We start from the raw sequence: 72,089 nt of genomic DNA on the forward strand, positions 1-72,089 counted from the left end.
ATTCTAGGTGTGCCGCTTAGGCTGCATACTAGTGATGTAACAAGCTATTCTAGGTGTACCTTGGGTCACTAGTGATGAAATGATGAGAAATGTGAAACTTCTGTATGGCGCCACATGCATGTATTTACGAGTTGAGTCCATGACATCATTGCATGATAAATGAGTATGCATGTGATATTGATTGTGTATGTGTATTTTTTACATGTAATTTATGCTTGTGACTTATGTTTGTTGTGTGTGTGTTATCTAACATTTATTTCTACATCTGAACATGAGTGAGATGTTTCTCACTCCCTTGTTGTTCTTTGTATGTGTTTAAATTGTGTTGCAGGTGATCATCAACACGAGAATGTTGGTCACGAGGCTTAGGCTTTAGTTGGGCATGCTCTGATAGGATATGTGACATTGGGGCATCACTAGGCTTAGTTTAGGATTTCCTTATTGTTATTTTGTTTTGGAAAAGATTCATTTTTTTTTTATCAATTTCGCATTTGACCATGTTTGAAGTTTAAGAATGTGAATTCTCTACTCTTATGTTAATGAATTCATTATTTTAATTCTAAAGATTTTATTTAAACCAAGAATATGTTTTTATAATTGTTGTATATGTATGTTGGGGTAGAGGGTGTCACATTTAGTGGTATCAGAGCTGGTCGATCCAATCGGCCATGAGTTAAGAGTCTACTATGCTTGTTTGATAGATGAATGATGGAATGAATTAGCTGTGGAACTTAATGATATGCTAGTGCAATGATTGATTATGTTTATTGTTTATTTAATTATGTGTACTGTTTTCTTAGATTATGGCTAGTAGAAATGATCGTGTGATTGCTAATGCCCTTCAAGCGTTAGTACAAGCTATGAGTAATAATGATAGGGCTGGAGTCACTCCTAACTGGTTGGAGCAATTTTAGCGAAATCATTCACCTACCTTCAAAGGACGATATGACCTAGATGCTGCTATGAATTGGCTAACGGAGATCGATAAGATCTTCAATGTCATGGAGTGTCTTCTCGCTCAGAAGGTGAGGTTGGCCACCTTCATGTTGACTGCTGATGCCCACTTTTGGTGGGAAGGAGTACTTCAGAGAATGATTGATGGAAGGGTGCACTTGAATTGCGACAACTCCAAGAGGGTCTTCCTTGAGAAGTATTTCCCGGATAATGTGAGGAGTCAGAAAGAAGTGGAATTCCTTGAGCTGACGCAAGGGAATGACACAGTGGCAGAGTATGCTTCCAAATGTGATGTTTTGGTTTGCTATTGTACTCACTACCATGGCGAGGGTGGTGAAAGAGCTAAGTGCATAAAGTTTGTAAATGGTCTGCGTCCTGAGGTGAAGACTGCAATTAACTATCAAGAGATCTATCACTTTCCTACTTTGGTCAATAAGTGTAGCATTTATAATCATGACAACGGTGCTCGTGCTGCTTTCTACAAAGGAGTTGGAGGTCCTATCCATGTTGCAAGTTCTAATGCTTCGAGTAGGAGTAAGCCTTACTCCGCTCCTTCTAGATTCCAAGGGAGTAAAGTTGCTACTAGTGGAAGCAAGTCATTTACTAGAGGATCCATTGTTAGTGCTACTGGAAGTGTTGGAGGGTTTGTGTCAACTCCTTCAGGCAAATGCTGGAAGTATGGGTGTGCTGGTCATAATTAGTTTCAGTGTCGTGACAAAGAGGTTACCTGCTTCAACTACAATGGTAAGGGTCACATTAGCACCCAATGTCTTGAACCGCCAAGACCACGTGTTACTGGATGGGTTCGCAAGTTGAGCGTCCAAAGGCTATAGGGAGAGTATTTGCTTTTAGTGGTGCTGAAGCTGCTCGGTCAGGAAATCTGATACAAGGTGCTTGTTTCATAGCTAAGACTCTTTTTGTTGTACTATTTGATTCTAGTGCAACTCATTCCTTTATTTCTGTCTTTTGTGTCCAAAAGTTGGATTTGCCTATATCTTGTTTAGATTTTGATTTGATATGTGTGTATGTTGATACAAGGATAGATGACCTTATGGATCAATTAGTGGGTGTTTGTGTGTTTAGTAAGATTAACCTTAGGGTGTGATATCATCATATTAGAGATAAGGATGAAGATGTATCCAAGACAGTTTTATGTTGTTATCTAAGTGTGATTTTTTATTGTATGAGGTGAGTTTTCTAGGCCCTGTAATCTCTAGCAGAGGTATAACGTAGATCTATCTAAGGTAGAAGTTGTACTTAAGTTGGAGATACCAAAGTCAGTTAGTGAGGTTAGGAGTTTTCTTAGGATAGCTTATTCTTATTGGAGATTTATTGAGTAAATTTCTAAGATAACATTACCTTTGAGTAGATTGACCAGGAAAAGTGTTGTCTTTATGCGGGATAGTAAGTGCGAGAGTAGTTTCCAAACTCTTAAAGAAAGATTGACTACTGTTAATATTACCGGATTTTAGTAAGCCTTTTGTGGTATATAGTAGTGCTTCTATGATAAGCTTGGGTGGAGTGTTGATGCAAGAAGGAAAGGTAGTAGCTTATATTTTAGGCAATTGAAAATTTATGAGAGGAATTACCTTACCCATGACCTTAAGTTAGCGGTTGTAATATTTACACTAAGATTTGGAGACACTACCTATATGATTTTAAGCTTGAGGTATTTAGTGATCATAAGAGCCTTAAATATCTTTTGACCAAATGAGTTGAATATTAGACAAAGGAGATAGTTGGAATTTCTTAAGGAATAAGATTTTGGTCTTATTTGTTATTTGGGCAAAGCCAATGTGGTGACCAATGTTTTGAGTAGGAAACATTTTTATTTATCTTCCCTTATGATTAGAGAGATGGATCTTTGGGCTCAAATTAAGGATTTAAGTTTGACTTGTGAGATTACTCCTAGTAATGTGAAACTAGGTATGACTCGAGTAAATCGTTGAAAGAAATTGGAGAAGCATAATTAGTTGATTCATTTTGGTGACAAGATATAAGGCTATAGGATAAGGTAATGGATAAGAGTTTGCCTTAGGTGTAGATGGAGTTGTAAGATTTTGAGATCGAGTATGTGTACCTAGTGAACTTATGCTTAGGTGTTTGATCTTTGGAGAGGGTCATAAAACTAAAACTAATATTGTGACAGATGTCTTGAGTAGGATGATCATTCATCTATTGTTTTTGATGATGTAAGAGTTGGATTTGATAGAGGAGCTTAGAGAGTTAAGCGTGATGTGTGAGCTCACCCTTAAGAGCATTGGATTGAGTATGTTGGAAAGGACTAATAGATTAATGGATGAGATTAGAGAACCCCAGGAGTTAGATCCTTTCTTAGTGAACCAAGTGGAGAGGATTGGTAGGGGTATAGATAGTCCTTTACCAGTAGAAGTTGATGGTGTTTTGGGATGACTGTCTTCCCCACCTAGAATTTGCATATAATAGAGTAGTTCATAAGACTACAAATCTTTCACCTTTTAAAGTTGTATATGGCTTTAACCCAATAACTTCTCTTGATCTACTACCCCTTCCTAATACTCCTTACTTGTTTCACAAAGAAGGCGTATCTAGGGCGGATTTTATTAAAAAATATCATGAAAAGATCAAGAGCCAAATTGAAAAGCAAACAAAAAAATATGTCAAATACAACAACAAAGGAAGAAAGAAAATCACTTTTGAAGTTGAGGATTGGGTTTGGCTTCATTTGAGGAAGGATAGATTTCCCACTCAAAGGATGTCAAAACTAAACCCTAGGGGAGATGGACCATTCCAAGTCCTTCACAAAATAAATGACAATACATATCAATTAGACCTTCTTTCTGAGTATGACATTAGCTCATCTTTTAATGTATGTGATCTCACACCATTTTTAGGAGCTGAGGATATGGATGAAGATTTTAATCTGAGGGCAGATGCTTCTCAAGAAGGAGGGGATGATGGAGGACAATCCTTGAGGATGCATGTGGGCCCCATTACTAGGTCGATGGCTAGGAGAGTGGAAGAGGAGAAGGGAGCTCACACACCAAGGGACGACCTCCTCATGATCATAGAGTACTAAAATACTTTCCTAAGCTTCATTAGTATATTTTTATTTTATTTTCCAATTTTACCCTTGTATTTTGGGGTATCTTAGTCATAGGATATATTTTCTTTTGTATTTTCCATTTTACTCTTGTATTATGGGGTGTTTTAGATCATAGGATTTTATTTTTGGACTAAGGTATTTAATTAGGAGGCTAGACTTATTTTTAGTGGTTTTTGGACCTATTTTTGGACTTAGAAAGGCTTAGGCCCAAGTGAAGGGCAAATGTTGCATGGTCTTATCATGCATCTAGATACATCTAGGATTAATTTGGGTTTCATTTAGTGTGCATTTGACATTGTAAATTTCGGCCAATGCAACCCTAATAAATGCAACCCTAGATTTTAGATTTTATTTACTATGTTTTATAATCAAAAGAAATCTAATATTAAATTACAAGATAATAAAAATTATAACTAAAATCATAATAAATTTTCTAATATTAAATTTAGTATATATTAAAATTAATTAAATATTTGTATTTAAGAAATTATTGCAGATTTTAGATATATATTTTAAAGTTTTTATTTTATTAAATTAATTAAAAATTATTTATATTTTCTCACTTTTTAATAAAGTGAGTGAATGATAATGAATTAACTAAAATTTTAAAATATATTTTAATTCAAAATAATTTTTGAAAATACGGTGGCTAAAAGTATTATAATAAATAATTAAATTAAAAAAAATCTTATAATGGTTATTTTTTAATGATGAAAAATTAAATATTATAATTATTTTACAATAAATTAAAATGAAAACACTTTTTATAATTATTTAGTGAGCTTATCTCTTCAGAAACAAATCAACATTCACTTTTTCCAAACACTTACTTTCTCTCATGTTTCTGATTTCTAATTTCTGAAACCCTTATTTCTGATTTCTCAAAGTTTAGAAAGTGAGAAATCATAAGCTTCTGTATTATATATATTTATATTACTTTCAATATTATATCAAGAAATCAAAGTGACGCAGCGGTAGCATGGTTGGCCCATAACCCACACACGTCCAACAATCGAAACCTGGCTTTGACATTTTAATAAAAAAATATTCATCATTATAGATTTCATAACAGCGGGAGTACCACACCACATCAATTGAAATTTTAATCAAAAAATTTAGCGACCGATTTTAATTTGGTCGCTAAGTTTAAATTATATTTTGCGACAAAAAAAACCGTCGTTATAAAAAGGTTGCTTTGTATTTTTTAGCTACCAAAATTTAATTGGTCGCTAAAAAAATTCAAAAGTTTAGGATTAGCGACCGAATTAAATTCGGTCGCAATTTTTTTGATAATTTATTCAAAATTTGTCGCTAATTTTGTCGCAAACTATGTTTTCATGAAACACAATTAAACAGCGACTGATTTAGCGACCGATTTTCTCGCTACCACTCTAATCGGTTGCTAATTCAATCACAATATAGCGACTGATAAATTTTGGTCGCTAAATTGGTCGCTAATTCGGTCGCAAAATAGCGACCGATAAATTTCGGTCGCTATTTTGTATTTTTCTTGTAGTGAGAAGCCAGAAAATGATGTAGACGTTGTTTTACCTCGCTTAGGACCCCTACTCAACAACATGTTGAGGAAGATGAGGAGGAGGAAGATGATGAGTATGAGGATGATGAGTAGCTTGGTCACTTATTTATGTTTTTATCACTTCAGACTTATGAATATGTACAATAATATATCACTTTATCAAATTATTATTTTCTCACTCATTATTTTAGTTATTATAAAATTTGATTATTTTTAAATTAATATTCAACCAAAATAAACCAACATTTTCGTAAATACTATGTAAAATAAACTTAAACAACATTATAATTTTTGTTGATAAAAATTATGACATCATTCATCTTCACAGTTATATTGTAGTGGACAATTGCGTCTGTTATGTCCTTCTTGTCTACATTTGCCACATTTTTGCTTAACCGTATTTTTGACAACATCTTTATTTTCAAACCCAAGACCAACATATAAATCATCACCAAGGTACTTGGCAATTCCATCCCCAGAATTTCTTCCTAATCCGAGTAACTCCAATTTATATTTTTAAAATGAGGCAAATTACATCAAAATTGACTTCCCCCTATTACAACCAACAATAATTTAAAAAAAAAATAATGACTAAAACTTTTATTTAAAATACTACCTTCCTCAAAATGAACCACATAAATTGGTTTAACAACACCGTCATCAAATGATATACAATCATCTATTTGATTTTCACTTGATTCGTCTCCACTTTGAAATGAAAGAGAAACATAGTGGTCTTCATCACACTCGTTCTCGTCATATTCAACATATTCTCTTGGCATTTTTTCCAAACAATGTTGTTCATTAGCCGAAAAAAGTGACAGATTTTGCAATGGAATTGAAGTTGTACTTTCGACACTGATTTCAACATATAATTCTATTATTGACATAATTGTTAGGCTCTGAAATGCGTCTATCATACATTGAAAGTCATCATTATCACTCATTCCATTGTTTCATATTTATTTTCCAGCTAAAAGATGATATTGTAAAGATAATGTAACTTTATCATCTTTAAGACAAAATTTGTTATAAATCCTTTTTTTTTCAAACCATCAAAAGCAATATTTCTTTTAATATACATTCCTTTCTTTGGACCATTAAATATAATACCTACTAGACCATCACAAATTTTAGTATAAATAAAAGCTACAATTTTATCCATAATATCGTAATAATGTATCTGCAAAATAAAAAACATGCACAAAAAAATTAAAACTATTAAGAATATTTAATTTTAACAAAATTTATCATGATTTTACCACTTAATGAATATAATGGACACACACAACTTACAATGCGCAACACAACTTATATAAAGGACCACAACATCATTTTAAAGATATAAAAATATTAATAAAATTCATTTTCCAATGAAGGTAACGACACTTCAATACTACAAAAAATAAAAGTAATCCCCCAATGAAAGTAGCGACATTTAAATGTTTAAAATAAATATAAATAATCCTCCAATAGGTGTAAATAATTTAAAAATAAAAATTTACTTAATTATATACATATGATATGATAATAATAAGTGTAAATAATTAATAGCTATTAAACTTGTCACTAAGTTATTTTATATGTCATTTTTAATTTTAATATAAATTTAAGTCTATAATATTTTTAATTCAAAATAAATTAAAAAATTTATATTATAAAATTATCATATAAGTACAATAATTTTAAAAAATAAAAAATTGTACTAGTCTCCCAATGGGGGTAGCGACAGTAGTATAGTTAGGTACTGTACTAGTCCACCAATAGGGGTAGCGACACTACTACACTCAAGCATTATACTAGTCCTCCATTGGGGATAGCGACACTATAGTCCCCTGTTGGAGGTAATGACACTAGTACAGTTGGACATTGTACAATGATACCTTTTCTTTTAGGGAAAAAATAAAAAGAAACAATGCCCAACTTTGTATAGTAGCACTAAGTGGCTTATTCGGCTTCGCCTCAATTGTTTCCAAACTATCTTTTTTTAAAAAAATTATGTGGTAGGAAATGATGCTACGTTGAATAGCGACACTCCCATTAACTACCCCATACTCGTAATATGTTTAAAAATGACCCATTCATGTAATAAGTTTTAATAAAAATCCCTAAGAACATGATTCATTAGACGCATGAAGGTACTAGGAGCATTAGTGAGGCCAAATGGCATTACTAACCACTCATATAAACCAAATTTGGTCTTAAAAGCGGTTTTCCACTCATCACCCTCTTTGATTCAAATTTGGTGATAACCACTTTTAAGGTCAATCTTGGAAAATATGATGGCACCATGTAATTCGTCCAACATATCATCTAACCTAGGGATTGGAAGCCTATACTTTATTATGATGTTATTGATGGCTCTACAATCTGTGCACATCCTCCATTTGCCATCTTTCTTTGGCACCAAAAGAATGGGGACAACACAAGGGCTAAGGCTCTTTTGAACCCAACTATTCTTCAACAAGTCATCAACTTGAGATTCTATCTCTTTAGTTTCTTGAGGGTTAGTCCTATAGGCGGGCCTATTAGGAAGACTAGCCCCCGGTATGAGATCTATTTGATGTTCTATCCCTCTTAAAGGTGGAAATACACTTAGAACCTCTTGAGGAAATAGGTCATCAAACTCTTTCAAAAGTTGTTGAACCTTTTGAGGTAGAGACTCAAGTTCATGACTAATGGCAGCTAGTGTCTCTTTGAAGTAGAAAAGGTACAAAGGTTGTTCAATCAAAAGTGTTTTCTTAATGTCATTTTTAAGGGATAAATGACTCTTGTGAACAACTTCTTTAGAGGGGACACTTGCCTCTAAACTTGGTACCTTCTCTTCCCCTTCTTTATTCTTTAAGGGAAGGTCATTTTTTTTCTTTTGTTTTCTCCTTTTTTTTTTCTTCACCGTCTCTCTTGACTTTCATTTTGAGTTGGTCCTCACTCACTTGGGAATGTGATAAAGGGCACAACACAATCTTCTTGCCTAAGTGATGGAAACTTATTTTATTGGTAAGGCCATCATGAATAGTTTTTTTGTCAAATTGCCAAGGCCTTCCAAGTAGAATATGACTAGCATCCAATGGCATTATGTCATATAAAACTTCATCTTTGTATTTGCCAATGGAGATAGGTATATTCACTTGTTGGTTAACTACAATACCTCTTTCCTCATTGATCCTTTGTAATATGTAAGGTTTTGGATGAGGTATAGTAGTTAAGGCTAACTTATCCACTAATCTAGTGCTACAACAATTGTAATTAGATCCTCCACAATGAGAGAACAAGTATTTTCTAAAACTTTGCACCTTGTATGAAACAAGTTCTCTCTTTGGGATTGATCTAAATCATTAGATTGGTTTCCAAGAAGCCTTCTAACCATTAACAAGTCTCCTTCATAAGGGTAAGTTTCTTCCTCGGATTCTAAGATTTCCCCTTCACTTGAAGAAGAAGAAGTACCTTCATCAAGGCTACTATAATGGTCTTGGCCCCTTAAAATCATAGTTTTCTTTGTTGGGCATTGAGAGGCAATGTGCCCTCGACCAAGACACTTAAAGCACTTGATGTCACTTGTCTTAGTTTTTTTGGAAGATGTCCTATGAGAGGTTTTATCTTCTTTTTATTTTTCTTTTTCTTTAGGGAAAAGTTTGGAAGAAGGGCCCTCCTTCTTGAAACTCTTGGAATAAAAGGGGGTAGAGTCTTTTCGAAAAGATTTTCTTTTAAGTTGATGCTCCACCCTTGAGCAAAGTTGAACAAGTTCATTCAAATCTCTATAAGGCAAAAGTTCAACTTTGTCTCTTATCTCAAGGTTTAGACCACTTTGAAATCTAGAGATTGTGGTCCTCTCTTCCTCCCTAATCCCTGCCTTCATCATTAGCAACTCCATAGATTTCCTATATTCTTCCACACTAGATGACCCTTGTTTCAATCTTTGTAGCTTGCCCATAAGCTCACGGCCATAGTATGGAGGAATATGCCTCCTTCTCAAGGCCCTACGGAGCTCATTCCAATATTGAATTGGGGGCTCATGGTTTATTCTTCTTTCCTTTTCTAAGGAGGTCCACCAATACACGGCATGCCCTTGGAACCTAAGGGTTGCCAAAGAAACCTTTCTCTCTTCACACACTCCATGGCAAGAAAATAATTGTTCTACTTTCATTTCCCAATCCAAATAAGTTTCAACATTGTCTTTGCCATGGAATGGGGGAAGGGTGATGTTTGGTTCTTTATTGGAAGACTCCCTATGTCTTGGTTGCCTTAGGGGCTTTTGATAGTAATCATCATTGTGATGACTACTATAGAAGTTATCACTTGGAGGTTGGGTATGATGCCCTTCCTCCTCATGGATACTTGAGGGTATTCTAACCCCTTTGCCCTTTGAGGATTTAGGGGAAGAGACTCTTGGTCTTGAACCGTTAGCCTCTCCTCCCATAACTAACCTAGCAAGCAACTTTTTTATTTCTTCATTATTTTTCTCATTTTCTTTTTCTCTTTTTCTTAACTCTTCTTTTTATATATTTTCCTCTTTTTTTTCTTAAGTACTCTTTTAGTTGCCTAAGTTCATGCCTAACACTAGACCTAGTACTACAAGAGTTATGACCATGCACACTAGAATGATCACTCATCTTTGATCAAAAAGGTTTTCACAAATTTGTTTTTAAAAAGGTTGGTAAAAAGGTTTTCACAAAGAGTGAGTGATAAAAAAGGTTTTCACAAATGGTTTTCAAGGTGCAAGATGGGTATGAAAAGGCCTAAGTGTACAAAGTGAACTATCAAGGGAGGTGGACTACTAAGAATCACTTAAAAACCAAGCCTTTTCAAGTAAAAATCACTAAGCCTTTTCACACTTTTCTCACAAAAACAATTTTCACAATACTAGGGTGTGTGATGTGCACGCCCCCTAGTAGGCAAATGAAGCCTTCTAAACAAAACAAATAAACAAAGTAAAGTCCTAGGCAAATATACTACCAAAGATTTAAAGCATGCAAAGGAAAGCACTTAAAGTATATATGCTAGTCGGTTTCCTAGGTGAAGGTTTTCAAATCACCTTCAAACTACACGAAACTACCACCAAAAAATGAAGAGGTTTAAAATGGCCACTTACAACCCAAAATGAAAGAAAGCAAAGGCCAAATACAAAAAGGCCGAAATTAAAACAAGAAAGAATCAAGTAAGAAAAGAAATTTTTGAATCTCCAAGTCTTCTTAATCTCCACCCCCTTCACAATGAACACCCAAGGATAGCCTTTCAATGGTGTTTGCACTCTTTAATTTGGTGTGATCCTCCAAAGCTCCTTGAACTCAAATCGGACAGCCCCTCCACTCAATCCACTAAGAAAGTGTGTGGTGTTTAGAAGCTTTCCTCACCTAGGTCAAGAAGAAACCAAAACCCAATAGTACAAGAGGCCAAGAAAGAAAAACTAAAAAGGCACAATTAAAAAAGCTAAAATCAAGTGGAATTTGATAAGACAAACTTAGGAGTAGAAAGAAGACACAAAACTAAAATTAAGACACATTAAGAAAGGTAAGCACACAAGGGAATAAGTCCTAGAATGGTACTAGAATGAAATTTATCAAATAGGCTTAAAAGGAAAATGATGCGCTTAACATATTTGATTTATTGTCTCATTCAGCCATTAAGCATTGTCCAATGGTCCAAAAATTAACTCCAAGTGCTAAGGTATGAATATTGGTCCAAACTCCACAAGTCTAGCAAAGGTTCCCTTTTTCTTTTGTCTTTGATTCTTTTGTTCCTTTTTAGGCTTGGATAGGTCTCGGTTTTATGTCCAAAGGTCCAGCCACAATATCCTTTTTTTAAAAAAAAAAATTTGTACTCTTCCTTTGTTTGGGTTTTACACTTGTGAAAGTTGATTTCATTAGCAATTGTTTGGAGTATCCTTCATTGTAACTTATGATGGCTCAATGAGATAAAATTTGAGTGTTTTCTTAAAGTTTTAGTGTGCAAAAGTACAACAGAAAATTATGCACATCAAAGTCATATTTTCACACTAAAATCATCAAACAACATATAGGCATGTAAGTGCACTAGGAAATACACAAAGTTGGCTGAAAATTTCAAGACAAAAATGTGCAAAGAATGTAATCACACATGATATTTTAGGAATGTGGAACATGCTAGAACTAATTAGCATGCATGATTGACTCCCTAAAGCACATATAAGTTCACGGCCAATTCATCAAACATATGGCATGCATGTCATATTTTTCTCATTTCAATGGTTAAGCATAAAAACTTGGAATTTCTTTTCAAGGTAGTTCAAAGAGACAAGCTTATGACAAAACCGGATGGATTAAAAAAAACATTAATATATCATGCAACCCAAAATTTCTAACAACTCAAAAATTTAAAGAAAAAGGCAAGAACCTAAATAAGAAAGCCTAAAATGCCAAGACGATTCACAAGGAATATATGGTATGAATCAACACATGAGAGGAGATTTATGGATCATCAAAATATGGCAATTATGATGATTCATTTAAGCACACATAGAAGATATTTAAGGAAGACATGACATGACCGAATATATTTAGAGACAAAGAGAATGTTACCCTTGAAGAACCAAGGCTCTAGATACCACTTGATGGCATCCTTACTTGCATGAACATGAGATGATGAGCAAGGAAGAGGAAGCCTACTCCAAGGATCAAGTTCTTCAAAAGTGGCACAAGGTTTTAGGGTGGATGATGATAGAATGGGCGAATGGGAAGTAGGGTAGAAGGTGTTTGATGAAAGGCTTGAAAGGTGCACTCTAGGGTTGGCTCACTTCATTAATGATGAAGGCCACTTCTAGGGTTGTTTCTCTCAAGGTGGAGATGGGAGGGAGGTGGTCGAATTAGCCAAGGGTGACTAAGGAAAGATATAAAGGCACAAAAAGCTCTCTTTATATTCAATATCCAAAGTATTTACAAGGTGTGGTGCCTAGGGTATTTATAGGAGTGGGAGGCATCTAGGGTTGCATTGGTCGAAATTTACAATGCCAAATACACACTAAATGAAACCCAAATTAACCCTAGATGCAACTTGGTGACCAAGGATGGAATCTTTGGGTTTAGTTAGGCTACATCTAGGTGCATGATAAGACCATGCAACCTTTGCCCTCCACTTGGGCCTAAGCCTTTCTAAGTCCAAAAATAGGTCCAAAAACCACCAAAAATACGTTTAGCCTCCTAATTAAATACCTTAGCCCAAAAATAAAATCCTATGATCTAAAGCACCCCATAATACAAGGGTAAAATGGGAAATACAAAAGAAAATAAATCCTATTACTAAGATACCCCAAAATACAAGGGTAAAATTGGAAAATAAAATAACCCTATACTAATGAAGCTTAGGAGAGTATTTTAGTACTCTATGATCATGAGGAGGGTGTCCCCTGGTGTGTGAACTCCCTCCTCCTCTTCCACTCTCCTAGCCATGGACATAGTAATGGGGCCCACATGTATCCTCGAGGATGGTCCTCCATCACCATTGATATGTGATATACGACTGACGTCACATGCATGCATTTATGAGTTGAGTCCTTGACATCATTGCATGATAAATGAGTGTGCATGTGATACTGTTTATGTATGTGTATTGTTTATATGTGATTTGTGCTTGTGACTTGTATTATGTTTGTTGTGTATGTGTGCTGTCTAACCTTTATTTTTGCACCTAAACTTGAGTGAGATGTTTCTCACTCCCTTGTTGCTCTTTGTATGTGTTTAAATTGTGTTGCAGGTGATCATCAACATGAGGATGTTGGTGATTTACGCTTTAGTTGGGCGTGCTCTGATAGGATATGTGACATCGGGGCATAGTTAGGTTTAGTTTCTTTCTTTTGTTTTGGAAAACCTTTTAACTTTATTTCTTCTATAATTTCCACAAGTGAATTATGATTATGTATGCAAATGTGAATCCTTTACCTCTTTGTTAACTAAGACTTATCTAATTGAGAAAGTTTTTATTCATTCTAATTTTATCTTACAATTATTGTATATTATGTTGGAATAGAGGGTGTCACATTTAGTGGTATCAGAGCTTGGTTCATTCAAACTGAACATGTGTGGTATGTGTTTATCATGATTCTATTGTGTACTCTGACAGTGTTTTGCTTGTTCTGTACTTTGATGATGCTTTGCTTTGTGATGATGATGATGATGTTCTCTTTGTGTTGTTGCTATTACGTTTAATTAGGTGTTTCTCTTCTTAGAATATGGTTGGTAGATACGATATAGCTTAGTTGATGCTATTCATATTACTTTTCTTCATTTTCATGATTGTTTTTTTGTTTTGATACTTCTTGCTTACGTAAGAAGTAGTGGTTGGGTGGTATTGCTTGTGTTGCGAACATATATACAAGTAGGAGTGGATGAAGCAATGTGTTAACCAACTAGGACTATTGGAGTATTGGATGTGGTTGAAACATATTGATCTGTTGAATGTATTAAAAGTTTATTGTCAATGGAATTTTTGAAATCTATAGTTATAGAGATTGAATCCAAAGAGGTTATATGTTGAGAATCAGGGTTTTGATGAAAGGCTGAAATGTTGGTGATTTCTTTGAGTTTTGATGCTTGCATGTTAACCATTTTATGGGTTAGGTTGAATAAGGATTTTAGTTCAATTTCTAAGTCTTTTGTGCTGAATATGTGAGTTGCTTTGATTTAGGATTGTGGGGAAAGCTTAGATAGGGGTTTGGAAGTGTTTTAAGGTATTTTCATGGCCTTAGATTATGGTACACTCTTTTGATGTCTGATGTAGGGGATGTTTTTGCTACAACTTTGTTGTGCCAGTATAAGTACTTTATTGATAGAATTGGTTTTATGGTCTTCATGAAAGTTGTAGCCTTGAATGTTATCTTTCCAATGGAACCAAAATCAGGTAAAACTAATGTCTAGAACTCTAGTGATGGCTATTTTAGTGAACAAAGGTTTAGCTATTAGCCCTGATTATATCTGTTACAGTTTTTGAAATTTTTAGCCAAGTAGATGATTTTTTTTAGAATTTCATACCTTCATAAGAGTTGTATCTTATTTTCTTGGATTTCTTTTGAGATAGGTTTGAGATCATTTGGATGAGTATAACTCTCTGTGTAACATTTTCTTTGATAGTTGTTCATGGGAGATGTATGTTGTCGTGATGTTTTTGAGTTATTAGGCAATGCAAGGATAAAAACTGATTTAGTTACAATGTTCTGAGGTGTTGTCATGTGGATTGAGAGGTTGTTTAAGTTTGTATGATGCTATGTGGTAAAGTTGGTTCATGTACATGCTATATGGTGTAAATGGTGATTGATTCATACATGTTTAAGGATGGTATATATGAATGTTTAAAATAGGTATTCTAATATGATTTGATATGCGTGTATGTTGATATGAGGATAAATGACCTTATGGATCAATTAGTGAATGTTTGTGTTTTTAGTAAGATTGACCTTAGGGTGTGATATATCATATTGGAGTTGAGGGTGAAGATATATCCAAGACAGCTTTATGTTAAGTTATCTAAGTATGATTTTTGATTGTATGAGGTGAGTTTTCTAGGTCCTATAATTTATAGCAGAGGTATAACGTAAATCTATCTAAGGTAGAAGTTGTGCTTAAGTAGGAGATACCAAAGTCAGTTAGTGAGGTTAGGAGTTTTCTTATTAGGTTAGCTCATTATTATTGGAGATTTATTGAGGAAATTGCTAAGGTAGCATTACCTTTGACTAGATTGACTAGAAGAGTGTTGTCTTTGTGTGGGATAGTAAGTGTTGTGACACCCTCTACCCCAACATATATATATATATATCTATAATAGTAAAAAATATATATCTTATTGGATAAAAAAAATATATTTAAAATTGAAACGACAATTTCAATAATCATGTGAGTAGAGAATTCACATTCATGTACTTAATCCAAACAGCAAATAAAATTACAAAGAATAAAAATTGAATTTTTCCAAAATATATACTTTAATGAAACATAAACAACATCATATTCTAATTCTATCTATGTCCCGATGTCACATGTCCTATCAGAGCAAAATCCCATATAGAAGCCTAAGCTCCATCGTCCACATCCTCAGTCTCATGCTGTTGATTGTCTCCTGTATATCAAACAAGAGAAACAACACAAAAAGAAGGGAGTGAAAAACATCTCACTCTGGCTCACGGTGTAGGAAAGCACACCGGATAGCCAAACACAAACAATACAGTTACCTCAGATCAATCAACAACAATAGCTTATCCAATCATCCAAGTCATACAAATATTAATTTATCCTCATTTAATAATAAGAATCCACATGCATGGACACGGACTACATATTATCATGCTTGTGGCGCCAGTAAAACATCACATGGCATATTGCCGCTAGCAATACACGAAGAGTAGTCTAGGAGTACATGCAGGAACACACCCTCTACGCACTCTCACTAGAAGGATATAGTACCAGAGTCTCGTTGGGATAGCTAAGCCGCGCAAGAAACATCCCATGCACACAATGGGCGAGACTACGAATTCCAAACCGAGCTATCCCCAAGGACTAATCCCCAAAGCTTTTACATTAGGGGGCCTTCTCTGGCGGTGTATGTAACAGCCTAATTTTCAATGGGCCAAGAGCCCAATTAAGGTGGTTTAGTAGCCCGGAACGGGCCGTTCCAAATTACTAAATAGACCTACTTTTGGTAGTCCAGAACGGACCATTCCAGAATTAGAACAGGCCATTCTAGAGTTGAGAACGGGCCGTTCCAAAACATGACAGTTGTAAGTATTAAATGCACCCCAGAATGGGTCGTTCTGGATGTGATTTTTACTCAAGATTTAAGGGTCCAGAACGGGCCGTTCCGGATTTGGAACGGGCCGTTCCGGAGACATCTGATCCTATAAATAGAGCACTCTGGCACTCCCAAAAGCACACTTTTCACTTCTCTCTTCTTTTCTTCTTTGCTCTCTTCTTTTCCTTCTACACTCTCTAAAGACCGAGAGACACTCAGAGGAAGAGACCAAGGAGATCTCTGTTTTAGTTTCAGCTACTATTTATCTAGGTACGGGGGAAAAGGAGATTATTTATATGTAGAGTTACATGAGGGAATTGGGTAGAGGAAGAGTCGCTTAGGATTATGAGTAATTTTATAATTATTTTTGTTTGGAGAATTATTGGTCTTATGTGATTTTGTATGTATTTAGGAGTATGAATATATGATTAATTTGTAAAAATGATGCTTTGGGAGAGAGAACGAAATTATAGAAAAGTGTCTGTAAGTTAGGTTTTGGAAAAATTGGATTATTTCTGTTTGAGGAGTTAATGATCCTATTAGATTCTGTATGTGTTGAGGATTAGAAATATATATTTAATTTGTAAGAATGATGATCTGGAAGAGAGAACAAAATTGTAGAAAAGTGCATGTGAGTTAGGTTTTCGAACAATTGGGGGTTTTACCGTTTATGTTAAGATTATATTAAATGTGTAATTCTAATTCCATTGATTATAATATTAATTGATAAAAATTGATGATTTAGATGTGAATTGCTTGAGGTGTATGAAACCCATTATTTTGGAGTTATCTGATGTGTGTACAAAATTGAACTATGAGATGTTGTGTGGAATGTGAATGAGATGTGATTGTGGTTATTCACACCTATGACCAGGTTATATCAGGGGTGAGCACGACCCTGGGTTAGGGGTAACGTGACCTTGGCACAGTGTTATATCAAGGGTGAGCACGGCCTTGGATTTTTACGTGGGTATCGTGACCTTGGTTAACATGTCAAGGGTGAGCACAGCCCTGGGTTAGGGGTAACGTGACCTTGGCACAGTGTTATATCAGGAGTGAGCACGGCCTTGGATTGTTACGTGGGTATCGTGACCTTGGTTAACATGTCAGGGGTGAGCACGACCCTGGGTTAGGGGTAACGTGACCTTGACACAGTGTTATATCAGGGGTGAGCACGGCCTTGGATTGTTACGTGGGTATCGTGACCTTGGTTAACATGTCGGGGGTAAGCACGACCCTGGGCTAGATATGCTACAGGGGAAACGTGACCTTGGCATAGTGTTATATCATGGGTGAGCATGGCCTTGGATTGTTAAATGGGTAACGTGACCTTGGCATAGTGTGAAGGGCAAGATTTGTGATGATTGGTGTGATTGCGAATTATGACATGATGATGATGTATGATTGATCGAGTTATGATATGTTGAAATGTTTATGAATATTTTTTTAGTCTAATGAGACGATATGTTGCGTTTTCCTTATGTACTTTATATATATAGATGCTTTCTTTTCTCACCGTACAATTTGTGGATGTTTTAGGTGAGGAAGATCCGGCTTTGAGTGGCATCTAGGATGCCAACAGTTAAATTGTGGGTGTGTTATGATATTGTGACATCGGGGCAGAAAATTATAGGATATAGATTTTTATATGTAATCTGAGTTATACCTTGTCTTTTGAAAACAATTTGTATAAACTCTTAAATTTTACCTTCCAAGTTTTATTTCCAGTTATTTTGGATATTGAAGAAAGAACAGTTATGAAGTTTATGTGAACCCTTTTACCAACTTTTAAAGTTTATTTTTCTTAATTTAATTACATTATTATGATGTATGTGTTGGAGGTAGTAAGGGTGTCACAGTGTATTCCATATCGTACCCTTAAAAAAACATTTATGCATATGATGCATATCAATCAAGATTGCATGTTTTTCTCATATCACATTTTCATGTCTCATTCCCATATCACATTATCATGTCTCAACACATCTCATCATCACATCTCATCATTACATTTCATCATCACATTCGCATTATCACATCATATTCACAATTTTCACATAGCACTTTTATCCATATCAGAACTCATCTATTTGCGAAAGTAAACATATATTCATACATCTCGTACAACAAGAAATACAACAGAACAATCAGAAGGTAAAACATAAAATATTAGAAATATATTTGTTTCAAATAGGGTTCCCACAGGAACCCACAGAGCACTCTAATTCATATCAAAACTTGTTTATTTTCAAAATTAAACACACATTCACACATCTCTTTTAATAGGGAATATAACGGAATAGACAGAAGGCAAAACATAAATATTCCTATTTTGCCTGCTGCTCATAGGGTTCTCTCAAGAACCCACAGAGCGTTCCAATTTATGCAATAAACATTTAAAATAAGACAATTCACGTATATAATTATTATCGCAATTAATTTACTCATACAAGCATCAATGCACTCCCTTAGGGTTTCCCGTTGGAACCCATAGGAGCACCAAATTCCACAATCATAGCCTAAACAAAGTTTCTATTCATACACGCATATTAATTAAGTAATTGGAACATACAAGAAAAATATGACATGCAACAAACACAGGATTGGGGGCTAATCCCACTACCCAACATACAATCCCACACCAGAGTGAGGTTTCTCACTCCCCCCTTACCTCGATAAACAGGGGTTGAAACTGAAACAGAATCTCCTCCTCCGGTTTCCCCTTGGTCTCCAGAAAGTGTAGAAGAAAAAGGTTCAAAAGTGAAAAAATGCGTTTTTCTGGAGTGCCGGAACGCATTTATAGGCATCAGGATTTGGCCAGAACGGCCCGTTCCGAATCCGAAATGGCCCGTTTTGGACACATAGAACATGTACAAAAGCCTCTCCCAAAACGGTCCGTTCCGAATCTAGAACGGCCCGTTCTGAGTCAATACTTTGTTCTTTAAAGCCACATCCGGAACAGCCCGTTTCCAAAGTGGAATGGCCCGTTCTGGGTTGAAATTTTACCCATGCTTGCTCGAGTTGGAATGGCCCGTTCCCAAAGTGGAACGGCCCGTTCTAGGACTATGAAAGTCCAGAATTACTAATTAATAAATAAATAAATAACACACACACACACACACATATATATATATATATATATTTATATATATATATATATATATATCAAATTAAAATAAAATATCAATACAATTTAAAACATGATTTTCTTCAAATAATAATTATAACAAAATATCATAATTAATAATATTATAAAAAATAATTTTCATAAATGATTATTATTAAAAACCTTTAAAAATTCAATCAAACCCATTTAATTAATCAAAATAATTATAAGGAAATAATCCTCATAAATACAAAATAAATAATAATTATTCGTAGTATTAGTAAAAAATTTGGGGTGTTACAAGTGTGAGAGTAGTTTCCAAACTCTTAAAGAAAGATTGATTACCGTTAATATTACCAGATTTTAGTAAGTTTTTTGTGGTATATAATGATGCTTCTAAGATGGATTTGGGTGGAGTGTTGATGCAAGAAGGAAAGGTAGTAGTTTATGTTTCTAGGCAATTGAAAATTCATGAAAGGAATTACCTTACCCATGACCTTGAGTTAGCGGTTGTAATATTTACACTAAGATTTGGAGACACTACGCACGATAAATTTTTAATCAATATAATTAAAATTAAAAATAAATTAATAATTTTAAATATATTAAATTATTTATATATTTATGATAAATAACTATATTAAATATATATTTCAAAAAATACTTTAGTGAAATAAAAATAATTAAAGTTGCTTTACATAAAATATAATCTTTTAAGGTTTTGTCTTTCAAGATAATATTTTTAATTTATATAGATAATATATTTTATTTTTAAAATAATTATTTATATAAAAAAAACCATTTATCATATACTTATATATTGTATTACTAAAATAATTATGTAAAAAGATTATTATTATTATATATATGATGATTTATTATCGAACATAATATAAAAAATATATTCTTTTATTAATTAAAATTATAATATTTATAAAAGATTCTAATTTAAAATCATGTAAATATTATTCTCTCTCCACAATTAATCCATTTCCAGAGAGTCATGTTAAAAAAAACACTTTACATTATACGGTACTTTTTCTCTATAGTAATAATTACCAAAGAGGAGGGCCATTCACCGAGAAAAAAAAAACTGGAGGACCAATTGAAAAAGTTGGGATTTAAGTTGTAATTTTAAAATATCGACTGTACCAGCAGAAAATCTAAATCGTTAATTATTCCATCGTAACATCCAACGCTCAAAAATTGCGCATCACCGGTGTCCCACATTTCACGCACCTCACCCAAGTACCCCCAAAAATGAAGCGGGAAAATCCTGAAAAACACAAAACCCTCTGAAATCCAAAACACGCTTCACTTCACTTCCCGCTCCTCTCTCTCTCTCTAAACCTCTTCGCATTGCACACAGATCCGAGTCTCGATCCATGGCCGAGTCCGAAATCGAACACGATCTCGACCTCGAAGAGAAATCGTGGCACCTCCTCGCGCTCCTCCTCCGAATCGGCCACGCCGTTTACCCTCAGCGCCTCGCTGCGCAGTGTCGTTTATTCGCCGCCACGCCGGAATTCGTCTGCCACGTCACCACTCTCCGCGGTTCCCCTCTCTCCCTCACCGATAACGGACTCGTCACGCCTTCTGTTCGCGCCGTCTTCGCTCTCGGAAGCTTCTTCTCCCTCCGCTTCTCGCCGCAGTCGCAAACGCACAGTTTCAGAAAACGCAAACTGCTTTTCGATTCCGGCGAAGGTTCACTTTTGTTCCTCTTTTTTATTTATTAATTTGTAGTTTAATTTTAGTTTCTTTTGTTTATTTTATGTTGTTGATTTGAGATTTCGGTGACAGCAGATGGAAGAGAATATAAGAGGTTAGCGATTCGTAATGGAGTTCGAGAATTTTCGTTCCAGGTATTTTTAGGTCAGCATTTGCAAAATTAGTTTTGAATAAAATTAATTTTGCAAAATTTTCAGGTGTTTAATTCAATCTGATGCGGGGCTCGCTCCTTGTGAACACATTTTCAAACACTTGATTTTAGTTAAAACCAATTTTGAAGTAATGTGATTTATGTTTAAAAGGTTTTGTTGCTAGTACAAGTCAGTAGTCAAAACACACTGAAATTTTTTATTTTTTTATCAAATACAAAGCCTATCTCAAATATCATTCTTGAGTACGATTTCTGTGCCAGTGTGAATATTAACATAAAATTAAGCTAGTTGTTTTTAACATGATTAGATTTAGATGATATAACTTTGAAACTAAAAACATATTTTATTGTTTTGTGTGTTGTTGGTTGTATGCACGCAGAATTGTAAATTTTATTCATTATAGTGAGTGCCTGTGATATGTGACAGCAACGGTATACTTAAGATAGAAGTGATTACAGAGATGGTCACAATAAAATTGAACATAGGTTTCTATGCTTCTACTACCTCAACTCTTTCTTTTCAACCACTAGACTAATCCTAGTGGTCAGAAACACAAATATTTAGTTGGAGTGTTTGAGTTTATTATTATTCATAAAATTCAATTTCTTAGGGTATAGTTTGGTTGCCTTTCATTTCATTGTAAGCACAGTGAATAATGATGATAAAATAATTTTAATGTGTAGTGAATAACAATGATGTTTAATAATACATTGTTAATAAACTTGATTAGCTGGTGTGTACTTATTTTTTCTTATATACATAATCTACACAATACTTCAAAGTTGACAACCAAAGACTAATATGTCCACGGAATGTGGTTTCTACTTATCAAACATTATTTTAACATAGACGAGAATTGAACCTAGGAGCATGGGGTTGAGCCCCTGTGTTCCAGGGCAAGTCTTACAACCAATAGGCTTAGAGACTTTGTTAACTGGTGTGTACCTTTGATATTGGTCACTGCCACTTACTTGATTAAGAGTGATTTTCATTTTCTTGCATGCAGGGTGCATTAGAGTCAGGCGAAAAACTATAGACGTAAAATCTATTATATTCGACTGTTTATTATTAATAATAGTAAATTTCAATTTCTGAATGTATAGTTCGGTTAGTTTTTTAATTTTTAATTTAAGAAAAAACCATAGTAATTGTTTTGTGCTTTTCTCATAAGTAACGTAAGAACAAAAAGCTATATTATAAAGCGTTTTGTTATTTCAAAGCTTAAACGAATGCAGCCTTAATCAGCCCTATATATATATATATATATATATATATATCATTAGTCATCAATCATTGTATTTCATGCCGAATATCGTACCGATTTTCTTTGGCGTGCAGAGTTTTGCTGATGCTGCAGAGGCTCTGATGAGAAGAAATATCTCTGTAATAAAATTTGAATCACAAAATATAGGTAGCGGGAATTTTGCATTCCCCTTGTGTATTGGTACAGATGGCGAGTGTTCAGGTTGTCCAGTGCCAAATTTTGAATATAGGGGAGCCAATAATGAAGCTAGCACAAGCATGTCTAATGGAGAGGCTTCTAAATCTATTATCAAAGCAAGCTACATAAACTGTCCGAAGCTAGCGGACATAAAGAGATTCATGGAATGTAATCACTTTGTTGACCGTGCTCTCCCGGATCCCTCTTTATGCAAAGCAGGTGTTGTTAGTAGTGTTGAATTTGGGAAGAAAACGGATCATTTTGACACATTTATGCTTGAATGTACCGAACAAAACAGTATTCATCATGTGGATGAGGATGGTATTTGTAAAAGTAACACCTGCAAAGATCAACCAAGGGAATCTAATGAATATGATGAGATGGAAAGTTGTTCAAAAAATGGGTTGATTGGTTCTGGCACAAATATAGACAAGGAAGATGTTGCTCAGATGGTCAATGCTGCTCTATATGGAGAAGAATTGACTAATGGTTTGGAACAAAAGAACCGTGTCCATTCAATAAATTTGGATAAAAAGGAGAGTGAGAGAAACACAGTGACCAAGTCTACTTATAAAATAGATAAGTTCTGTTCAAACCCAAAGCAGCTTTTGAAATCTTCTTGCATATTAAAGGGAGGACGGAAGACTGATCTACACCCTCAGTCCCAAATTCTCAAAGAGTCACTAGCCTGCAATAAATTTGGTAATGTTCCAAAACATGTTGATCAATGTAAAAATGATCAGAAACCAGCAGCAAGGAAGCAAAAAGAGAACATGGCAGAAACTATTGCCATGACTCCAAAGGTGAGCTGCTTACACTAAGAGCTGTAGTTTGGAATAACCTGTGGTTTTAAAGTCATGCTTCAGAAGATGCTTTTAGGCTCATTTTGACTGTTTGATTAAGATGTATAATATGCTCACTTTATCCATTTTGGTTATTCTGTTGAATCAGGTGGAGAGAAAAACATATCCATCATTTGAAGCTTTTACAGTAGAGGAAGAAGAAGGTTCAGGTATAAGGACTCTTTCTCGTCCACTTCCTCACTGATGAAATAAATCTATATTTAAATTGCTTGGACATCTCTTATTTTTTTATCTAGGTGGTTATGGCACCGTTTACCGTGCTCAAAGAACTAATGATGGAAAAAGGGTTGCAATAAAATGTAAGTGATACCTATCTTTTATATTAAATGTGTGCTGTACTTTTAGTGTTATGATTAAGAAATGGAAAATGGTTAAAGTCTCCATTATTTGCATAATACTAGAAAGTGAAGCTACTTATTTGTCTACTAGAATCCAGTTCTACTTATTTGTCCATTATTTGCAATTCTTTATATGTAAGCATTTTGGTATTACTAATGCTAATTTACTCTGATTAGCGAAATGGCTTTCAAAAAATTGATATTCATGCTCCAATATATACGTGTGATTTTGCAGGTCCTCATAGTAATGCTCATAAAAGCCATGTAAATAATGAACGGAATATGCTCGAGCGTTTTGGGTAAGTGTATAACATAACAGTATATTTGTTACATTTAGGCTGCAATGCGTTTCTGCTATTGTTATTTTTTTTTTTTTCATGATGCAGTGGTAAAAACTTCATAATAAGGTATGAAGGTTCTTTAAAAGATGGCAGCAGCGACTGCTTTGTTTTAGAACATGTTGAGCATGACAGACCTGAGGTAATTGCTGAAGCTGTCTACTTTAGATTTTCTTCATCAGGAAAAAAAATATCTGTTTTCGGTTTTTTACATTTAAATTTTTTTATTTAACAATGAATTGAGTTTAGGAGATGAATCCCCCGTTTAGCCTTTCCGAATATTAAACTGATTAGCTCACGAGAGGAGCCCTAACATTCTCTGGAATTCCTCTTTAATGAAGCAAATTCTCGATCTTTATTAAAGCTAATTCCATTCCTGTTTTTACAAACCAAACAGTGAAACAACTCCTTCGACTATTCCTATCCATTTCACCCTCTACCACCAATCTAAACATAGTCTTGGGTTTTGGAAAAGATATGCAAGAAATGTATTTTTTTAATCTTGATTTTAATTTAATTGGCTCATGAGAATACTCGAAACTTCTCTGCATTTATGTTTACTGAAGATAGTTTTCCCTTCTCAATTTGTAGGTTTTGAAAAAAGAAATCGATATAGTTCAGCTTCAGTGGTACGGGTATTGCATGTTCAGGGCTCTTTATTGCTTGCACAAAGAGGTATTTTCCCCTTTGCATAATCAGTCTCATGAGAAGTTGACTAAAACGACAATCAATAAATACAATTGTTTTGAGGAATTCAAATTCTATTAAATGTAGGGAGTTGTTCACAGAGACGTTAAACCTGGAAACTTTCTTTTCTCTCGAAAGCTAAACAAAGGATACCTTATCGATTTCAACCTTGCCATGGTTAGGTTTCTCTCTCTCTGCTTATCAAGAGTTTTGACCGATTATTTTAATATAAATATGATCTGATGAATATTGATATTTTCTTTCCAGGATTTAAAGCAGAAGTACAACAACGGAAGTAAGATTTCTATTCACCTATACTTTTTTAGAACTAGAAAAACTACCTGAATATTTGATTTTCTCTTGATACTTGTAATTTTAATAAAATATGACTAGGCGCCTCTTTGGTTACGTGGTTAATTAAACTCAAGCTTAAAGACAACATACTCAACTCTTTGAAGAAAAAAAAAATATTTTCTTGGCTTCTACCTGAATTATATTTCTTGCTTTCAAATGTTCCTTAGTTAAGTTTTACCGTCAATGTTCCTTGTAATATAAATACAATCTTAATTAGTTTTGTCAATTTGCGCATTTGTTCAGGTAAATCAAAACCAAGCCTTGATGCGTCATCCAATAATGTTTCTCTCTCTTCCAGTTCTGCCTTTTTGGTCCAAAACAAAAACCTTGGAAGCAGCAAGTCTTTAACATCCAGCAAAAGGGCGTTGGCAGATTATAAGAATTATTCTGAACTTAATAAACATGTAAAGCAAAAGGCTTATGCTCTGAAAAATCGTCCTGACAAGGCTGGTGGGAGTTTACTTAGAGCACAAGGAACAGATGGCTCAGGTATAACCTCTACGAAAGATGCTAGCACTAGAACTGCTTCTGCGGAGAGGCTCAGGGAACCTTTACCTTCCAAAGGAAGAAAGGAGCTTATCAGCCTTGTGCAGGATTCTATGCAATGTGCAAACAACAGTTCAACTATAGGTCCTTCCTCTCAAAGGAAAAGGGTCACTGCCCCGTCAGGCAAGGTAGATGGCAAAATTTTTTATACTACCCCGATGCCTCTGCATTCATCTACTGTTGCTGGGGGGTTATTGAGAAGCAAAGGTATGACTCTAATTTCATAACTTGAATTTTGAGGAGAGTAATTGCTACCTTCAGCAATACTAACTGTTGATGTGCTACGCAGGAGATGGAAAACAGAAAAAAGAAGGTTCATGCGTTGGAACCAAAGGATTCCGTGCCCCAGAGGTAACATCTTGCTGCCGATGCCATTCACTTACATCTTTTAACGCACTTAGAGGGGCCATTTTATGTTGATCGAAATACAAATAATATCTATACATAGCTAGTGCCACTTCCAGATGCTTGTAGAAGACGAAGTAAGCAACATATTAGCACTTGAATTTATACTATAAGGAAAGTAAATGTGATGCATTTCCCTACGGGAAAGAAATTACTATTTTTACTCAGGGATACCCTATATCCCTTAAACTATTTACGGTTTGTTAGAACACTATGGCTTAAATTTCAACTGGAAGCTAGTTTCCTGGATGCAGTATAGGTTTGAGTATCCATACTTACCATTTCATTCTGGTAGTGGTACAAATTATGGTCTCCTGGCTAGAAAAACTTAATTATCGGAAATTTGAGTCATATGACTTCGACAAGATACCCTTCATCTCAAACATGGTTTGTAAGGCCAACTGAGATGTCCATGATCTGAATAATTTATTTGTAGTCAATAATTAGTCCAAAATATCGTTTCACCTTGAGGGTATGGGTCTCTATTTTACGTTATCAGATTTCAAATTCAAACTATAACTTCCCTTGGGCGGAAAAGGTAGGCACTACACAATGTAAGATTTAATATTTAAGTTCAACAGTTTACATACTGCATTCAAGCTGTAAAAGCTTCATTATAAAAAGCTTAATTGGTGATCTATTCAATTTACATATTTGATATTTGTTTCAAAATCTGAAATATAATAATTTTGTAATTGAATGGAAAGTAAATTAACCTCCGAAAAGTTGGCTTATTTAATTCCATTCCTAGCAAAAACCTGTTAAATATCCCTTGATTTAGATTCATCACTGCACTGGATGTGTCACATTCAAAATGCAACATTTGAAGTTTATTGCCTAGAGATCTTATTTCACTGTCCTATAATTAATGTATGGCCATGTTTTTCAGTAGTTTTAATTCAAAGTTCTACCCTTTTTTCAGGTTCTGTTAAGGTCTCAGCATCAGGGACCTAAGGTTGATATTTGGTCAGCTGGAGTCACCCTACTCTACATGGTGATCGGGAAGACTCCTTTCACCGGCGACCCAGAACAGTAAATATCACCATCAAAATTCAGTTGTGATGAATTTTTGTCTTCCCATGCTGACTTAGTTTTGTTGCAGGAATATAAAAGAAATTGTTAAATTCCGGGGCAGTGAAGAGTTTTGGGAAGTGGCCAAGCTACATGACCGTGAATTATCTTTTCCTGCGGTAATTCCTTTTAATCCTTATTTTGAAAACACTAATATAATTAAAAAAAATTAAAACCGAATTAGTCTGCGAATGAATTAAAATGTTCTTATTATTTTATTTAAGTTTAATGCTAACTTATAGTTATAAATGAAGTATTCTTATGCTTCTGATTTCAAGCATATTAAATTCTTTAACCAGTGTCGGTGTGTCCCGCTAGAGATTATTGGTCAAACTTCATAATTTCAGCTGGATAATGTCTGAAGATGATTGTTTGCACGAAATTCATTTTGGTTTAACCCCCTATTTGTAATCAACTGTTGAAACTATAATTTTAATTTAATGACTCTGAACTGAGGTTAGCACTAAGAAAAGCAGTTCTCTTATTTTTGAATATGGTAAATCAAGCAAGTGATTTAGTTAAAATCCATTGTATTGCAGGAGTTACTTGATGAGCGTTACTTACAGTCATGGGACTTTGAAAGCTGGTGTAAGATTCACGCAAAGAGGCCAGAATTTCTTGAGCAAATCCCGAAATCGTTATTTGATTTAATAGACAAGTGTCTAAAAGTAAACCCAAGAAATAGAATTAGCGCAGAAGAAGTTCTAAGACATGAATTCTTTGATTCTTGTAATGAGTCCCTAAGGAAGCAAAGGATGATTAATCGAGCTCTAAGGTCGGAAGCTGCAGCTTCTAAAGCAATCTGAGATCAGTTTCATCAAGTGCAGGTATTTTCGTTAGCAGCAACTGGCGCATAACTAGTTGTTAATTTTTTGTACCAGAAGGTGGTTGACCCATAAGAGGGTTTTCTATACCTGTTATTCTTGTCTGTATATATGACTACTTCAGAGAAGGTAGCAGTGTGATAACTTGTAACTTGTTTAAGCTGCTTAAATGTAGAACTTCAACATATTTTTTGTATTTATCCTTCTATTGCTGTAATTCGTAAAATGTTCTTCTCATCTTATTTCCACGAGTTTCTACGTTCAAACAAATTTTATAATCTCTACTCTAACGATCATTTTAAAAAAAGTCAGCTTACTAAAAAAGAGAATTTAATAAAAGTCGATGATAAAGTGTACTGAATATAACATACTTAAGTGCTACGTAAAACTGTTTCGAAATTTTAATCGTAATTTTTCTGACAATGTCAAGCTGTAGTTATAGCTAAAATTGAAGACTAAAACATGATTGGGAACTAAGATGTCAAATTGAGTTTAATGAATTTTATAAGTATCAATTTAATATTAAAATCTGAATTGGATACATTATATATACAAGAGCCAAATCTTATTGTAAAGAAGACGTACAATTTGTCTTTTTGGTATATAATGGCTAACTTCATTGTGGCTATTATTAATATACTTAAAAACCCAAATTGTATTTCTTTTGGTTTTAAAATAGGAATGAAAATGTCAAAAATAACTAATTAAATAATCACATTCATCTAAATTCAAGTCTCATCTAAAATTTCTCGTTTTTCTTTTATACAAAGCAATACATGAAAAAACACCATACAAAGCTAGATGTGTTAAATTAAACTCAACTTTCTTAAATTTTCTGCAGCATGCGAGTTCAAGTCCCACGGCTGGTAAGAATTTTACTTTTTCTTTTCTTTTCATATTTTAGTTTAAGAAGTTGACTTAATAAAAGAATGTAAACTCTGCAAATTGGCGTGTGGTGTGTGATTGGCCGTGCAAGAACACACCGAAAGAAGTAAAAGCAAAAACAATAGGATGCGGAATTTCGAGCATTAAAATTGGGTGGAGTTGAAACTCAACGGTTCACTGTTCATGTAAAAAATGGGACTATGTATAACAAACCAAAAATCAAAACAGACAAGTGATGATAAAAACACATGCAAAACATCATTATACTCGAACCATGTATAACATTGAATTTACTTTGCATTTCTCATATACTAATATTAAGTAATTTACAAGCCTCTAATTCCCATAATCTATTCAATTGGAGGAGGACTAGACCACCTTCTCTTCACCTCAGATTTCCATCTCACCTCTTTAAGCTTTCCATCCAACCCATAGTCTCTCTCCATCACAAGGTTGATCCCTTCATCAGAGTACCAACCAACTCCAATACAAAGAATGCCATCTTTGTTGATGTCAACATAGCATGTCACACCCCCAGGAAGCCATAGCATGGTCACATCCTGCATGTCAAGCCGCTCCTCCTCTCCGAAGTAGTTTGTATTCTCAGGGAGGCTCCTCTTCTTCAGATTTTCCATACAAAGGTACACAAATAGGGCGTGGCTGTTGCCTTCTTCCGGGTCAAGCCGCTCCTCCTCGCCATACACAGGAGTTGCACTGACCTCAAAGACTTTCCATGACCCTGTCAGGTCCGATGGTTTCGTTCGTTTTCTTTGTGACAATGGCTTTACTTCGAAGTCCATGTCATCACTGTTTCAAATGTAGCACTAGTCATTTTCTTGAACTCAAGATAAAGGAAAATGACAAACTATAATGGCATGGTTGGATAAACTTAACAATAAGCACTCAAATATGAAGAAAATGTGAAGGTGAAATGAATCAAGTTTTGTCCATAAGTTAAAATAAACTTATACACTTCAAGCTTTATAAAAGTTCTCTTACATTAACTTTTCAAGTGAGATAAACTTAAGGGTTTAATCATCATGCATTGTTAGTGTAACTTTTAAGATAGTTATTATAAAAGTCAATAAACTTTACACACTTGATTGTTTGTGATTGAATGATAGTATAAAACTATTTTACACTATCAATATATAGCTTATTTTCTTAAAGTTAAATTTTTTTCTTATAGCTTATTTTCTCTAAACTTTTTTTTTTCTCTTATGAGAGTTTAAAGAAAAGTTTATTCAAATAGGAACTAAGTAAATGCACATGCCAGGATCCATGTCATATTGCATTAAACATCATGTTAATTTATCTTTTAAATCCAATTTGTTGGGTTCACTTCACATTTACCAGTTGCATGGTATTTTGTGTTTAACTGAATGTCAATAAGTGCTTCATAGTCACGAATTGGAACAATATGAAAATAAAGAACAAGTACCTCTGGTCATCAATGGAAGCAGGACTGACCCATTCTTCTTCATACACAGCGACTCTCATTATCTGTATGTCCGAACCACCATTAATGAATTCTATGGTATGGATGATTCGGATCCTTTTGTGGCAGCCTTTAACCAAGCACTAGAAAAGGAGAAATTGTGACAAAAGAAATTATAACTCTTGCTGGAGAAATATGAGACAAATTATCAAGATCAAAAAAAGTAGTTGAATTAGTTATTTTTAATTAATTCCACCATAAATTCAAATTTTATTCTAGAGATACCCTTTAGTAGACACCTACTACATAAGAAATAAGTGAACACATAGAAAATAGAATTAATAATAAATTAAGAATATAAATGAAATTTATTCCTGAGTAATTTTGAAAACCGATGATTGTTGTTGCTTATATTAGGAGTTTAGGACCAAGGAAAAATATAATTTGTTGCTTATAATTAAGACAGAAGTAGAAATAGCAATTGACACTAGGGAAGGATCTATAAATATGATATTCTGTAAGTTGCATGCAAGACATACTTGTTCAAACTTGAAAGTTGGTGTGATATAGTACTTTGTGTCATCAGATGATTCACCCACTGGAATATCCATAGGACCTCGAGAATAAGACCCATCCTGAAAATATACGGAATCATAATTATTTATTATTTATGAAATACAAATGGAAGAAAAATGAAATATCAGTAGTGTATGCTGTTCATTCAGATTCTAAACAACGTTAGGCATATTGTATGATCGATTTCATTATAATTTAGGGGTATTCTCTTGATACTGCATGACTATTAAACTTTAAAAATGATTATCCACAGTAAATGTTTAAAAATAGTTGACATAGATATCAGCAAGACCCAAGCAATTAACTGTCATAAGTATCGTGAATTTCATTAAAAAGGCTAATGAAACAATACAAAGTTGTCCACAGCAGTTACAAGGAATGCAGGATAAGGTATCTAACTATAACAAATGAGCCAAAGTTCTTGGGAACATGCAAAAAAGGAAGTGCCAGAGCATTCTCTATAAACTTTTTCAGTCAGAAAACCAACCCCTATCATGATCTATGATGCATCTTAATGGCAGGAGATTTCAGTGATGCATCTTCATTGATATCAGTAGAATGGAAGAGATTCCAGTGAGAGGTTAAAATAAAACAGTTGAGACAATACAGAAGCACTGAAGCAGTTTCCAGATTTTCACATTGAGGCGAAGATGAAACTTTTGGAAGGGATTATAGTTAGACACTCAACTCTCTAGAGTATATCTCAAGAAAAGAAAATGGGAATGATCAAAGAGTTTCTCCTCCTTTTTTTTTTTTGTTTTTTTGTTAAGAACATTACCAGTAGAAGGAAAATGGGAATGATCAAGGAGGTAAAAGTCTTAGCACTAGAAGAACATTAGAAAACAACATAAAGGACATTAAAAATATGTTTTGGCAACAGAATAAAGATTTATTTATTTATTTATTACTATGCAATATTTTTTGGAGAGGTTTAACTTCACTGGACCAGGAAAAGGGTATTTCCTTTTATTTATAAAACAGTGAGAAAATAGTGTTTTCTGCATGGAAAACTAATACTTCAAAAAAGTGATAACATATCCTCGAAATAATAACTCACTTTGCATAAACAAATTTAAACTAGCATGGCAAGAATCTTACTTCAAAGTAAACAAGTCCTGGTTCACAGCCCATGACATCTTCTTCCATCACATCACTCCTTTTAAAGTCAAAGGATTCAAATGTAGGCAAAACATGATTTGTTACATTTTCACTGTATTTTTGCTGCCCGTCTTTGGTTCCATTGCTGCCTTCATTATGCTGTGGTATTTCACCATAAGGATTCAAGGTCACCCAGTTAACCTTTCTCTGAATTTGAGATGTACGTTCACCCGAAGTTGATGGTACAGCCTCTATACGGGAAAGAGTATAGCAGTCATATAGATTTTCATTCCTGCTACCTATTTCCATTGGTTCCATTTCAGCTGTGATGGGAGAAAACACAGCACCAACACCCTTCCAAATTCCACTGAGACTACTAGCAAATGTATTCCAAGCTGGTTTTATCACTGGTTCCTGAAAGATTGTCCACTCGGTCAGTATAATGTTCATTGCAATTTGAACTAGGAATCATTTCTACGTTTAGTGCAGATATCAAATTATCAATAACATATACTCCCTCTATTCTCTATTATAAGTAAAAAACACTTTTTTTTTGTTCTTAAATGTAAGCAAATTTCAACTACTTTTGTCTCATATAATGATACTCTTCCTAAAATATCTCTCCTTTAATGCATGACTTTTCAACTGCACTACTTCTTTTGACATTTATAATAAGAACAATTTAGGAAGAATGTACATAATTAGTAAAATTTAATGCAGATATTCTTAATATGGATAAAAACAGTTCTTTTTTTTTTTTTTTTTGCTTATAATAGAGAATAAAGAAAGTACATATAAAAAATGTAGAAAAAAAAAATGACAGCGGCACTGAAGTAGATTTCTACGAAATGTCTAGCTAAATTTTATCCATAATGCAATTGGTGGAATTCATCCATCACACAGTTTAATCTTTTTCAAACTAAAAAGTTTTACAATCAGAAGAAACCACCCATGTTATAGATGAATTCCTTATTTTCAAACTTGAAATTCTCAAACCGCTGCAAAACCCAAAAGCAAGCCCTAAAACACACGGTACACATACAATCTCCTCCAGATCTTCGAATAAAATTTAAATGAACAAAGTTGTAGAGAAACATTCAAAACTTCACCCACTTATGCAAACCTTGGGCCCCAAAACAATAAAATAAATTTATTTTCTCAGTTCTTTATGTTATTGGCAACTGAAGTAAAACATGCAAAGCCAATTTTTGAAAAAGAATTATTAAAAGTAAAACCTTAGTATCAAGAAAAATTTTAAGCACCATTAGGTAATCATTGATCCTTAAAACTTAACAATATGAACTCCGGCAGGCTGTAAAGCATCTCCTTTCCTTTTTGGGGTTTAATCCACATAATATGTTATCAGTCATTAATCTAAAGAAGACAACAGAATGATAGAACCTTGGGAGGACCACACTACAAAAGCTAGCTGCTAGCTATTGTAGTTGCAATTAGATCCTAACATTCCACCATGCTCCACAACCCCGGTGCTCACGTGGAGTGGCTGTGCACACTAGTTCCCTTTGACTAGTCCCGGGCAAACACTGAAATGCTGGCATCACCACCCACGCCACTCGTCTCCGGTTGAGAGATATGGTGTAAGGCTCTGACACCAATTGATAAGAACCTTGGGAGAACCACACAACAAATGCTAGCTATTGTAGTTGGAGAGCCCAAGGCATTGTAAACCAACACTAGAATCCCATAATTCCAATGTGGGACTTGTCCCATACTTTGCAATTGAATTTTAACACGGGACTTCCCACTATTTTCCTAATTTAAATTGGGATTTGGTTCTTCTAAAATGAGGGAGTGTACTTTAGAGGATAAATAAAAAATTGTTGATTAGAAAATCATCAATTGAGAATTGTGATAAAATCAAATTCTTTGTAGAATAAAATCTAAAACTTATTATATTACAACCGTTGGTTTTTTAATTAACGGTTATTATTATACTTTATTTTCTAAAGTGCAATTTCTCACTTTAGAGGAGTCAAATCCTTTAAATTGTGTATTTCACATTCTATTTAATTGTCTAGAAAAAATATGATCAAGAACAACATTTTCATGTTTTAACATTTCAATCATCAGATAGGCTCAAAAGTTCCGCTATACACACACAGACAGAAGTTCCCAGCAGCAGTTTTTGACAAGTTATGAACAAAACTAACCACTTATAAGTTATAACACTCACCACTGTCAAATTAATTATATTGAAATGGTATGAATATACAATAATTCACCAAAGCATAAGTTCTGCCACATGATTGGCATGTTTGGTTTGGACTTCCCAAACTGCTAGTATAAGACATCACACACAGAACAGTACTGTGCGGAAAAAGTAAAAGAAAACTCTGGAAGGATAATAGCAGGAAGATGAAACGAAATGAAGCTGAAAACTGTTCCATCCAACTTGTATAATCCATGTGGTTTATACAATACATCATATAAAATGATTACTATTAATTCATTCGAACAGATTTACTACTGTTGGCACTATATCCTTTAGCCCACCATTCATCAAAATGACCTAAGGACCTTGCTCTCATTTTCTTTCCTTCACTTACACCAGCAGAATTATTTGATTTTCAAGTCTCTGCGAGTTGAGGACTTATTCACTATGTTCATTTTAACCTTTCTTAATCAATTTCTACGTCTTCAACTAACTACCCAGCCCCAGCCCCCCACATCAATTCCCTTCCCAAAACAAAGCAAAAGCCAACAACTTTGCATCAATTTATTAAATTGAAAGAGACCCAAGTGAGGAAAAGAGCACCTGAGTCTGAAGAACAGTCTCAACCTCCACCAACATAGCCCCAGAGACAATGACCCTTCCACCCTTTGGACCCTTCCTCCGCACCACCCTCTTCCCTCTCTGCTTCCTCCTCTTATCCTTCTGAGAAGAAGCCACCTTGGCAAGCTCATTGTCAATGCTCCACACATTCTCCTTGTTGCCCCTCACCCTCACACCCTCTTTGGGACCATTCTTCTTGTGATTGGGCTTGTGGGCCTGGGCTGTTATGAGCCTTGTGGAACATGATGGGCTGGGGAGGGAGGGGGAGAAGCCAAGAGAGGGAAGGGAGGTGTGGGTGGAAGAGAGGGTGTGGTGGAAGCCAAGGTGGTGGTGTGTGGTGAAGAAGCTGTTGCTGCGGTAAAGCGAAGAAGGGGATTGCATGCTTGTGACTTGTGTGAGCTTTGGAATGTAGATGGAGCACAAAACCAGTTTTTCTTTTGAGGTTTCGCACTCACAAGGTAACCTTGGAGAACATGGTTATTGGTTAACACTTAGCAATAAAAATGGAATTTTTAATTTTTAATTTATTTATTTATTTTGTGTGGTTACATAACTACATATAGAATAGAACCATAGGGTTAGCCTAGTAGTTGGGTAGAGGGATTGTGATAGTTAAAAACATGAAAACTTAGGTTCAATCTTTACTGTAATTATCTTTATAATTTTTACTATCTTTAAAAAAAAAATTACATATAGAATTCTGCCGTAAAATGAATTACAAGTAGACTTCCAAATAATGATAAGATTTAAAACATCATCTATCCATAATTTTTTAAACAATTTTTAATTAAATTTATTTTTTTTTAATTTTTATATTCTTGTAATTTAGTTCTCTGAATTAAAAATTATTTACAATTCATAAAATTTCACAAAATATATTTTTTATATCCATGTCTCATTAATATTTCATCTCATTATCCATATGTATCATTTATAAAATTTTTGGAATAGTACGTAATTTTAACAAAGTATTACTAATATAGTTGTCTAAATATGATGATACAAAGAATAATTTGTGAAAGTTTATATATTCAATAGATTAAATTACAAAAATATTTAAAAAATGAAAGACACAGTTACAAATTTTTTTAATTTAAAAAACTAATAAAAAATTATAAAAATTTCATGGAGATTAAATCTAATAATAATAATACTTTTAATGAATATTTATTTTTTATTTGACATTATGTGTTTGAAGAGTTACTTGGAAAGTTATATTATAGAGATTAATGTGATTTTAAGGCTTAATATTTTTCTTTTCTAATTTCAAGTGCTAGTATGTATGTATTGAATCGTTAAATTTTTTTTAAAATAATTATTTTTATTAAATGAATTATATTTTAAATTTATGATAAATAATTTTTTTTAATAATTGATATTTTTAAAAATATTATTGAAATATAATTTTGAAATAAGAATAAAAATAAATTAATAGAAACAAGAGATTAAGAAATCTCTAAAAAAATACTTTTATTAAAGAAAAAACTAAAGGTTAAATGAAATACATAGAAAAAAGGAGGTTGATGGTGTGTGTATTTTAAAACCTATAACAAATGAAAAGATATAAATTTATAAAAGTCAGTCGTCTAAAGAGTGTGAGGAAAGAAAGATAAGGTAATAACATAAAATATTTTTATACTAGTTCACTTATTTTTAACTATGTCTAGTTACATTCGAACTTGAAGGATTTTACTAACTTGAAAACTTTTACAAACAAGTATTCTTTAGTATCACTCCTAATTACAACAAGTATTCTCTTTGTCACTTCTAGCCTGCTTGTAATAATTCGTTGCATTATTCTATAAAGTGTTTATGATAGACCCTCACAGAGAGGATATGTAAGTTTGGGTATACTTGAAACTTAAGCTATTCTCTGATTGTCCACTAGACGATGATATATAAGACTTATGCCTACAGGACATAGATGTTTGTCACGTGTTAAATGATATATAAGACTTATACTTAGCGTGATTTTTATAGAGTATTGACAACTTGAAATCATTTTTACAATATTGACACAACTATTATTTTTCTTCTCTTGAAGTCTTTTTGTATTTATATGTAACAGCCTGGACACACCAAAATGAGAGGAATTCAAAGATTATGCAAGTATGAGATTGTACAATTAAGGGTGACTTAAAGGAATTAATTTGTACTACCTATGCCAACAAGATGTATCTATTTTTTGGTAGCACATCCTACAAGAACTCCATAGTTAAGAATGTTTTACTTGCAGTAATTTAGATATGGGTGACCTTCTAGGAAGTTTCCCAAAAAATGTGTAAGTGAGGACAAAGCACGCTAAAATGTCTTGTGTTGGTTTGTGGGGTTAGTCGTTGATCCAAGAAGCGACCAAAGATCTCTAAAAGGGCTACCCATGGAGGGTTCTGAAATATGAAGGGTTCTGACCAACGAGGAGTTATGTAAAATGTTATCGTGTGAAGTCGCAAGGAGTGAAGCTGTTGAGACGTCAAATCGAAGGGGTGTTACAAATGGTATCAAAGTAGGTCTTTTCTCCCAATACGATGTGGTTCAAGGATAAACCAAACGGAAGTTGGTGGGCTTGTAACAAGTTAGACATACCAAAATGAGAGGGATCCAAAAATTGTGTAAGTATGAGATTGTACAATCAATAATGACTTAAAGGATTTAATTTGTATTACCTATACCAACAAAATGTATTTACTTTTCGGTAGCATATCCCATAATAACTTCATAGTTAAGCATACTTTACTTGGAGTAATTTAGGGATGAGTGACCTTCAGAGAAGTTTTCCAGAAAGTGTGTAAGTGAGGACAAAATATATTGAAAAGTCTTATGTTGGTTTATGGGGTGGCCATTGAGAAAGATGATCTTCAATCTTCACAATATGGTTGTTCTACACTTGCATTTAGATACTTCAGAGCTTCATAAATGCTTTGTCATGGTAAGGGAATGAAGTAGAGAGCAAGGACTTCTGAACCTATCATTGTATATGTTGATTTCTCTTTATGACACCCTCTACCCCATATTCATAATTACACAATAAATAGGAATAACTAAAATCTTTCATAAATAAAACCAGAATCTCAAGTATCTTACGTAGAGGATTCACATTCATAAACTCGTAAACAATATCTCCAATGCAGCAATTTCAAAGGAAAGAAATTGAGGATCTCAAAATAGTTTAATGGAAATAACATTATAAACTAGTCCTAACTACGCCCTGATGTCACATATCCTATCAGAGCACGTCCAAGTGAAGCCTAAGCTTCATCACCAACATCCTCATGTTGATGGTTATCTGCAACACAATAGAAGACACACATATAACAAACAGGGAAATGAGAAACATCTCACTCAGGTTAAGGTGTAAAAATAATGGTCAGGCAACACACATACAAATCATAACAAAGCACAACACAAAACACACATTAATCAAGCACAACTTAACTTATACATACATTAATAGCACATACACAGTCGCTCATTATGCAATGATGCTATAGACTCAACTCACAAATCCATGCATGTGGCGCTAGTCACATATCACATATCACTGGTGTGCTGCCTAAACAACACACCTAAGGTAGTCTAGGAGTACATGTAGGGAGCTATCCATACATTCTTAACTAGAAAGATGTACTGCTAGGGTCTGGTTGGGATAGTGAAGTTGCGCAAGTTACATCTCGTGCTCACAGATAGGAAAAATCAAGATATTCAAACCACACTATCCCCTAAGACTCCCCAAGCTCTTACACAAGGAGGGTCTTCCCTAACGGTGTACTCCACATCGTACCTATCACATAGATGCACATGATGCATGTCACACACTCACACTTCATTGACTCATTATTTCACTTGTTATAGTTACTCATATATCATATCTCATGTCTCATATTCATTTTTCACATTGTCTCATCATATTCACGTAGTCTAATACAAGAAACCTCTCATAGGCATATACATCAAAATAACACACAAACCATAACAGGAAATTATTCAACTTCATACACATTCAATTCGCAATTCATAACATATGAAGCATAAAGGTCATAAATCCAACTTCATGATTTCACGCATTTTTTTACAACTAGCCTAGTAATATAATATTTTAATAGGTCAAAACACTCCAAATGTTACCCAAAACACGAATGCATCATCAATTTTATATATAATGCCTCAAAATTCATCCAAAGATCATATCCCTAATTTCACTTCATAGGGTTTCTCACAGGAACCCACAGAGCACTCTAATTCATATCAAAACTTGTCTATTTTCAAAATTAAACACATATTTACACTCAACAAACATCAAGAAACACAACAGAAAACTCAGTAGCCGAAACAAAAAATATTCAAAATTTGTCTATTTCTCATAGGATTTCTCGTAGGAACCCATAGAGCACTCTAATCCATATCAAAACATATCCAAACTCAAAATTAAACATACATTTATGCTTAGTAATTGTAGACACCCAATTTCATCCCGGGGGCATACAAACAAGATAGGACATCAGAGGGCCCAAAAACCCAAATTAACTTTTTTTAGTGGCCCGGAACGGGCCGTTCCAAAATCGGAATGGGTCGTTCCCAAGTTCGGAACGGACCGTTCTCGAATTGGAACGGGCCGTTCCAAGGCTTCTCAATGGCCTAAAAATTGTTATCTAGAACAGGCCGTTCTAGACTAGAACGGGCCATTCCAAAATCGGAACGGGCCGTTCCTAAGTCCGGAACAGGCCATTCTGAAATCAGAACGGGCTGTTCTGGTTCCCCAGAATGGGCCGTTCTAATTTCAGAACGGGCCGTTCTAGGGTACGAAAATGGTGCATAACGTTCGGATTCTGAACGAGCCGTTCCGAATCCAGAACGGGCCGTTCCGGCCCACATTTGATGCCTATAAATAGAGATCTCGGGCATAGTTCTGGGGGCGGCCAGAGAAATTTTGAATAAGACTCCTTTGAGCACGAAAATTATCGATCTCTCTCCCTTTTATTATATTTCTTGAGATTTGTGTCGCATCTCTATATTCTTTCTCTCTTCTATTGTATTTCTTGAGTGTTGTGAGGTAATTATAGTGCGAAAGGTTGCCACAAAGCACCTCAAATCTCCCTATTTTGAAGATCCAATAGAGCTTATTCAAGAGGTATTTCAGTTAATTTCTTTCTCTCTTTTTTATTTCTTATTTATAATAATTATTGTTATAATAAAAATAATAATGTAGATATTTTAGGGTTAATTGTATTATTTAAATTTCAAGTATGTAAATAGTTATTAATAAAGGGGATTTAATATTTAATTTATTATTTCTTATCACATTAACTTCATCATAGGGTACCGATTGGGGGCGTTGTAGGGGTGCTTAATACCTTCCCTACACGTAACCGACTCCCGAACCCAATTCTGGCTATCAAGGCCATTATTGAATTTTTAAAAAACCTTTTCTTTTTCCAATGTTTTGAGTAAAACATTGGTGGCGACTCCAAGAACCTATTCTCAAAATCATTAATTAAGGATTAGTCTGGTGTCCGGGCATTCCTTAATTGATGAGATTTTTAAAAGGATGTCTAAACCATTAGTCGCGAGATCGGAAATTTTCGGGTTGCGACAGTAATCATCAAGGAATACAACAGAAAACTTAGAAGCCAAAATACAAAACACTCAAAATTTGTCTGTTTCTCATAAGGTTTCCTGTAAAAATTCATAGAGCACTTTAATTCATATCAAAACTTATCTATTCTCTAAATTGAACGCATATTCACACTCAGAATCACCCAAGGAATGCACCACAACAATCACAAAGCAAAATAGAAAACTTTCATAAAGTGTCTGTTCTTATAGGCATACATTAGGCAAAGGATTAGGGGCCAATCCTACTACCTAATAATTATTCTCACACCCCCGAGTGAGGTTTCTCACTCTCCCTTACCTGGATGAGTAGAAGATGAAGCAAGGACAGGATCTGGTTGGTCTCGTTCTCTTCGTTCTCCTTGGTTTTTAGAGAGCATAGAAGAGAAATGAGTCAAAAGAGTGAATACGTGAAATGACTCTTGGTAATTTCTGATAATTCCCTTCTTAAAATAATAAAAATAAAATAATAATAATAATAATACTAATTAATTAAATGACCATCACGTCCTTCCTTCCCCTTCCATAAAATAATTAATATAATTAAAGCATATCTCTTTCTTTTAATCAAATAACATAAGCACAATTATTAATAAAATATATTTCATAAAAGTTACCTATATATCACTAATCAAAATAATAATTATAAATCACGTCTCATAAATAAAATAATGTTCATATAATTATTTAAATAATATTAAAACTCTAAAATAATTACATTAAATACCAAAATAATAATTACAAATCATGCTTTATAACAAAATATGCTCATATGAATACTTAAATAGTACCAAAAATCCCAAAATGAATACATTAACATACTGAAATAATTTCTAAAATATTATTAATATAAGGTATGAAAACTAGGGTGTTATACTCTTCATGGTTGACATTTCTCTTCTAGATGTTGCACTTGCACTATAAGAAAAATGTAAATTTTCCACGGACATAATCTGTCGATAAAAAGGAATATTTGTCAGAAAAAGAGAATTTTTGATGGATGCAAATTCATCAGAAAAAGGGACATAAAAAAAAACCCGTCTGAAACAATTTAATCCGTCAGAAATTTTCAACGGATATATCCATTGGTAATTATTTGTCAGAAATTAGCAATTGATATTCCGTCGGTATTGTTTGAAAATCTTTATGTGATTTTGATAAATTTATTGGTTGGAAAATTTATGTGATTCTGACAGATAAATCTATCAAATTTTTTTTTAATTTTAATAAATTTATTAATGTAACACCTTTCATATTTGACCTCTCAAAGATTCCATTTCACGACACTTTACTTTTCAGTGTGCTTTATCCTTACTCACACATTTTTTGGAAAGTCACTTATCCCTAAATTACTCCAAGTCAAGCATATTTAACTGTGGAGTTCTAATGAGATAAGCTACCAAAAAGTAGATGCATCTTGTTAGTATAGGTAGTACAAATTAATTCATTTAAGTCATCCTCAATTATATAATCTCATACTTGTACTTCTTTGGATCCTTCTCATTCCAGCGTGTCTGGACTGTTATAAAAATATAATAATATATATAATTATTATATTAAATAATAATAATAATAATATTATTATTATTATTATTATATTTAATTAATCTTTATTTGTATATATACTTACTTTTATAATTAACAATTTACTTATTTGTGTTTAAAATTAATATTATGATACAATTTAAATTATTTCTTATAAATTTAAAAGTTTAAATAATAATTTATAAATTTATATATTTATTTATTACATACTTATAAATTAAATTTTAACATTTTAAATAAATTATTAATTAATATAATATATTTATTTATCTTAAATCTAAGATATAAAATTCAAAAAATGTATTTATCCTTGTTTTATTTTCTAAATATCAACTATTAATAATATACTAATTTAAAATCTTATCTAATTATATCATATATTTTCGCATCAAATTTAAATTTAGATATTAGTTATACAAAAATATCAAGATCATATAGTAAATTGTCAATAAGATTCTAGTTAAATAATTTAAAATAATTAATTTTTCAACTATATTGTTAGCAAATAATTTATTCCAAAGCTAATCAATTTTTTCTATTAATTATTAGTAAAATTTAATAACTTTTAATTTAACAGTTGACTCGATGAAATTCAATATAGACCATGAATTATTAAGCAGAGTAACTTTACTAAGAGTTACTTTGCGAGTCATTTGATTCCTCTCTCTCTCTCTCTCTCTCTCTCTCTATATATATATATATATATATATATATATATATATTCTAATAAATTGTTATCTAAAAAAGACTAGTCAATTACACACACACACACACATATATATTCTAATAAATTGTTATCTAAAAAAGACTAGTAAATTACACACACACACACACATATATATATATATATATTTAAAATTTTATTGATCTTTTTTAATATATGATTGTCAATTTTAATCATCTTTATTGTTACTGAACGGATTATTAAACATTTTTGATGAATGAAATTTTTGATAGATTATTAAATATTTTTGACAGATCAAATTTTTGACAAATCATTATCCGTTAGTAACATTCCGTCGAAAATTTTTGACTTAAACATCTGTAAAAGAAATTTTGTTAAAATTCTTACATTTTCAACAAGTATAAATTCATCGGTAATATAACTTTTCCTACAAATTTTTTTCCATCAGAAATATAAATTTTCTGATAGATTTGTATCTGTCGAAAATATAAATTTTCTAACAGATTTGTATTCATAAAAAATTATCCGTCGGTAAAATCTGTCGGAAACATAAATTTTCCGATAAATTTGTATCCATTGAAAATTATCCGTCGGTAATATAACTTTTCCTACAAATTTTTTTCTGTCAGAAATATAAATTTTTCAACAGATTTATAACCGTAGATAATTTGTATTTTTCTTGTAGTGTTGGTTTAGACATATTATATCATTTTGCACACAATCACAAAGGAGAAAATAAAACAGAATAACATTTATAACATCCATGAATTATCGAAGCACTTATAAATTAGACTTTTTGAATGTTTAAATATGAGTTTTATGGGTGCAGAACGCTCATGCAGGTTTTGTACTTGTGAACACCTATAGGATGCAGATGCTCGTCACAACATGTTGGATGCTAGATGTAGATGATAACTATCCCAATTACTACGTATTACACTTGTCTTATTTTTACATGATTGTAAAATGTGTTACTGCAAAAATATCTTTAGGTCATTCTTTTTACATCTTAGACACGTGCTTCCTAAATTGATTTAGCTAAATATTTGTCTCTCAAGTTCATTAGTTTGTTATGATCAAAACTAAAGTGTTAGATGTTGACAAATGTCTTTAGTTCAAAAATCTCATCATTTTTTATGACGACAAAGTTATGAATTGATTCATTGAAATAACAAAAATGCTTGTCATTGAATCAGCGATATATTTAAACATGCTTGTCATACATTGTATACTACAACATATCAAACATATATATTGGAGCATAACATATATATTGTTAGCATACATTTTATAGTAACATTTGTTAGTTTTATATGATGACTCCCCCAAGTCTATGCATTAATATGATACTAATATATTAGAACATATATTATGAAAAGAGACCAGAGAATGCATATATATATATATATATATCAAAGCATGTTTAACAAGGTAATATCTAAAAACTTCTTTAACCATATTTTAAGTAAAATAGAACTCCATAAATAAATAACAAGCCATTGTACTAAAGAAATATATATTTATATAAAATAAAATATTTCAATAATTGTCTACTTTTCCCCCTTTTATCATAATCAAAAGGTGAGTAAGTCATCATTGTCCAGGTAGACTGGTCCCTTTTGGTGAGTTGTTGGAGCATGGCAAAGAGTTAGTCAAATTTGGTGTCCATTTTTGGCCCTAAGGGTTTCTAGTTTGGCATCAACTTGAGTAAATGTGACAAACATAGAAGCAAACTCAACAATTGAGAGGTGGGGCTTCAAGTGCTAGAATAGTTGGGCCAACTAGAAGATTAGGCTCAACAAACTATGTCACCTTGGAAGAAGGGGCAACCATGGCCATATTAGAGGCTAGAAGTAAAGGAGGGGCATTAGTCATGAGCATCTTGGAAGGTAGAGAAGGTGGGGACACATCAACCATGGGCTCATATATTGGAGGTGGACAAGAATGAGGTCCATATTTGTCTACGTACTCCTCTAGTGTTAAGAACTGGTTTGGAAAGAGAAGCTTAGGTAGCAAGGCCAATTTAGTATTCCAATCAATTCCATTTTCAAATAGATCATAGAAGAAAACAACTATAGCTACAAAATTTTGATCTCATTTCCCAAGATTGGGCATAGGTTCTTCTAGACGAAAGTTGCGAATGTGTCATTGAAATTGACAACATGCACTAGATGCTTCATTAGCTTGTCAAACTGGGTGAGGATGATCTTTTTCTTCTTGTGAGAGAGTTCACTGGATGATGCTTGCTTTGAGCATTGAAACAAATTTGATGATAAAACTTCCCAACATCAGATTCAGTGTGATCTCATTCATACATCTTCAACATATATACTTTAGGGACCATCATTTTAACTACAAACCTTGCCTTATTCATCACAACTTTACCTAATTCGTCCAGCTTGTTCTTATAGACCCACGTAGTTCCAATGACTAATTTGTCTTGTTGTTCCAATGACCCATGTGATACAAGCTTTCAGATGTTCTTTTGAAATTGATCTAACTGCTTTTGCATGGCTTAGATCCATTCTTTGTCCAGTAATGCTTCATTCATAGTTTTTGGTTATACATGTGAGATCAAGGTTATATGAGCTCGCTTTTTGAAGGAAATTTTGGCCTTTACTTTATTCTTTATATCACTAATTAATTACTTGATCGTTTGGGTGATGCATCTTCATCTACCAATTTCATTTGAATGGTTTAGGCTTTTCTTCATCCAATGGATCATCTGTAGGCATGTTAGAAGTCTTCTTTAATTTGTCTATTCACGAAATACCAAAGGATTGTTCTAGCCTTGATAATTCCTTACCAGGCTTATTTTTGTAAATCGTACATGGATGGCTCTACAACTAAGGTTCTACAATTATGAACTATGTACACTTGGAGTAGTGTTCCAACATCACACTTGGAGCTTATGATTTATGTTTTATGCTTCCTTTTAGAATCTTATTTTAAAACTCATTTATGTTGACTAGGAACTTTTTGTTAGTTCTCTTGGAGTATGGCCTTGTATGCTACTCGGATTTTTTTAATTATTCTATTTTTTTCTCTAAAATTTTTAGTTAAAACTTGATTTACGAAACAAATGTGAGTCTTTTACTTAAGGAGTCATTTTGTATTTTGAGAACTCTTATCATCTTACAATTAAAGATTTTATTCAAACTTTTTGTTGTTTACTATTATTCATATATGTTAGTAATATGAGATAGAGAGTGTCACAAATAATACTCTTACAATTCTCCCGAACAACAAAAAATTTTGTCATAAAAAACTTGCTTACTTGGGAAGTGATATGAGTATTTATATGGGTATATAAAGATAGGAGCATAAAAGTCCATGTGGCTAGTGGCTTAAACTATGTGAGTTTTTATGTTTGAGATGTGTGACTTGTGATGTGTTGTAGTACTACATGAATTTTTTATATATGCCTTAATATCAATGATATATATTTTCACTCTTTTATATATGTTATTTGTTTTGTTGCTTTGGCTAATTACCATATAGGTAGTGTGACACCCTTACTACTTCAACACATATATTGTTATAATGTAAATAAACTACGGAAATAAATTTTTCAACATCGGCAAAAGGGTTCATATAAAACCTTTAGAAACATTCTTCAATATCCAAAATATTTTGAAAATGAAACTTGGAAAATAAAACTTAAGAGGTTACAAAATGTTTTCAAAATAATAAATACAACTCCATATATAAATAAAATCCATATCCTAGAAATTTTCAGTCCCGATGTCACAATATCAGAGCATACCCATAATTCAATTGTTGGCATTCTAGATACCACTCATAACCGGATTTTCCTCACCTAAAATATCTACAAATTGTACGGTGAGAAAAGAAAACATCTATATGTAAAGAACACAAGGAAAAACACAACATAATCTTATCATAACTCATCAATCAATGAAGTCTTTACAAGCATATCCATACATTCTAATTTTATCAATCATGCATCATATTCACATCACAATTTCACAATCACACCAATCTATCACAAATCTTGCAATTAACACTATGCCAATGGTCATGCCACCTCAAGGTGGTGCCACTCTAGACATAAGTGATACGTATTAATTGTCTCACTCATCCTACACTATGCCAGGGGCACGTCATCCCTGTAGCATCACTTACCCAGGGTCGTCTCATCCCTGGTCATATGTGTGAGGAACCAAAATCACATCACATCAACAATCATCACAAATCTTATAATTAACACTATGCCAAGGCCACACCACAATTGACATAAGTGATACGGGTTAATTGCCTCACTCATCCCACACTATGCCAGGGGCACGCCATCCTTGTAGCATCACTTATCCAAGGGTCGTCTCATCCCTAGTTATATGTGTGAGGAACCACAATCACATTCACAATCCACACAAATCTTGCAATTAACCCTATGACAAGGCCACGCGACATCTAACATAAGTGATACGTATTAATTGTCTCACTCATCCCACACTATGTCAGGGGCACGCCATCCCTGTAGCATCACTTACGCAAGGGTCGTTTCATCCCTGGTCATATGTGTGAGGAACCACAATCACATCACATTCATATTCAATACAACATCCCATCTCATAACTCAAATTCCATATCACATACAGATAAGTCTACACAATACAATGACTCACATATATACCCTTCAAGCATTTCACCATGAATACACATCTATAACAATAATATAACAATAATGTTTATAAATTAATATAAAACTCAATTAATTCACCAATTTAATACAATATTAAATCAAATAGTAAAACTCCAGTTTTTCCAAAACCTAACTCACAGACACTTTCCTACAATTTCGTTCTCTCTCCCAAATCATCATTTTCACAAATTAAATATATATCACTACAAAAAAAAATTGCATTTAGCGACCACCAAAATTGGTCGCTAAATTGCTAAAATCGGTCGTTATTTACCTTAGCGACCAAATTAGCAACCGAATTTAAGTAGTCGCAAAAACCCTAGTCGCAAAGCTATATAGCGACCAAAAATTTCGGTCGCAAAATGGTTGTAATGATTTTAGTCCCTGATATGTATGGGGACCAAATTAGTGACCAAATAAATCGGTCTCTAAAGATTTATTTTTTATTTTATTAAATTTTATAGACGTCGCAAATTCGGTCGCTACGAAACACTCATATTTGGCCTTTCAAGGATTCTATTTCACAATACTTCACTTTTCAGCATGTTTTGTCCTTAATTACACAATTTTTCGGAAACTTCCCAGAAGGTCACCCATCCCTATATTACCTCAAGTCAAGCACGCTTAACTATGGAGTTCTGATGAGATAAGCTACCGAAAAGCAGATGCATGTTGTTAGTATAGGTAGCACAAATTAATTCATTTAAGTCATCCTCAACTATACAATCTCAACTTATAGTATCTCTGGATCTTTCTCATTTCGATTTGTCCAGATCGTTATAATATATAATAATATATATAATAATTATATTACTAATAATAATAATAATTATATTATATTTAATTAATCTTTATTTATATATATATATACTTATTTTTATAATTAACAATCTACTTATTTCTATTTAAAATTAATATTATGATAGAATTTAAATTATCTAATATAAATTTAAAAGTTTAAATAATAATTTTTATATTTTAAAATGAGAAGGGTTATAATAACATTGATATAACTTTTACTAAGTATTACACTGTTCAATAACTTTATATTAAATGTGAATTTTGTAAATTCAACCGTTAGATTGAAAGTTCATATCACTTTATATGTTTATATCAAGTTTTGTTAAAATTGAACAACAACTTGAAGGTAATCAAAGTACTCATATTTTAATATATTTTGAAATGTATATATTACGTCAATTTTATTTTACAAGAATGAAGTATCAAATCATCTTGAATTCATATAAAATTTTGTATATATGATCTAAGAGTAAAAAACTTTCAATCTAACGATTGAATTTACAAAATTCACATTTAATATAAAGTTATTGAGCGATGTAATACTTAGTAAAAGTTACACCTGTGTTATTATAACACTTCTCTTTTAAAATATTATTTTTATAAATTAAATTTTAACATTTTAAATAAATTATTAATTAACTTAATATATTTATTCATCTTAAATCTAAGATATAAAATTCAAAAAATGTATTTATGCTTGTTTTATTTTCTAATTATCAACCATTAATAAAATACTAATTTAAAATCTTATAAAGTTATATCATAATATTTTCATATCAAGTTTTAAACTAGATATTAGTTATAAAATATGTTAATTTGTGTTGGAATTTTTATTTCAACATGAAACTTTAAAATAAATGTGCGAATAAAAAAAACTCTGTTAAAACAGTCACGTATTCTATATTGATAGAGAAAAAAGCAAGGAAACACATTGTGATGTATTAAAAACTGATCAAAAAGAACAAGTGGGTGCTTTGCCTAATTAGTTAAGGGGGAAGACTTAAGATTTTCTCCACGTAAGTATGTGTGTGGATTCGAGCTCTACTATCAACAATTTTAGCCTTTTTAAATAAAGGATGTGTAATTGCAATAAAAAGGAGGTGTATATATCATAAGTTAAATACTATGAACATCTTTGAGTAAATTAAAATCAAAAGATAAGAATTTTTTTAAATTACTAAAAGATATTTCATTTTATAATTGTTTCACAAATTCTTACTAATTTTTGCATAAGTCAATTGCTTTTAAACAATGAAACTAGCACGATTATATCAATTAACTTGAATGGTTTAGCCTAACTTTTAAAATAACATTAAAGACAAGGATTAAAATAATCAATGGAGTTAATGTAATATTCATTTATAAATATTTAAATAAATTATAAGTAGCAAGGTATTATTTAATTGATGTTTAAAATAAAATATTTTATAATATCTAAATGAATTGATTTTTAAGATAAACTATTATATATATATATATTTAATTAATATAATTTTAAAATATATATGTATAATTAGATATATTTTAAATAATATTTTTATATTAAAAATTAATTTATCTTTAAATAAAATAAAAATATTTCAACATATGGTTATTGTTGAATCAGTTTTCCATGGTGGGATCATATTCATATATAATAATAGAATCATGTTTCCTCAAATAAACGATATCTACCTCAAAGTAGTACGATCATAATCAAAGATAGATGGTATAACATATTTTAAGTAATTGATCTCATGTGTTATTGGTTTATATATTTATATATATAATTTTTTTTATAATTTTTTATTTATTAAACTAATGGAATATTAATTATATTTTTATCAATTTTAGATTTGTTTGATAAATTTTTATTAATCTTTATATAAGCCAATTATTTTTAATTTAATGGAACTAACGTGTTTATATCAATTGAACTAGATATTTAAGTCAATTTTGAAAATAATAATGAAAATAAAATAATATTTACGAACAAAAGTTTATTTATCTTAACAAAATTAGAAAGCACAATAAATTATGTATTTTCATATTATCTAATAATGTAATGAAATATTAAGCATGGTAAAAGAGAAATAAATTTCTCAAGAGAAAAATAAATAAATTTCTAGATAAATTATTATTTAAATTAGTCTAATTTTTTTAAAAAAGATTCAATTAAAAAGATTATTATTTTATTTTCTTTCATAGCATGATGTTTCTCATTTTTTAATACATCATGATATATTAATTATCTATTTTAAATTATATAATTTGTATTATTTTAAAAAACAAATTAATTTTATTGGGAAGGTAATGATTTTTATTTCTTATCATTAATATTTTTATCATTATAAAAATAATATTATATATTTTTATATTTGCTTTCATATAAAAGAAATATATTTCTAAATTTTTTAAAAAATTTACATTTAGCGACCGATTGTAATTTCATTGCTAAAATTATTATAAATAATAATATTTTTATTCTTTTGGCAACCGATTTTAATTTGGTCGCTAAAATTATTATAAATAGTACTATTTTTATTTTTTAGCGACCAATTTTAATTTAGTTGTTAAAATTATTATAAATAATAATATTTTTTATTTTTTTAGCGATCGATTGTAATTTGGTCGCTAAAATTATTATAAATAATAAGCGACCGATTTTAATTTGGTCGCTAAAATTATTATAAATAATATATATATTTTTTTATTTTTTTAGCAACCGATTTTAATTTGGTCGCTAAAATTATTATAAACAATAATATTTTTATTTTCTTAGCGACCGATTTTAATTTAGTTGCTAAAATTATTATAAATAATAATATTTTTTATTTTTTAGCGACCTTTTTTAATTTGGTTGCTAAAATTATTATAAATAATAATATTTTTATTTTTTTAGCGATTGATTTTTATTTGGTCGCTAAAATTATTATAAATAATAATATTTTTTATTTTTTTAGCGATCGAAACCGTTCTGTCGCTATTTTAACCAAAAATTATTATTTTAGCTACCGAGTATTTGCCACTAAAAATTCAATCGCTAATTTGGTCGCTAAATAAAATTTGCAACTAAATCAGATTCAGTCGCTAATTATGTCGCTATTAGCGACGAAAAAAAATCGGTCGCTAATTTCGGTAGCTAAATTGACTTTTTTTTGTAGTGTATTTCTAATCCTCGATACATGTAAAATCTAATGGGATCATCAATTCCTGAAACAGAAATAATTATAAAAATTACCTTCCAAAACCTAACTCACAAGCACTTTTCTACAATTTCGTTCTCTCTCCCAAATCATCATTTTCATAAATTAAATATATATTTCTAATCCTCAATACATGTAAAATCTAATGGGATCATCAATGATGGAATAACACTAATGTCAAGAAGTCCAAGAGGTGATGTATTGAAGGAAGCAAAAGGAATGGGTTAGTGTTGAAAAACCATAGGAGGAGTGAGGCCACTTTTGGACCTTAGCTCCTAAATTTTTATTAGCATAACATTTATTTTTATTCCTATTTTGCCCTTATCTTTGATTTCCTATTTTACCCTTGTATCTTGGGGTATTTTAGTCTTAGAATTTATTTTACTTGTATTTCCAATTTTACCCTTGTATTTTGGGCTATTTTAGTCATAGGGTTTATTTTCTTTGTTTTTCCCATTTTATCCTTGTATTATGGGGTGCTTTAGATCATAGGTTTTTATTATTAGGCTAAGGTATTTGATTAGGGTGAGAACAAAAGCCTAGACGTATTTTTGTGGCTATTGGACCTATTTTTGTTGTTAGAAAGGCTTAGGCCCAAGTGGAGGGCAAAAGTTGCATGGTCTTATCATGCACCTAGATGTAGCCTAACTAATCCTAAAGATTCCATCCTTGGCCACCAAGTTGTGTAACACCCCGAATTTTTCTACTAATACTACGAATAATTATTATTTATTTTTGTATTTATGAAAATTATTTCCTTATAATTATTTTGATTAATTAAATGGGTTTGATTGAATTTTTAAAGGTTTTTAATAATAATCATTTATGAAAATTATTTTGTATAATATTATTAATTATGATATTTTGTTATAATTATTATTTGAAGAAAATCATGTTTTAAATTGTATTGATATTTTATTTTAATTTGATATATATATATATATATGTTATTTATTTATTTATTTATTAATCAGTAATTTTAGATTTTCATAGCCCGGAACGGGCCGTTCCAGATGTGGTTTTAAAGAACAAGGTATTGACTCAGAACGGGCCGTTCTGTTTTTGGGAACGGGTCGTTCTGGAGAGGCTTTTGTACATGTTCTATGTGCCCAGAATGGGCCGTTCTGGATTCGGAACGGGTCGTGCTGGCAGCGGCCTGATGCCTATAAATAGAGCGTTTTGCACTCTCTAAAACTCATTTTTGCATTTTCTAATATTTTTCCTCCTTCCTCCCTGAAGATGAAGGGGAACCTAGAGGGGGCGACCAATAAGATTTGACTCCTGCTTATCGAGGTAAGGCGGGAGTGAGAAACCTCGCTCTAGGTGTGGGATTGTATGCTGGGTAGTGGGATTGGCCCCAAATCCTGTGTTGGTTGTATGTCATATTTTTCTTGTATGTTCCATTTACTTATTTAATATGCGTGTATGAATAGAAACTTTGTTTAGGCTATGATTGTCGAATTTGGTGCTTCTATGGGTTCCTACGGGAAACCCTAAGGGAATGCATTGGTGCTTGTATGAGTAAATTAATTTTGATAATAATTATATACATGAATTGTCTTATGTTAAATGTTCATTGCATAAATTGGAACGCTCTATGGGTTCTTGAGAGAACCCTATGAGAAATAGACATATTTTCAATAATTTCTGTTTTACCTTCTGATTGTTTTGTTGTACTCCTTGTTGTATAAGATGTATAAATGTGTATTTAATTATGCAAATAGATGAGTTTTAATAAGAAATAAAGTGCTCTGTGAAGATTGTGAATGAAATATGATAATGAAATGTGATGACGAAATGTGATGATGCGATGTGACCATGGGAAATGATAATGTGATATGAGAATGCATAGAGTCTTGATTGACATGCATCATTTGCATAAATGTTTTAAGGGTACGATATGGAATACATCGCCAGAGAAGGCACTAGTGTAAAAGCTTTGGGGATTAGTCCTTGGGGATAACTCGGTTTGGAAGCCCCAGTCTCGACCATTGTGTGCATGAGATGTATCTTGCGCGACTTAGCTATCCCGACGAGACTCTGGTAGTATATCCTTCTAGTGAGAGTGTGCAGAGGGTGTGACCCGGCATGTACTCCTAGACTACTCTTCGTGTATTGCTAGCGGCAATATGCCATGTGATGTTTTACTGGCGCCACATGCATGATAAAATGAAGTCCGTGTCCATGCATGTGCATTCTTATTATTAAATGATGATAAATTACTATTTGTATGACTTAGATGATTGGATAAGCTATTGTTGTTGATTGATCTATGAGGTAATTGTATTGTTTGTGTTTGGCTATCCGGTGTGCGTTCCTACACCGTGAGCCAGAGTGAGATGTTTCTCACTCCCTTCTTATGTGTTGTTTCCCTTGTTTGATATACAAGAGACCATCAACAACATGAGGTTGAGGATGTGGACGATGGAGCTTAGGCTTCTATGTGAGATTTTGCTCTGATAGGACATGTGACATTGGGACATAGATAGAATTAGAATATGATGTTGTTTATGTTTTATTAAAGTATATATTTTGGAAAATTTAAATTTTTATTCTTTGTAATTTTATTTGCTATTTGGATTAAGTGCTTGAACGTGAATTCTCTACTCACATGATTATAACGTGAATTCTCTACTCACATGATTATTGGAATTGTTGTTTCAATTTTAAAATATTTTTTTTATCCAATAAATTTCTTATTATTATTATTATTATTATTATTATTATATGTTGGGGTAGAGGGTGTCATAAGTTGCATCTAGGGTTAATTTGCATTTCATTTGGTGTGCATTTGGCTTGTGAATTTTGGCCATGCACTCTCCACCAAGATGTCTCCCACTCCTATATATACCCTAGGCTATGCATCATGTAAATACTTTGGATATTGAATATAAAAAGAGCCTTTTGTGCCTTTATATCTTTCCTTAGTCACCCTTGGCTAATTCGGCTACCTCCCTCCCATCTCCACCTTGAGAGAAACAACCCTAGAAGTGGCCTTCATCATCATGAAGTGAGCCAACCCTAGAGTACCCTTCTCAAGAATATCCTCAAACACCTTCTACCCAACCTCCATTTTCGTCCATTCCATCATCATCCACCCTAAAACCTTGTGCCACCTTTGAAGAACTTGATCCTTGGTGAGGCATCCTCTTTCTTGTCCATCATCTCATGTCCATGCAAGTGAGGATGCCATCAATCAATTCCTCAAATAGAAATAATTATAAAATTACCTTCCAAAACCTAACTCACAAGCACTCTTCTACAATTTCATTCTCTCTCTCAAATCATCATTTTCACAAATTAAATATATATTTCTAATCCTCAATACATACAGAATCTATTGGGATCATCAATTCCTCAAACAGAAACAATTATAAGATTACCCATAATTCTAAGGGACTATTTCTCTACCCAATTCCTCCATGTAACTCTGCATACAAATAATCCCCTTTTCCGTCGTACCTTGATAAGCAGTAGCTGAAACTAGAGCAGGATTTGGTTGGTCTCCTCCTCTGGGTTCCCCTTGGTCTTCAGAGAATGTAGAAGGAAAAGAAGTCAGAATTGAAAGAAGTCAAAATTGAAAGGTGTGCTTTTTGAGAGTGCTAGAGCGTTCTATTTATACGCATCAGGAGTGGCCATAACGGCCCGTTTCAAATCCAGGACGGCCCATTCTGGACTCTTCGTCATGTGTAAAATTTCACATCCTGAACGACCCATTCTGGGGTTGCATTTAACTCATAACGGCCATTTTTGGAACGGCCCATTCTTAAACTAGAACGGCATGTTCCCAACTAGGGTTAAAAGCCTTTTTGGTAATTTGGAGCTCCCCGTTCCCAACTAAGATTTGTAGGCACTTTTAGTAGTTTGGAACAGCCTGTTCCGATCTGGGAACGACCCGTTCTGAGATACTAAATCACCCTCGTTTTAGTAGTTTGGAACGACCCATTCTAATTTGAGAACGGCCCGTTCTGGGCTACTAAATCACCCCTATTGGGCTTTGGGCCCTCGTACAATCTGTGAAAATTGGGTTGTTACAATATTCCCCTCCTTTTAGAAATTTTGTTCCCGAAATTCACCTGAAAACAGAAATAGGTAGGCTCCTCGCATCTTGCTTTCTAATTTCCATGCAACTTCACTACCTTACTGATGTACAACTCTAACAATCTCACCAAGGAATATCTATTATCAACGAGGGTAAGGCAAGTAAACTTGGTGAGTCTATCCACTATAACCCAAAAAGAATTAAATTTCGTAATCATCTTAGGCAAGCCTACAACTGAGGTTTATCTACACACCATTTCACTTCCCAAAATGGGATGTCTAAAGACTGCAAAAGTCTTAAAGACTTCTAGCATACTAAACACGAGTAAACAAATTTCTCTACTCCTCTCTTCACCTTAGGCCACTACGTTTCTGCTGCGCCACTCTGATACATCTTAGTAGCTCCTAAATGAATGCTAAGAATACTCTTATGTCCTTCCTCTAAGATCATCTTCCTTAATGCGGGATTACTAAGCACCCAAGTTTTGTTCTTGCACTTCAAAACAACGTCGATTCCTATTCAGAAAAGGTTATCTATACTCCTACCAATCTTCTCCACTTGGTTCACTAAGAAAGGCTCTAACTCCTAGGCTTCCCTAATCTCATCCATTAATTCACTAGTCACTTTTGACATACCCAATCCAATGCTCTAAAGGGTGAGCTCACACATCACGCTTAAGTCTCTAAATTCTTCTATCAGATCCAACCTTTAAATCATCAAAGATGATAGGTGAATGGTCATCCTAATCAAAGCATCTACCACAATATTTGATGTGGACATAAAAGCCCAAACTCAAGAAGCCCATGATCAGAAGGCCCAAGTCCACGACGAAGAGGATAAAGATCAAGATCCAATTCAAATCTTAGGTGGGCCTATGACTATAGGGATGCTTAAAAAAACCCAAGAGGCATTGCAACACAAAGTGGCCCATTTTCTAGAGACCCATTAATCAACTCAACACATGGAGGAGGCTAAACTTATTACATTCATAGCATGCTTGGAGAGCTAGGAGGCCAACTGGAAGATTTAGTTTTTATTTTATTATTATTATCTTTTTATGTCTTAAGTTTTAAAGTTGTGTTAGTTTTGTTTTGTAAAAGGCAGTATTAAAAATAAAAATAATAAACTACTACATTTCAGGATTTGATCCCAAGACCTTAAGCTTATAATGCCTTCATCAAACCACTTGGGCATATTAGCTTCTGTTGGGATATTAGTATTTTAATTTTTCTTTATTTACTTCCAAATGAGGCAAACTCAAACTAAAGTTGTATTAAACATTTTGGGATTTGAGAAAAGGGACAAATTATTCATATTACATTTTTTTGTGAGTTTTAGCTCTGCTAAGGTTCTTCCTTGCATCAACTGATCTTGTCAAGAATTCTCCAATTCTTGTGGAGATCTTTCTTGGCTTATCAAATAATCGTATTTGTGGCGCCTTACTTATAATTGATTAATTCACATCATTTAGTATTTAGAGCCAGGTTCTGGAGGGGGTACTATTCACGTGCACTGTTCACGCGCAATGTTCCTACACTATTCATCGTACTGTTCAAGGTATTGTTCATCGGTACTGTTCACAATACTGTTTCACGCGTACTGTTCCTGGTATTATTCATGGTACTGTTCAAATTTTTATTTTAATTATTTTCCTGTTTCATTCCTTCTTGTTATTGTGTATCCACATATTTCTTTCACTCATTATCTTTCATTTTGTAACATAAATTCTGCCAAAAAAAATCAATCTACAGCAAAAGAAAAAAAAAATATATATATATATACACAAATATATGGCAGTTGTTCTTCCTTAAATTTCGTGCACATTACCTGCTTGATAAAATTCCTAAGTTTCAAGTGTCGTCTTTGTTCTTTGCTAGTTGTCCTTTGTGGGTACTACAATTCTATTTTATTCCTTATGATTTCTATCCTTGAAGGTGATTCTTGATTATAGATTATTTGATTCTTATAAAAACTTTAAGTCAGAGAATGAGTAGAAAAAGGCAAGAGTGAATATTTACACAAAAGCTAAGTTGAGAATAAACACGAGTGGTACATCTTTGAGTGCAAACACGTGAGAAGAGTGGTAAGGTCCTATTACTTCACATTCTTTTATTTTGAGCTTTTTTTAGTTGAACTATGGTAGGAGCAGGTGGTGGTGGTCCTCATTTAGAAGGAGCTCAAAGATTGTTACTTGAAGCTATGACTGCACAAATGCAAAAATTGATGACACAAAATAATCAAGAGTTCTATGAGAGGATTGAAGGAATTGAAAATCAACTAAATCAAGATGTCGGAGGTCCTAACAGAAATAGGGGAGGTAGAGGTGGTAATGGAGGTCCTAGATAAAACAAACTTGAAGGAGTGAAGTTGAATGTTCCCCCATTCAAAGGTAGGAGTGATCCAAATGCCTATCTAGAGTGGGAGATGAAGATTGAACATGTATTTTCATGCAATGACTATACTGAAGAACAAAAGGTCAAATTGGCAGTAGCTGAATTCTCAGCTATGCCCTCATTTGGTGGAACAAATATCAAAAGGAAATGCAAAGAGATGAGGAACGGGAAATAGATACATGGGCTGAAATAAGGAGAGTCACGAGGAAGAGATACGTGCCAACCAGTTATAGTAGAACTTTGCATTTAAAACTTCAAAAATTAACTCAAGGTAGCATGACTGTTGAAGAATACTATAAGGAGATGGAGATAGCATTGATGAGAGCCTGTATAGAGGAAGAAATTGAAGCAACAATGGTTTGTTTTCTGAATGGCCTAAACACTGATATTAGGGATGTTTTGGAATTGCAGGAATATGTGGAGATGGAAGATTTGTTGCACAAGGCTATACAGGTTGAACAACATCTCAAAAGGAAAGGTATAGCAAGGAAGAATTCTTCTAGTTCTTATAATCCAAACTGGAGGGATAGATCTAAGAAGGAAGGAGGAAATTTATCTAGTTCAGCAGTGACTCCTCCATAAGGGAAATCACCAACAAAGCCAAATGCATCTGTTTTTCCCACTGGAACTAGAAACATCAAATGCTTCAAATGCTTAGGAAGAGGACATATTGCTTCTGAATGCCCAACCAGGAGGATTATGATCATGAAGGAGGATGGGCAAATCACTAGTGAATCTAAACCTGATGAAGAAGAAGTGGAGAAAGAGTTATAAGAGGAAGCATTACAGGGTGATATATTAATGGTAAGGAGGTTGTTGGGGAGTCAGATACAACCACTTGAGCAAACCCAAAGAGAAAATATTTTCCACACTAGATGTTCCATCAAAGGTAAATTTTGCTCTTTAATAGTTGATGGTGGAAGTTGTACTAATGTGGCTAGTTCCAGATTAGTATCTAAATTAAATTTGGTAACCAAACCACATCCTAGGCCATACAAACTTCAATAGCTTAGTGAAGATGGAGAGATGAAAGTAACTCTGCAGGTTGAGGTGTGCTTCTCAATTGGAAGGTATAATGATAAGGTATTGTGTGATGTGGTTCCAATGGAGGCAACTCATCTCCTCTTAGGGAGGCCATGGCAGTATGACACAAAAGCACTACATGATGGATCCACCAACAAGATCTCTTTCATGCACAATGACCAGAAAATTATTCTCAAACCATTATCTCCTAGAGATGTGTGTGAGGATCAAATAAAAATGAGAGAAAAAATAATGCAAGAGAAAAAAGAGAAGAGTGAAACACCTATCAAAAGTAGAAAGAAGAAGAGTGAAACACTTGAGGGAAAGAGTGAAACACTTGAGAGAAAAATAAGTTGTTTAGCAAAAGAGAGTGAGGTGAAAATGATGTTTCTTGCTCATAAACCACTTTACTTGATGTACTGCAAAAATAATATTTTTTTTGCTGACAATTCAAATAAAATTGCTATTCCTCCTAGTGTTAAATTTCTTTTGTAGGAATATAAGGATGTGTTTCCGAAGGAGTTACCAAATGGACTGGCACCTTTGAGGGGAATTGAACACCATATTGATCTCATTCCAAGAGTGTCATTGCTCAACCGACCAGCATATAGAAGTAATCCCCAAGAGACCAAAGAGATTCAAAGGCAAGTCGAAGAATTGATGAGCAAAGGATGGGTACAAGAGAGCATGAGCCCATGTGTAGTTCCAATCATTTTAGTCCCTAAGAAGGATGGAACATGGAGGATGTGCACTAATTGTAGAGCCATCAACAACATCACAGTTAAGTATAGGCATCCTATTCCTAGGTTAGATGACTTATTGGATGAATTGCATGGTGCCTGTATTTTCTCCAAAATTGACTTGAAAAGTGGGCACCATCAAATTAGGATTAGGGAAGGGGATGAATGGAAAACTGCCTTTAAAACTAAGTATGGCTTGTATGAGTGCCTAGTGATGCCCTTTGGGTTAACTAATGCTCCAAGCACTTTTATGAGATTGATGAACCATGTCTTAAAGGAATTTTTAGGCAAATGTGTTGTGGTGTACTTTGATGATATTCTGATATATAGCACTAACTTTGATTTGTATGTTGAACATTTAAGTGTTGTCATTAATGTGCTTAGAGAGGGAAAATTGTTTGCTAATATTGAAAAATGTACCTTTTGCACTGATCATGTTGTGTTTTTGGGATTTGTTGTGAGTTCTAAAGGGGTACAAGTTGATGAGGAAAAGATTAGAGCCATCCAAGAGTGGCCTACCCCTAAAAATGTGAGTGAAGTGAGAAGCTTTCATGGGTTAGCTAGTTTCTATAGGAGGTTTGTTAAGGATTATAGTACTTTGGCTGCACCTCTTAATGAAATAGTTAAAAAGCATGTTGGCTTTAAATGGGGTGAAAAACAAGAAAATGCATTTTCTGAACTTAAGCACAAACTAACTAATGCCTCCATTCTTGCATTGCCAAACTTTGCAAAATCTTTTTAAATTGAATGTGATGCATCTAATGTGGGTATTGGGGCTGTTTTGATGCAAGAAGGTCATCCAATTGCTTATTTTAGTGAGAAGCTGAATGGGGCTGCCCTAAACTATCCCACTTATGATAAGGAATTGTATGCCTTGGTGAGAGCTTTAAGGACTTGGCAACATTACCTTTTGCCCAAAGAGTTTGTCATCCATAGTGATCATGAGTCCTTAAAGTACTTAAAAGGACAAGGTAAGCTTAATAAGAGGCATGCTAAGTGGGTAGAGTTTCTAGAGCAATTTCCATATGTCATCAAGCATAAAAATGGAAAAGGGAATGTAATGGCTGATGCTCTATCTAGGGGACATGCTTTGCTCTCTGTGCTTGAAACTAAACTATTTGGTCTTAAATCTTTGAAAGACATGTATATGCATGATGTGGACTTTGCTAAAATTTTTGCTGCATGTGAAAATTTTTCTGAAAATGGTTACTATAGGCATAATGGGTTCTTGTTTAAAGCAAATAGATTGTGTGTGCCTAAGTGTTCCATTAGAGAGCTGCTTGTGAGTGAATCACATGAGAGGGGGGGTTGATGGGTCATTTTGGGGTTCAAAAGACTTTGGAAATTTTGCAAGAACATTTCTATTGGCCCCATATGAAGCATGATATACATAAATTTTGTGATCATTGTATTATTTGTAAAAAGGCTAAATCTAAAGTTAAGCCTCATAGATTGTATACCCCTTTGCCTGTTCTTGATTTTCCTTGGATTAATATATCTATGGACTTTGTTTTGGAGTTGCCTAGAACAAAGAATGGAAAAGGTTCTATTTTTGTTGTTGTTGACAAGTTTTCAAAAATGGCTCATTTTATACCATGTAAAAAGGTTAATGATGTTTGCCATGTAGCTGACTTATTTTTCAAGGAAGTTTTACGACTTCATGGGTTACCTAGGAGCATTGTAAGTGATAGGTACACCAAGTTCCTAAGTCATTTTTGGAGAACGTTGTGGGGGTAAGTTGGGTACCAAATTACTTTTCTCTACTACTTGTCACCCACAAACCGATGGACAAACTGAGGTAGTGAATAGAACTTTGGGCACTTTGCTTAGGACTATTTTAAAGAAAAATATTAAATTTTGGGAAGAACATTTGCCTTATGTAGAGTTTGCATATAATAGGGCTGTCCATAGCACAACTAAATGTTCACCATTTGAAATTGTGTATGGATTTAATCCTCTAACACCACTTGACGTATTACCTATGCCTAACATTTCTAAATTTAAAAATAAAGATGCACAGGCTAAGGCTGAATATGTGAAGAAGTTGCATGAGCAAGTGAAAGCTCAAACTGAAAATAAAATTGACTTATGCCAAGCAAGCCAACAAGGGCGAAAGAAAGTTATTTTTGAACCTGGTGATTGGGTTTGGGTACATATGAGAAAAGAAAGGTTCCCTGAACAAAGGAAGTCCAAACTTCAACCTAGAGGAGATGTACGTTTCCAAGTCCTAGAAAAGATCAATGATAATGCTTACAAGATCGATCTACCAGTTGAGTATAGTGTAAGTTCTTCTTTTAATGTTGTTGATTTGACTCATTTTGATGCAGGAGATGAATTCATAGCTTTGAGGACAAATGCTGCCCAAGAAGGAGAGAATGATGTGGACATAAAAGCCCAAACTCAAGAGGCCCATGATCAGAAGGCCCAAGTCCATGACGAAGAGGATAAAGATCAAGATCCAATTCAAATCTTAGGTGGGCCTATGACTAGAGGGATGCTTAAAGGCCAACTGGAAGATTTAGTTTTTATTTTATTATTATTATCTTTTTATGTCTTAAGTTTTAAAGCTGTGTTAGTTTTGTTTTGTAAAAGGCGGTATTAAAAATAAAAAAAATAAATTGCTACATTTTAGGATTTGATCCCAAGACCTTAAGCTTATAATGCCTTCATCAAACCACTTGGGCATATTAGCTTCTGTTGAGATATTAGTATTTTGATTTTTCTTTATTTACTTCCAAATGAGGCAAACTCAAACTAAAGTTGTATTAAACATTTTGGGAATTGAGAAAAGGGACAAATTATTCAGATTACATTTTTTGGTGAGTTTTAGCTCTGCTAGGGTTCTTCCTTGCATCAACTGATCTTATCAAGAATTCTCCAATTCTTGTGGCGATCTTTCTTGGCTTATCAAATAATCGTATTTGTGGCGCCTTACTCATAATCAATTAATTCACATCAATATTAGTTTTACTTCTATGATCCTCTCCAAAGATCAATCACCTAAGCGTAAGTTCACTAGGTATACATACCAGATCTCTAATTTCACCACTCCATCTACACCCAAGTCAAATTCTTATCCATTACCTTATCCTATAGCCTCACGTTTTACCACCAAAAATGAATAATATAAATGTGCTTTTCCAATTCCCTTTGACAATCCATTAGTTACTCGTTCATATCTAGTCTCACACTACTAAGGGTAATCTTATAAGCCAAACTTAAATCTCTAATTTGAGTCAAAAAGATCCATCTCTCTAATCATAAGGGAAGATAAATGTAGAGGTTTCTTACTCAAAGCATCGACCACCATATTAGTTTTACCCAGATAACCACTAAGATTAAAATCCTAATCCTTAAGAAATTTTAACTATCTCTTTTGTCTCATATTCAACTCCTTTATTCAAAAGATATTTAAGGCTTTTATGATCACTAAATACCTCAAGCTTAGAATCATACATGTAGTGTCTCCAACTTTTAGTATAAATATTACAACCGCTAACTTAAGGTCATGGGTAGGTAATTCCTCTCATGAATTTTCAATTGCGTAGAATCATAAGCTACTACCTTTCCTTCTTACATCAACACTCCACCCAAACCTATCTTAGAAACTTTAACATATACCACAAAAGACTTACTAAGATTGGCCAATTCTAACACTGGTGCACTAGTCGATCTTTCCTTAAGAGTTTGGGAACTACTCTCACACTTACTATCTCACACAAAGACAACACTCTTCTTAGTCAATCTGCTCAAAGGTAATGCTATCTTAGAAATTTACTCAATAAATCTCCAATAACAATGAGCTAATATAAGAAAACTCCTAACCTCACTATAGACACCCAATTTTGTCCGGACCAACTAAAGCAATGAAATGGACGTCTATCATCAAAGAAATGGAGCTCCCGAGCATGGAAATAACCGAACATGACACCAGAAGGCCTAAAAGCTCAAAAAAGATGGTTTTAGTAGCTAGGAATGAGCTGTTGCAAAACCAGAACGGGTCATTCCCAATTTAGAACGGGTCATTCCAAGTTCCTAAAAGGGCCTAAAACCCTAGTTTAGAACGGGTCGTTCCTAAACTGGAACGGTCCGTTCCAAGCTCCTAAAAAAAGGGTTAAAACCTCAATTGAAACAGGTCGTTCCTGAAACTGGAAAGGGTCGTTCCTAAACTAGAACGGGCCATTCCAAGTTATTAAAATGGCATAAAAACTCTTGTTTGGAATGGTCGTTCTAGCATAGTCAATCATGTGTTAATCTCATATTTGGAACGGACCATTCTAGTTTTAGAATGGGTCGTTCTAGTTACAAAATTAACACAGAAAGGTCAGATCCAGAACGGGCCGTTCTGATTTTGGAATGGGAAGTTCTGGCAACTTTTTGACGTCTATAAATAGACGACTCGGGCATAGTTCTCAGGGCCTCAAAATTTCGACCAAGACTCCTTAGAGCTCGAAATTTCTCTCTCTTTCCCTCCTATTGTATTTCTTGAGATTTGTGAGATATTTGTGAAGTGTGAAAGGTTGCCATAAAGCACCTAAAATCTTCATCATTAAAGATCTAATAAAGCTTGCTACGAGGTATTACTCATCAATCTCTTGTTCCATCTTTCTCTTCTTTTATTTCAAATATTGCTATAATAAACGCAATCATGTAGACATCTTAGAGTTCATTGTGTAATTTAAATTTTATGTATAAATGGGATTAAATATTTAAACTATTAATTCTTATTACGTTATCTTCATCATAGGGTACTGATTAAGGGCGTTGTAGGGGTGCTTAATACCTTCCCTACACGTAATCGACCCCCGAACCCAATTTTGGTTATCAAGGCCATTATTGGATCTTTAAAAACCTTTTCTTTTCCCAATGTTTTGAGTAAAACATTGGTGGCGACTCCATGAACCATTTTCAAAACCATTAATTAGGGATTAGTCTGGTATCCGAGCATTCCTTAATTGATGAGATCTTAAAAATGATGTCTAAATCATAGGTCGCAAGATCGAAAATTTTTGGGTTGCGACAGATGGTGACTCCACTAGGGAAGTTTTAAGAGGGACAAGCCCATATAAATGATGAAGTTAATAAAATAAGAATAATAATTTAAATATTTTTCCCCTTTACTTTGTTTGTTTTATTTGTGTGGCTTTAATATCTGTTTGCCTGTTTAAATTATGTACTTGTTTGAATAAAAATTGTACACACACCTTTGCAAACAACAGTTCCCCCTACACCCGGGGGCATGAGGGTATTAAACATAGGGAGTGGTTAACGTACGACCGGCCCAAGTTTGGCCTTGGAGCCTGCGAGCCTTGTCAGAAATCACACTAAAGGTGATAACTGGTTACTCTAGCCTGAAATACTGTGACAGACTTTAGAGTTTGTCAGGTGACGGCGACAGAGATACTGGGTCCCTATAATCGGGGCACCTTGGGGACCTTGAGACTAGTGAGATTAGAATTGTCCTATACAACACACTTTTCTTACAGGGACCACAGACCAAGGATTTTGAACGTGACTGTCCACGGGTGTACATTTGTTTGAGCATATACATGTTGCATTTGTTGCGTTCTCTTAGGATAGTATATTAGCATGCATCCATTAGATACGGAAGGCACATATAATAGTATGCAAAGAATGTTCTCTAAACAAAAATCAATGAGAATGATATTCATTGAATTTCTTAAGTGTCTTTGCGTCTTATTTTACATTTCATATAGATAACACACCTTCCTTGTAAATAATAAATAAGAATAAAAAGGGAAACCTAATTTGTGCTTGTTAACCAGATAACGGAAATTACTTTAATCAAATGCGAACCCGACACATCAAATCGAAGAACACTTATCAGTAATTGGGGGCATCACAGGCCCAAATCGACGATTCAAACACCGAGACTTTCCCATGCAGAAACGAAAATTGCCAGGATAAGAGGAATTATCAAGAATGGACGAATCCTTGCTTCTAGGGAATTACAAGACAAAACCCAATTGAAGAATAAAGGCATTGCATGATGAGGACCCGCTAGGATGAAAACCCATAAAGGGTGTCCTAGGCAAAAATTTGGGTAAAGAAAAAAGAATCAAAATCCCGATAGGATACGTCCTATGCAAAAGTTAGGGATATATAAAAATAAGAAATGTCTATCTGAGTTGAAATCGAAAGCTGGCTCGAGTATTCCCTTTGAAAGCAAGAATCTATAAAGATTTCACTCCAAATTCAAAACACTGACGTTCAAGCAAGTGGGAATGTGTTCCTAAAGTAGTCTGACCAATCATCAACCATGACTCTCTAGGGGGCAACCTCCGTCTATCTCTCTGTGCATGAATCACGAACTCGGGGCACGCCCGGGCCTTCGAGCTTTGCTAAAAGGGCACGTGTAAATTGAAAGTACTGTTTTAAATGCCATAACACTCTTTTATTTTTCTTCTCCCTTTAAATATTCGTTCTAGGCCTCATCCATCAACCCTGAATAAACAAAATGTATTTGTGACAAAGATGTTATTCGATAATAGCATGGAAAGAATAACAAATGAACAATCAGGAATCCAAACATGACTAAGGCTTAATAAAAATAGGGCGTCCCACACAAACGCTGCAAAAATGAAAGCCTGGCAGAAACCCACTGAGGGGGCTGCGCAAAATTAGGGCAAGATCCGTTAGGGGGCCCATAATCAAAAAGGGTAAGCTAGGCAAAAGTAAGAATCAAAAGAAAAATGTCTGCTAGGAAACACATCCCAAGTGACCTAGGCAAAAGTTAGGACGTTAAAGCAACAACCTGAGTTGAAAATTGAAAGGCAGCTCCGAGGAATCATTCAATTAGAGAACGACCCCAAGTCATCACTCCACTTTCCAAAAAGGCTAAAACACAATGATAGCTTTCTTGTAGCAAATACGTTTTGTTTGATAACCCTAAACACCAAAGCCTACCTTGGTTAGCCATTCTTCTAAAAACCCCTTTTGAGAAAACCCCTTCTAATAACCCTTTTGAAAAAATAAATAAATACAAACATCCCTTCTTTCTTAACCCTTATGGCATTAAAACGGTACCGAAAAGATACACAAAAAATGCACAGTGAATACTCACAGAGGGAAGACAGAGATGTTTCTAAACAGAGTCTGGAGACGTTTGACCAGATAATTAAGGAGCCACTAAGATCTTGGGTTCAAAAGAACATACTCCGACAATGATCACAAACAACATGGATAAAAAGGAATCGTCAACATTAACCTTAAAACATACAGGTTAATTTCCCAACATTAAAAAAAATTGAATTGCATGTTTAGGAACAAATACATGAGCATATACTACATCACATGCATAGGAGGTAGGGGCATATGGAAGGGCGTTACACAAAAATAAAAAAGTAAAATCATTCCTGTCTTGCATTTTTATTGCATCCATGAGTCCATGCATTCTACTTGCTATGAGTCAAAAAGAGTCATCAGGATAAAGCACTCGTAAAAGCTAAATAGCTGAGCATGAGCCGAAGCGGTGTCAAACGGCAACCCCAAGTGATTTTATGTCCCAGTAAGCAAAGACATATCAATAGTGGAATAAAATGGAATTGACCGAATAAGCAAGCCCATAAGCATGAAGAGGCCACCACGCCTTACTTCTTCACCAAATGAAAGATGATCCAAGAGAATGCCAAGACTATGAATGGTTTCCTCACCAAAGCCAGGAGTGGCTTCCGAAATAATACTCATTAATAAAGATTCAGCAAATAACATCATCATGGGATGGGATCCCTCCACCAATGATGACAACACAAGATAAAACAGAAAAAGGCAAGCTTCGTAAATGTTGAAAAAGCTGAAGCATTTAGAAAAATAGCAGAAAAAGGCAAGCTTCAAACATGAAAGAGCTGAAGCTAAACAAAAATGAAATGTAGAAAAAAACTCTATCATAAGCAGACGCCTAGAGAGGCATCACAATACTCACCTTGACAAGAACAACACCAAACTCTTACCAACCATCCCACAATGAAGGTGCCTGGAGAGGCATCACAATACTCACGTGGCAGGGGCAACACTAAAATCCCTGCCAGCCATCCACTTCTCTGCCCACCAACACAGGGGCACATCAAACATCTCCTGCCCATCCACCTAGGGGCAGTCTTTCATCCCACAACGCCAATGAGAAGACATCAAGTACAAGCACTGAAAGGGTTGCTAAATCCCAAAAAACTAGTACAAGATTGAAGAGGGTTACCTGACCTTAGAGTGAAAGGGTTGCTAGATCCCTAAAACTAGTACAAAGAAGGTTACCTAACCTTAGGGTGAAAGGGTTGCTAGATCCCTAAAACTAGTACAAAGAGGGTTACCTGACCTTAGAATAAAAGGGTTGCTAGATCCCCAAAACTAGTACAAAGAGGGTTACCTGACCTTAGCAGTGGGTCGGCTGAAGCCTTAAAATATTAGTCCAGCCTGGAGAGGCTGAGCTACGAAAATACTACAAAGAGGGTTACCTGACCTTAACATTAGGTCGGCTGAAGCCTTAAAATATTAGTCCAGCCTAGAGAGGCTGAGCTACGAAAATACTACAAAGAGGGTTACCTGACCTTAGTAGTGGGTTGGCTGAAGCCTTAAAATATCAGTCTAGCTTGGAGAGGCTAAACTACGAAAATACTACAACAACAAAGAGGGTTACCTGACCTTAGAGTGGGTCAATTGAATCCTTAAAATATCAGTCCAGCCTGAAGAGGCTGAGCTACGAAAATACTTCAAAGAGGGTTGTTACTTGACCTTAGCAGTGGGCCGGCTGAAGCCTTAAAATATTAGTCCAGCCTGGAGAGGCTGAGCTACGAAAATACTACAAAGAGGGTTACCTGACCTTAGCAGTGGGCCAGCTGAAGCCTTAAAATATCAGTCTAGCCTGGAGAGGCTGAGCTACGAAAATACTCCCTCTTCAACAAACTACAAATAAAGGAACACATTTTCACAAGAAAAACAATGGAGCTTCTACCCGAAGACTGAAGATCAGGTGTATAGTTTGTAAGCCTTGTTACCTAATAGAGTACATAGTCAACACTCAGCTGCTCTAAAGGGTGAGGATACAAGAAAATACACCTATCCAAGGGAAACAATGCAGAAGCGCCAGCACCAAAGAGACAAAGAGAAGACCCGGACGAAATGTCTACATCTTTACTTGCCTTTGGAAAAGCAACACATAGCTAATCCAAAGGACAAGTAAAGAGGGGCAGTTGTAGACACCAAATTTTGTCCGAACCAACTAAAGCAATGAAATGGACGTCTATCATCAAAGAAATGGAGCTCTCGAGCATGGAAACAACAGGACATGACACTAGAAGGCCTAAAATCCCAAACAAGCTGGTTTTAGTAGCTAGGAACGGGCTGTTGCAAAATCGGAACGGGCCATTCCCAATTTGGAACGGGCCATTCCAAGTTCCTAAAAGGGCCTAAAACCATAGTTTAGAACAGGTCGTTTCAAGATCTTAAAAAAGGGCTAAAACCTCAATTGAAATAGGTCATTCCTGAAACTTAAACGAGTCGTTCCTAAACTGGAATGGGCCGTTCCAAGTTATTAAAATGGCCTAAAAACTCTTGTTTGAAACGGCCATTCCAGCCTAGTCAATCATGTGTTAATATCATCTCTGGAACGGGTCGTTCTAGTTTCAGAACGGGTCGTTCTAGTTACAAAATTAACATAGAACAGTCGGATCCAGAACGGGTCATTCCGATTTTGGAACGGGCCGTTCTGGTAACTTTTTGATGTCTATAAATATATGACTTGGGCATTGTTCTCAGGGCCTCAAAATTTTGTCCAAGACTCCTTAGAGCTCGAAATTTCTCTCTCTCTCCCTCCTATTATATTTCTTGAGATTTGTAAGATATTTGCGTAGTGTGAAAGGTTGCCATAAAGCACCTAAAATCTCCATAGTTGAAGATTTAATAAAGCTTGCTACGAGGTATTACTCACCAATCTCTTGTTCCATCTTTCTCTTCTTTTATTTCAAATATTGCTATAATAAACGCAATCATGTAGACATCTTAGAGTTCATTGTGTAATTTAAATTTTATGTATAAAGGGGATTAAATATTTAAACTATTAATTCTTATTACGTTATCTTCATCATAGGGTACCGATAAAGGGCGTTGTAGGGGTGCTTAATACCTTTCCTACACGTAATCGACCCCTCAACCCAATTTTGGTTATCAAGGTCAATATTGGATCTTTAAAAACCTTTTCTTTTCCCAACATTTTGAGTAAAACATTGGTGGCGACTCCATGAACCATTTTCAAAACCATTAATTAGGGATTAGTCTGGTATCCGAGCATTCCTTAATTGATGAGATCTTAAAAAGGATGTCTAAACCATAGGTCGCAAGATCGGAAATTTTCGGGTTGCGACACTCACTAACTGACTTAGGTATCTCCCACTTAAGCACAACTTCTACCTTAAATAGATTTATATTATACCTCTTATAGAAATTACAAGACCTATAAAATTCACTTCATACATTCAAAAATCATACTTAGAATACCTACTTTAAACCTTCATATATACCATTCCTAAGTATGTACGAATCAATCATCGTTTACTCCATATAGCATGTACATGAACCAACTTTACCACATAGCATCATACAACCTTAAACAACCTTTCAATCTATATGACAACGCCTCAGAACATCATAACCAAATCAGTTTTTATTCTTGCATTGCCTAAAAACTCAAAACATCATGACACCGTACATATCCCTTCAACAACTATCAAAGAGAATGATACCTAGAGAGTTATACACATCCAAATGATCTCAAACCTATCTCAAAAGATATATAAGAGAATAAGCTACAACTCTTATGAAGACATAAGATTCTAAAATGATCATCTTTTTAGCTAAAAATTCAAAAACCACAACAAATATATTCAGCGCTTACAACTAGACTTCTGATCACCAAAGTAGTTATAACTGGAGTTCTAGACCTCCGTTTTACCTGATTCTAGTTCCATTAGAAAGATAACGTCCAAGGCTACAACTTTTATGAAGACCATAAAATCTAATTCTGTCAATATAACACTTGTACTGGCACAATAATACTGCAATGCAAACATCCCCTACACCAGACAACAATAGTGTATCAACATCTAAGGCCACGGAAATACCTCAATCCTTCCAAACTCACACCTCAAATTCATACCCAAGCTTCCCACTAAAATCCTAAACCAAAACAACTCACACATTCATCACAAAAGACTTAGAAAATAAAACTCACATGCTATCTAAACCATAAAAGGTTAACATGCAAGCACCAACTCCAGAAATCATCAACACTTCAATCTCTCCTTAAGAATACCAAAACCCCAATTCTCAACATACAACCTCCTTGGATTCAATCGTTACAACTATAGATTTCAAAAACTCCACCAATCGTAAACTCTTAATACACTCGACAAATCAATGTCTCACCCACATCCAAGATTCTAATAGTTCTAGTTGGTTAGCACAAGGCTTCATCCACTACTATTGGTACATATGCTCACAACACGAGCGATACCACTCAACCACTACTTCTTACATAAGCAAGAAGTATCAAAATAAATAAGCAATCATGAATAGCATCAAATAAGCTATATCATGTCTTTCAGCCAAATTCTGAGAAAACAATGTACAAGCACAACACAAGGGAAACATCAATATCATCATCATTATCCTCATCATAAAGAAAAACATTGTTAGAGTACACACAATTAAATAACAACAAACATAATTAATCATCATACTAGCATATCAATAAGTTCCACAATCAATTCATCCCATCATTCATCAAACAAGCATAGTAGACTCATAACTCCGGCCGATTGGATCAGCCTGCTCTGATGCCACTAAATCTGATACCCTTACTACCCCAACACATATATTGTTATAATGTAAATAAACTAAGGAAATCAATTTTTCAACATCGGTAAAAGGGTTCACATAAAACCTTTAGAAACATTCTTCAATATCCAAAATATTTTGAAAATGAAACTTGGAAAATAAAACTTAAGAGGTTACAAAATGTTTTCAAAATAATAAGTACAACTCCATATACAAATAAAATCCATGTCCTAGAAATCCTCTGCCCCGATGTCACAATATTAGAGCATACCCATAATTCAATTGTTGGCATTCTAGATACCACTCATAACTGGATCTTCCTCACCTAAAACATACACAAATTGTACGGTGAAAAAAGAAAACATCTATATGTAAAGAACACAAGGAAAAACACAACATAATCTTATCATAACTCATCAATTAATGAAGTCTTTACAAGCATATCCATACATTCTAATTCTATCAATCATGCATCATATTCACATCACAATTTCACAATCACACCAATCTATCACAAATCTTGCAATTAACACTATGCCGATGGTCACGCCACCTCAGGGTGGTGCCACTCTAGACATAAGTGATACGT

At 33.8% G+C, this 72,089-nt stretch overlaps 3 protein-coding genes across 4 annotated transcripts; 2 read left to right on the top strand and 1 right to left on the bottom strand.

The window, feature by feature from the left end:
* Positions 1-962: 962 nt before the first annotated feature.
* On the top strand, positions 963-1,655 carry LOC109789965 (uncharacterized). The gene is made up of 2 exons (XM_083071722.1): positions 963-1,253; positions 1,335-1,655. Exons 1-2 carry the CDS (start codon positions 963-965, stop codon positions 1,653-1,655), a joined length of 612 nt encoding a protein of 203 aa, XP_082927848.1.
* A 19,073-nt stretch (positions 1,656-20,728) lies between these two features.
* LOC109789966 (Protein kinase superfamily protein) lies at positions 20,729-28,395 on the top strand. 2 transcript variants are annotated; one of them, XM_020349039.3, is made up of 15 exons: positions 20,729-21,135; positions 21,235-21,293; positions 22,650-23,555; positions 23,704-23,764; positions 23,852-23,914; positions 24,189-24,252; positions 24,340-24,433; positions 24,883-24,966; positions 25,066-25,155; positions 25,246-25,273; positions 25,576-26,085; positions 26,168-26,229; positions 27,206-27,315; positions 27,386-27,473; positions 27,894-28,395. In XM_020349039.3, the coding sequence occupies exons 1-15, from the start codon at positions 20,817-20,819 to the stop codon at positions 28,158-28,160; spliced, it is 2,805 nt and encodes a 934-aa protein (XP_020204628.2). In that variant the 5' UTR covers positions 20,729-20,816; the 3' UTR covers positions 28,161-28,395. The 2 variants fall into 2 exon arrangements, with proteins under 2 accessions (XP_020204628.2, XP_082926819.1); XM_083070693.1 differs by having other exon boundaries at positions 20,735-21,135; positions 21,232-21,293.
* Positions 28,396-29,296: 901 nt separating this feature from the next.
* Positions 29,297-35,436, bottom strand: LOC109789967 (dihydroorotate dehydrogenase (DUF3598)). The gene is made up of 5 exons (XM_083070694.1): positions 34,952-35,436; positions 32,176-32,589; positions 31,041-31,136; positions 30,505-30,644; positions 29,297-29,870 (listed from the first exon to the last, which is right to left on the bottom strand). Exons 1-5 carry the CDS (start codon positions 35,348-35,350, stop codon positions 29,414-29,416), a joined length of 1,506 nt encoding a protein of 501 aa, XP_082926820.1. The 5' UTR covers positions 35,351-35,436; the 3' UTR covers positions 29,297-29,413.
* Positions 35,437-72,089: the final 36,653 nt, after the last annotated feature.

Source organism: Cajanus cajan, chromosome 3, assembly GCF_000230855.2.
Source record: "Cajanus cajan strain Asha chromosome 3, NIPB_CcT2T_4, whole genome shotgun sequence".
Taxonomy (NCBI): Eukaryota; Viridiplantae; Streptophyta; class Magnoliopsida; order Fabales; family Fabaceae; genus Cajanus; species Cajanus cajan.

Coding starts and splice junctions, on each gene's coding strand:
- LOC109789965 (XM_083071722.1), top strand. CDS start 963: ATGAATTGGCTAACGGAGATCGATAAGATCTTCAATGTCATGGAGTGT. Junction 1,254..1,334: donor CTTCCAAATGTGATGTTTTG/GTTTGCTATTGT, acceptor CTGCGTCCTGAG/GTGAAGACTGCAATTAACTA.
- LOC109789966 (XM_083070693.1), top strand. CDS start 20,817: ATGGCCGAGTCCGAAATCGAACACGATCTCGACCTCGAAGAGAAATCG. Junction 24,434..24,882: donor TTGAGCATGACAGACCTGAG/GTAATTGCTGAA, acceptor CTCAATTTGTAG/GTTTTGAAAAAAGAAATCGA. Junction 25,274..25,575: donor GCAGAAGTACAACAACGGAA/GTAAGATTTCTA, acceptor GCATTTGTTCAG/GTAAATCAAAACCAAGCCTT.
- LOC109789967 (XM_083070694.1), bottom strand. CDS start 35,350: ATGCAATCCCCTTCTTCGCTTTACCGCAGCAACAGCTTCTTCACCACA. Junction 31,137..32,175: donor CAGGACTTGTTTACTTTGAA/GTAAGATTCTTG, acceptor GTATATTTTCAG/GATGGGTCTTATTCTCGAGG. Junction 30,645..31,040: donor CAACTTTCAAGTTTGAACAA/GTATGTCTTGCA, acceptor CTCCTTTTCTAG/TGCTTGGTTAAAGGCTGCCA.